At 33.9% G+C, this 72,089-nt stretch overlaps 5 protein-coding genes across 14 annotated transcripts; 4 read left to right on the top strand and 1 right to left on the bottom strand.

Moving 5' to 3' along the window:
- Nucleotides 1–6,973: 6,973 nt before the first annotated feature.
- Nucleotides 6,974–8,638, bottom strand: LOC25491604 (uncharacterized acetyltransferase At3g50280). Its single transcript, XM_013599581.3, has one exon. The coding sequence runs from the start codon at nucleotides 8,526–8,528 to the stop codon at nucleotides 7,206–7,208; it is 1,323 nt and encodes a 440-aa protein (XP_013455035.1). The 5' UTR covers nucleotides 8,529–8,638; the 3' UTR covers nucleotides 6,974–7,205.
- A 1,080-nt stretch (nucleotides 8,639–9,718) lies between these two features.
- Nucleotides 9,719–14,486, top strand: LOC112420753 (uncharacterized). 3 transcript variants are annotated; one of them, XM_039832921.1, is made up of 5 exons: nucleotides 9,719–10,125; nucleotides 10,207–10,279; nucleotides 12,485–13,111; nucleotides 13,316–14,227; nucleotides 14,353–14,486. In XM_039832921.1, the coding sequence occupies exons 3-5, from the start codon at nucleotides 12,487–12,489 to the stop codon at nucleotides 14,478–14,480; spliced, it is 1,665 nt and encodes a 554-aa protein (XP_039688855.1). In that variant the 5' UTR covers nucleotides 9,719–10,125; nucleotides 10,207–10,279; nucleotides 12,485–12,486; the 3' UTR covers nucleotides 14,481–14,486. The 3 variants fall into 3 exon arrangements, with proteins under 3 accessions (XP_039688855.1, XP_039688854.1, XP_039688853.1); XM_039832920.1 differs by having other exon boundaries at nucleotides 10,210–10,279; nucleotides 12,485–14,227; XM_039832919.1 differs by having other exon boundaries at nucleotides 12,485–14,227.
- A 10,798-nt stretch (nucleotides 14,487–25,284) lies between these two features.
- On the top strand, nucleotides 25,285–27,235 carry LOC11428114 (uncharacterized acetyltransferase At3g50280). Its single transcript, XM_003604960.4, has one exon. The coding sequence runs from the start codon at nucleotides 25,385–25,387 to the stop codon at nucleotides 26,714–26,716; it is 1,332 nt and encodes a 443-aa protein (XP_003605008.1). The 5' UTR covers nucleotides 25,285–25,384; the 3' UTR covers nucleotides 26,717–27,235.
- A 6,413-nt stretch (nucleotides 27,236–33,648) lies between these two features.
- LOC11414311 (uncharacterized acetyltransferase At3g50280) lies at nucleotides 33,649–48,660 on the top strand. Of its 4 annotated transcripts, none has more exons than XR_005645758.1 (2): nucleotides 33,649–35,101; nucleotides 35,978–36,246. XR_005645758.1 is itself a non-coding variant. In XM_039833270.1 (2 exons), the coding sequence occupies exons 1-2, from the start codon at nucleotides 33,829–33,831 to the stop codon at nucleotides 48,522–48,524; spliced, it is 1,329 nt and encodes a 442-aa protein (XP_039689204.1). In that variant the 5' UTR covers nucleotides 33,649–33,828; the 3' UTR covers nucleotides 48,525–48,660. The 4 variants fall into 4 exon arrangements, 1 of the variants encoding a protein (XP_039689204.1); XR_005645759.1 differs by having other exon boundaries at nucleotides 35,970–36,246; XR_005645757.1 differs by having other exon boundaries at nucleotides 35,948–36,246.
- Nucleotides 48,661–60,403: 11,743 nt separating this feature from the next.
- Nucleotides 60,404–70,223, top strand: LOC11419278 (uncharacterized). Of its 5 annotated transcripts, none has more exons than XM_003604950.4 (17): nucleotides 60,404–61,539; nucleotides 61,608–61,716; nucleotides 62,904–62,992; nucleotides 63,433–63,577; nucleotides 63,674–63,800; nucleotides 64,629–64,722; nucleotides 64,823–64,963; nucleotides 65,905–66,005; nucleotides 66,249–66,362; nucleotides 67,461–67,693; nucleotides 67,844–67,902; nucleotides 68,001–68,186; nucleotides 68,276–68,399; nucleotides 68,525–68,583; nucleotides 68,817–68,959; nucleotides 69,039–69,203; nucleotides 69,591–70,223. In XM_003604950.4, exons 1-17 carry the CDS (start codon nucleotides 61,473–61,475, stop codon nucleotides 69,891–69,893), a joined length of 2,259 nt encoding a protein of 752 aa, XP_003604998.2. In that variant the 5' UTR covers nucleotides 60,404–61,472; the 3' UTR covers nucleotides 69,894–70,223. The 5 variants fall into 5 exon arrangements, with proteins under 5 accessions (XP_003604998.2, XP_024637391.1, XP_024637395.1 ...); XM_024781623.2 differs by having other exon boundaries at nucleotides 61,519–61,539; nucleotides 62,894–62,992; XM_024781627.2 differs by having other exon boundaries at nucleotides 61,519–61,539; nucleotides 62,894–62,992; nucleotides 63,433–63,587.
- The last annotated feature ends 1,866 nt before the right edge of the window (nucleotides 70,224–72,089 follow it).

Raw genomic sequence — 72,089 nt, 5'->3', positions numbered from 1 at the left:
CACACAACCCATGCACAAAGAAGCCATATAAGTTGCATAAAAGAACGTCTAGAAACAAAACCACCTGTCAAATAAGTAAAATGAATAAAATGATCGGAAATATTATCTGCATCCACCCCCGCACAACCAATCCAATCACGCACCAAATGCCAAAGCGAACCAAAAGTGTTGCACAAAAAAAAAAAATGTTGAGCCGATTCAGGATGACCGCAACCAGCGACACATAAGGACATATCAGTCGGCAACACCCTTCGAGCAATCAAGTTAGTCTTCGTTGGTAAACGATCTCGGATGAGTCTCCACGCAAAAACTGATACCTTCAAGGAAACCTGTTTGTGCCACACCAAATCCGCAGCAGGAGCCATACCAGAATAGTCCTGAGAGGTTAGCACCTGATAAGCACCACGAACAGTGTATCCATCTAAAGGAGCAGGAAGCCAAACCCATGTATCTGAAACATTCGGAAACAAAAGAACATCAAGAAGTAAAGCCATACACTCCACTAACATCTCCTCCTCCCACTGCCACAATCTACGCCTCCACCTCCAAAAAAACCCCTGCTGCTCCAAATCAACAGAGAACAAGTCTGCCATAGACATGAGCTTATTCTCTATTAACTCAAACAATCTACGAAAACGGACACAGAACGGAACATCCCCTAATACGACTCACCCTCACCACCACTATCCCTAATACGACTCACCTCCCCCCACCAACACGAAACACTCCGGCCCCCAACCTCCAATCTGCCACCTAATTCGCCATACCTAGCAACTAAGACACTATACCACAAACCACCTCTGTCCACCAACATCCGCCAACACCATTTACCTAACAAAGCACTATTAAATTCCTTCAACTGTCTCACCCCCAAACCTCCATTCTCCTTTGTGGAACAAACAATTTTCCAGCCTATCCAAGTAATTTTTCTATGATCCTCACATCCCTCCCAAAAAAAATGATTAAATAAAGATTCAAGGGAAGAAATTATACCTGATGGAGCTTTGAAGAAAGAAAGGGCATAGACAGGTAGAGAAGTCAAGACAGATTTTAACAGAACCAAACGTCCTCCAAAGGAAAGAAACCGGCTATTCCAACCCATAAGTCTAGCTTTAATTCGATTCACAATAGGATCCCAAAAACTAAGACGACGCGGATTACCCCCAATAGGCAAGCCCAAGTACATAAAAGGAACCTTACCCACTTTACAGCTCAGCACTGAAGCTGCCTCACAAAGCCAAGAATCAGAAATATTAACTCCCACCAACAAACTCTTATTAAAATTCACTTTCAACCCAGACATAGATTCGAAAATAAGAAGGGTGGCACGAAGAGTTCGAACATTCGCCCAACTTTTGACACCAAGTAACAAAGTATCATCTGCAAATTGGAGGTGAGACAAAACCACAGAACTAGCCGCTGCCACCCTATAACCTTGAAACAAATTAGAATCAACCATTGCCTTCATCAAAATGTTAAGGCCCTCAGCCGCTAACAAGAACAGGAAAGGGGAAAGAGGATCCCCCTGATGCAAACCTCTAAACAACTGAAACTCTTCAGTGGGACTTCCATTCACTAGAGCAGAAGCCGTGGCCGTTCTGACACATTCCCTAATCCACTTTATCCATAACGAAGGAAAAGACATCCTCTCCATAACGGCGTCCAAATAACCCCAATCAACAGAATCATACGCTTTTTCAAAATCGACCTTAAACAACAAAAGATCCTTCTTACAACGTCGAGCCTCATCCACCACCTCATTAGCTATCAAAATACCATCAAGAATCTGTCTATTATGCACAAAAGCAGACTGAGTTTCAGAAACAACACTACCAAACACCACCTTTAAACGATTTGGCAATAATTTTGCCAAAATTTTGTACAGACACCCCACCAGAGAGATAGGCCTAAAATCATTAAGACGCCGCGGACTATCAACTTTTGGAATTAAAGCAATAAACGTAGAATTTATACCTTTAGTTAATTTACCATTAAGGTGAAACTCAGAAACAAACCGTATAATGTCATCTTTTAGAATCTGCCAAAACTCCTTTATAAAACCAAAAGTAACGCCGTCCGGACCCGGACTTTTAAAGCTATCACAATCCCAGACAGCCGCCTTTACTTCCTCAACCGAGAAAGGAGTAATGAGCCCTCCCTCTTCTGCCACAGACAAGGACCGAAACCTGAGATTCTCCACGCTTGGTCGTTCAAAATTGAGCGACTGAAAGTGACTCGCAAAATGAGTGAAGACTGCATGTCTAACAGGTTGCACTCCCTCAACCTCCACCCCATCCACCACCACAGAGCTCAGCGTATTGCGACGCCGACGAGCAGACATAACAGAATGGAAAAACTTTGAATTTGCATCCCCTTCAGCAAGCCACTGGTTGCGAGACTGCTGCCAAGAAATACTAGAATGCATCCGGGATAAAGAATGAATTTCAGCTGTAACACCATGCATCTCATCACATTCAGCATCCGTCAACGCCTCAACTTCCCCTTTACCATCTAACACTGCCTAACGCTGTTTCAGAGAACCAATCCTCCCAGACAAATTTTGCGAATGAGCCGCATGCCACTCCCTCAGAGCCACTTTCATCAATTTTAGTTTTTCTTTTAGCACATAACCTCCCCATCCGTCAATCTGAAATGACTTCCACTTGGAAGTGACAAAATCCTCATAACCGCTAATATCTGACCAACATTTCAAAAATCTAGTAGGTTTTGGTCCCCAATTTTCTTCGTCAACTGATAAAACTAAAGCACAATGATCAGAAAGCCCTCTCAACTGAGCGACCTGAAGGCAGTTCGGCTACTTCAAACACCACTCCTCAGAAAGAAGAAATCTATCAAGATGACTCATCGACCTACCATCTCCTTTGAACCACGTAAAGTTTTTACCACACAACGGCAAATCACACAAAAAATTATTCACAATGAATTGATTAAAAAGTTCTCCATCTGAAAAACCACCATGATCTGACACAGATCTTCTTTCTTCCCTACTACGAACCGCATCAAAGTCACCACAGACACACAGAAGAGCACCGCGTAGAGAACCCAGACGCAAGGATAAAGATTCCCACACCACCCGCCTAGCCCGATTATCACACGGGGCGTACACATTAAACAAATAAAACTCTTCATTAGATTGCAAAAAACGACCATGAATAACCAAAACATGCTCCATATAAACAGTAGACTACACTTCCACCTCCGCTAAATCCCACGCAGTCAACAATCCACCTGACGCCTCTTGTGAAGGGCGATAAGAGTAAGCCATCAATTTCAAATCCCACATCGCCGAACAGACACCATCATCACACACTTGTAACTTAGTTTCTTGCAAGCACACAATAAACGGGTTCTTTTCCTTCAGCAAAGACCGAACCTCCCTTTTCTTCTCCAACCCACCCAAACCTCTAATATTCCAAAACACCAGCTTCATCGACCACACCCTCACCCCACACTCCACCTACACCCACCCTAATCAAACACTCTCCACCAACCCACTACCTCCGTCCTCACCCTCAGAAAACCTCTTTTTCTTCCCTTTCCCCTTCCTTGCAAGCACATCAAACATATTTTTATCAGACAACTGAACACCAATTGCAGCACCTATATTTTTGATATCATCCTCCACCACCTTCTCAGTCCCATGCAAAACCACCCAATGATTCCATTCTTTGTTTACCGAATCAGATGAAGAATCCTTCTCAGATAAATCTTTAGATAACATACGAACCGCCTTTTTCAAATGATCTGACCCTTTAAGTTTGCAAGAATTTTTCTTTAAAATCTGTAAGACAGCCGCCCTATCACTACTAGAAAGCCTTGCCACTTTTTTCAGGCTGTGAACTGAATGATGAAGTACCCCGTTTACTTTCTTGCGCTTTCGATTAGGATTAACTGATTTACCCACATGCTTTCTCGACCGATCCAACGTTCTACCCTCTTTACGAGCCGAGGATACCACTCCTGCCTCGCTAAGATGTTGATCAGACATCCACTCCAAACTCCAAGGGCCAGACTCTACAGACCTAGCTGGCCGTGGTGGACACGAGCTCGCACGACCCCTCTTCGTAGGACCTTTAGGTTGCAAAGGAGACGAACAATTCTCCAGCGGGATCTGCTTAATTCCTCCATCAACACACGCTTGAACCTGAGTGTCCACATTCACACTCGCCGAATGAATATCAAAACGACGCGCCAGGGGATCCACCTGAAAACCAATCCCTGTGTTGTCAGCCTCAAGAAGGTTCTCGACCTGAAAAGAGCGCACCACCTTACCTGAAGCACTCTCTGACTCCCCCACAATAACCTCTTGTTCTTTAGGTTCCTTACTTGCCCCTTCAGACTGCAATTTCTCCACAATTTGATCAACGAAAAAATTAGCATCAATACCAGGATCTACATCCTCTAACAATCCCTCCGAGTTCGACTGATCAGAATGAGACCCTTCCCGTTCTTCATACAAACATGCATCGTCTCCTATATTATAACCCCACTCCTCCAAAATCTTCACCTCCACTAGCACCCCGTCTATCAAAATGGATTCCTTACGTTGAATAATCTCCAAAGAAGAAGTTGCGATCAAAACCCAAGCATAGTCAAAACGGTCTCTATCCACTGAACAGCTATCGGCACGTAAGTATCTTCCACAGTCGAGAATACAAAGTTTGAAGAAAATCTCATTCCAAGCATGCAACGGTATACCATACAACCTTAGCCAAGCACCCCTCTGAAACGACATCACTTTCTTAACCGACGGAGCCAGATCAGTGAAAAAAAGAGCAAAGAAATCGCTGGCCTCATTAAAAATAGAAACAACATCACCACCAGCCAAACTGCGGATAAAAACTCTATCTGCTCCCAACGGAGTAATGTCAATATTTGAGAAGCCTGCATCCTCAATTCTATCTTGGATATCTGGAATTGACTGATCACGAATAACAGACGCTACGAAGCCTTTCCTTGCCTAATGAAGATCTTCCTCATTCGACCGATACTTACGCACCAACTTTTGGATTGAAGGTTGCTGCCCTAGATTAACCAGACTTTTCGCACCACCTTTACCTACGAACTCCTTACCGCCAACGCTCCCTATCCCAATCACCGACTTCACAGGCAATCGGACATTAATTCCCCCCCCTCCCCCCAGGCACTTCCTTCGATCCTATATCCTTCACCACCGGTACCGACTCGTTACCCCCCTTCACGCCACCCAACCGCAAGATTAATTCTTCGTCCCCACCTCCCTTTAACACAACATTCTTCTCCTACCCCCTCTCGTCCTTTCTGCCTCCCACAACCGCCAACTTCGTTTCCCCACCACCAGCCTTAGTAGAGTTGTCTCCCGCATTTACACCCTTCTTCCCCTTCGACACCACCGACCTTCTATTCTCAAAGAACGGACCATCAGACCCCCTCACCCTCTCCACCTCCTTCGCAGCTCCCTTGTCAAACCTCGCAACCCTCGCTCGGACTCTCAAATTACCAAACAAAACAAAATTAATTACTTTCAGAAGCTTATCAACGTCACGCACATTAGAGAATTTAACAAAACCATAAACCTCCCCCAAAACATTGCGCCTACTAGGGACAACCACCTCTTCCAACATCCCACAAACCTCAAAACCTTTTCGCAAGAAGAAATTTGACAATTGAGGCGGAAAATTTGTAAAATAAAAAGTCACAAACCTTCGAAATTGCGGTCGGACTTCTGAAGCTTTGAAAGCAGCCGCTGCCCTGCGACGGGAACTTTCCGCTTCAGCCCCCACGCGCGCGTCTTCATCCTCACGCCTGTGCTTCCTACTCCGCTGCCAGTCCCTTTCAAAACCATTCCCACCATATCTCCAGCCAGCGCTGTCAGATTCCCTCTCATACCAGTCGCTTCCCTGATGACAGACATCCACCTCGCCGTCGAAGAACCCATCCCGTGAATCAAACCTTAACCGAGACCTATTCCGGCACAATAATCCGAGCTTCTCCCTCTCGCTGAACCGATTCGAACTTCGCAAACTGTCAAAACCTCTATCTCCCTGTCTAGACACTTTCCTCCATCGCGATCTCACATCAAGCCAACCACCCCCGATCCGCCCGTTTCTGGCACCCTGCTTGGATCCCTTACCCCCCGAAAGGACTGCAACACCGGTGAAGCAGATCGCCGGTGAGGCTGCTGATGATAGGGCCGTAGGCCATCGCCGACCTTTCCCTTTCTGTCTCTCGCTCTCAGCATCGTTTTGTAACTTAATTTTTGATTATTAAAAAAAAAAAAAAACTACATCGTACATGTACACAATATTCAATTATTAGAGACTTTTTTTTAATTAGGAATCTCTAAGCACAACTTGAACTAAATAAGACTATTCTCGAAAAATTTAGTAATCTTACATTTTCAAGTTGAATTTAATAAAATGACATATTCTCTTTTTTTTTCTTCAAGTGTGGCTAGAGCTCCAGAATTTGAATTGTGGAGAAGTAGGATGTCCGGATTTCGAGCTCTGGTCCCTGCATATAATATACAACATCCTTACCAACTGAGATAAGCTCACGGGGATAATAATCTGACCGATTCTTATCATTACTTCTTGTCAAATCTAATGGATTCTAACTAGAGTTAAGCTAACTAGTTTTTTTTTTTTTTAACAACTTAAGCTAACTAGTTAACCGGAGTTTGTTATTCAGTTAAGGTATATACAATAAATAAATATATTTTTGTTTAAAATTAATATTTTGTTTCGTTAAACAAAAATATAAAAACAAAATTGAAATAAAATGACATTTTGAAAAAAATAAAAAAATAGAAGGAATATTTTATATTAATAATCTTTCCTTTCAATTACACCCTTAAGCAAATTAGACTATAAGAATGCTATTTTGTTGGTGTCATTAAAAAAAGTATATAGCATAGATGTTTCCCATCATAGTTGAGTACTTATATCACACATAAGATTATTATAATACTCCACTTACAACTTTAGTCAAAAAAAAAAAAAACCTCTACTACAACTTATAACATACGTAAACTACATGCACTGTATTAAAGAAACCCAAAATCAAACCTTCTTACCTACCTATGAAAAATAACAATGACTTGAACATTATAAATTATTCATAGATGATTATTACACAAAATACAAATTCAAGAATATCTATGAACTGATATGTATCAAATCAAGTTTTCAAATCTTGACGCTGCATTAGTTGACCATATCCATGAACTCAGGATCATTTCCCATTGCCTCCAAAATCTTGTAAGGAAGACACACTTGAAGGTCAATGCTAGCTTCTTCTATTCCAGCAAAGGCACAAACCATTCCATTTGTTTTATTTCCACTACGAACTGCCACAGGCTTTCCCCATCCAAAATCATTACCATAAACATCAAACTTTGGAGAACTGCTAATGGCCAAAAAATTCTTAGTGCTCAAGCTATCAAGCCTAATAAAGTTTGGATTTCTCAACCATGACTCATAATCATTCTTTAATTTTTCATTCGAGTGCAAAGCAATTAACTTATTCATCAACAAAGCACCTTTACCAATCCCACCTTCCTCCAACAACTCCCCAACTTTCATTTTAAACCCGCAACCTATAATCGCGTTTCCAAAATAATCTTCCGGCAATGGTGGAACAAGTCTTGGTCTAACTCCTATTATGAACGTATTAAGCGCATCTTCTTGTGGATCAAGATGTTTGGAACGAATCACTGAACACCAAAGATGAGTTAAAAGCGCTTGTAGAGAAGATATTTTTTTGGTATCAATCTCTGCATTGACTTTCGATTTCAGTTGCATGATTTTCTTCTTTGTAAAGTGAAATATCCTCTCTGATAGAAAGAGTTTTTCGTCATCAGAAGACGAAAAACTTAACCCATCAGAGTGATTCTTTTGTGGCTCTATAGTTAAAGGAAATCGTATAGGTCGTTGAATTCCATTTGGAAACCAACGCTCCAGCGTTGGGGAGTTAGATATTTGATGATGACAACCACGTGACATTTCAGCCCACGAATTGATGAAATGCCACGTGGACTGTCCGTCAGCTACGACATGGTTGAAATTAAAGCCAATGAAGATGCCGTCAACTAGCTCCGTGACTTGAACAGCCAACAATGGTTTTGATGTGCCTTCGTAGTTTCTAACGTCATTGAAAGGAAAAAATGAACGAACAACCGAAGGAACATATGTGGGTTTTAGGATGTCAGCAACACAAGTATCCTTGGCTGCAGCATGTATAAAGTTTACACCTGCATTATTGCATGTTACAGAACACGAGACAATGCTGTCTTCGTGTTCTGTAATTTTGAGACGACCGGCAAGAGGTTGGAAAAAGGAAAGGGCTGAGGATAAAGAGTGTGTCAGCCGTTGAATTTGGTCTGATGCTAAAGGATGGTGATAAAGAAGGCCTTTTTTATTGGTTGGATAAAGTAGAAATTGGAGATCCCATGGAGTTAAATCGATTTTATGATTACTTGATTTCAATGCCTTGATTGTATTGGTGGAGAGTACTTGGAATGCACCCATGTTGTTTTAAGTTGTATTACATAGGTTGAGGCTTGGATCAACATATATATAGTTGTGATCGTAGACTTTCATTTTTCTAATGATATAAAAGTTTAAAGAATATTTATTTATAAAGGGATTTACCTATGTACTTTCAAGAGTAAAGTAAAAACGGAGTTTGCATCCCAAACTTTTGAATATATGATCAGTTTTCTTAACATTAGACTAAACTTAGAAGTTTTATTTTTTACATAATGGGAACAAATTTTGAACAATGCATTTATTTAGCGACTACTCCCTCCGTTTCAAATTATAAGCAAAAAAACAAAAATCACACTTATTAAGAAAACTAAAACATAAAAATTTGGAGTATAGTTTTTTGTGTTTTCTTTGGAAAAAGTTTTATAGGAAGATATAAAAACAATTTTCATTGGCTATTGATTATGGAAAAAATGAAAGAAAGAGAAAATTGAATGTAATTTTATGAGAATAACAAAAAAAAAATCTTGGAAAAGATAAAAGTTTGTCTTTTTTGCTTATATTTTAGGATAAAGAAAATGTGTTTTTTTTTGCTTATATTATAGGACGGAGGGAGTACATATATCGGTACACATTTGACATTTTTTATGGAGAAATATTTGACATTTGAATTATTAAAATCTTGACATTATTGTCAAATAAAAAACGTTGACATTTGAATAATATCATTGAGCGACTATATACTGTTTTCCTTTTTGTTGACATTAACAATCCAATTCATCACTTTTTTTTACAACAAAATTAATTAAAAATCATATCTATGTTCAAGACGAACAAATTCATGCATGACATAAACAACATAATAAAAAGCGTCTTATATAAGCGAGAAATGATATTTGAACATCTATTTTATAACAACTTGTAAACAACTATCTCTCTCATACTCACAAAATTTCATAAAAAATAGCCAACAAAATAACCAAAAATCACATATTTAAACAAAACTCCTTCGGATTCTGCCACCAGCCGTGTCATCAGGTGTGTGCATAGCACTAGTACAAAAAATACTTATTAAATCTAGGATTTTTCCTTCAAAAAAAAAAATCTAGGATTTTAAATGGGTTGTTATCCAAATGATTTAAAAAGCTGGGTGTAAGGAAAGTTTTTAACTTCTAATGGTATTAAATTGTTTTATCCCATTTAAAAACTATTTATCAAAATTCAAAGTTCCAAACCAAATGTAAAGCGCCAAGTGCCCCTCCTAAAAAATGTTCACATTTCTTTATCCCCCCACTTTTCCATTTTCCCTTTTCACTTTCCCTTTTCCCCTTCACTCATGAAACACCACCATCGAACACCAAATCCCAGACAAACCATTGTTCTCAATCGAACACCAAACCACCTTGAAAACCCAATCGAACTCCACCAAACCCAATCAAAACCCAATCCTTCTCAATCGAACCCAATCAAAACCCAACTGTTCTCCCTTTTCCTCCATTCTCAATCGAAACACAATCCCCAAACCACCACCGTGAAACCCAAACTCAGACCCCAAACCACCGTGAAACACCATCTTTGTCTCTCTTCATCGCTGTCTCTCTGCATCTTCAACGTTTGTCTCAAATTCCAGCTCAAAAAGGTAACATAACTCAAATCCTTCTTCAACTAACTTCAATCTATGTATTTTTGTTTTGATTTTCGTTTTGAAATTGTTTCTCAGTAGCTATCGCACAATCGTCGAGTCGCCGTGAAACAGTGTTCCATCTTCGTCGCCGCGAAATCGTAATTTCTAGGTAAATCTTCTAATCTCTGTGTTTTTCAATTGTTTAATTGTTTTTGATTTTGAATTGTTCTAGGTAAACTTTAATTGTAATTGTCAACTTTGTGTTGAATCGTAATTTTAATTGTTATAGGTAAATTGATTTTCGTTTTTGATTTTGAATCTGTGTTGATTACTGTTAGAAGGAAAATAAATAGTATATTTATTGCTGCAGTTTGGTTTCAATGCTAACTGCAATTTCGTACTGTCAAGTTAGTGTGGTTCATCATAGAATAATAATGTAAGAGTGAAACAAGCATGAATCATAACTTATGGAACACTGATACAGTAGACACAAACACCGGATTCAACACCGATATTGACAGGTAGACATTAATAATAATTCGAGAAAATAGAAGTAATTCAATGTAATTACTTATATTGGTTTTGTCTTCATGTCGGACACCGACATGTCTTCAATCTAAAGGTTAAGTTCTACATAACCCTAAAACAAGAGAAATTGGCATACATGTCTATGTGAAGTAAAGTGTATTCTAACATTTTAGCTTGTGTTATGCACAAATCCAGACTTAAAAACAAAGGCAGTTTTTTAAATCGGCCACCTATAAGTCGGATGGTCACCCGATTTAAAAGGTCAAATTCACCTGATTTAAAAAGTGTTCTATCGCAATATTATTTTAACTTCACTTCTAGTTGCTTAAAATTAATTTTTTTTCAAAAAAAAAAAAAAACACTACAAGCAACTATAATAGAGTCATATTTCTTTAGACTGGATTTTAAATTGGGCTTTCAATCTAACTTAAAGATGTCATTTGTAAGAGTACCGCTCATATCCATTGTAGGGCTTTAATACAAGAGTAACAATATTTTTACAACCATATTTTATAATTTTTTTAAAGAACCTTCTTCTTCTAACTTTTTATTAGAGAAAAACAATAAAAAGAGAGAGGAGAGAGGAGAGGAAAAAATGTAAGAACATGATAAAAGTATGAGAGAGAAAGTTATTACAAAAGTTATCTCAAAATTGTTATACAAATATCATCATTTCTCTTTATACAAATATACTCCATCTGTCCAAAATTCAAATAAAAAAGACCAACTTTTATCATGTTTAAGTAAGTTGTTTCAATTGGTAAAAAAAAAAAAAAAAGTAAGTTGTTTCAAAAAACCATTTTTTTCAAAGTAAAATTAAATGAAAATTTCACTCAATTTGTTCTCCATTCTATTTTCTCCATGATCAATAACTGATGACAGTTAGTCGTACACTATTTTTAGAGTCACTTTTAATTAAGTTTTTAGTCTATTTTTATTAGTTTATTTTTCAATTTAAAGCCATTTTGAATAAATTATCATTTTTTATTTATTGAGTTAAATAGTAAATAATTGCCTATTATGATCATAGTTTTCAGACTCGGCTCGGACCGGCCGGTCGGACCGTGAACCGGTGGGTAGGCCGGTTCGAGCCATCATTTGGATCGGCCATGCAGATAACTCGGTCAAAACCGGTAAAAACCGGTGACTCGGCCGAGTCGTGGGTCAGACCGGTTCAAATTTTTTTTTTTTTTGCTTACCAAAACGACGTCGTTTTAGATTTGTTATGTTGGAAAAAAAAAAACGGAATTAGAAGGGTCAGAAGCTAAAACGTAAAACCTCAGTACTCTGTTTTTAGTTTTCACGTACAGAGAGAAGAGAAGACAAGTTGTAGAGAACCGGTCCACTCCACGCCATTGCCGTCGCCGTCGTAGAATCTCTAGGTCACCGTCGCCCTCGCCATCGCCATCGCCACTTCCGCTTATCTCACGTACGTACACCGTCGTTGCAGAGAACCCTTTTTTTTTTTTTTAGATTGTTCTTCTTTGCTTCTTTTTGATTTGTTGTTTTGATTTATTGTTGATTTCTTGTTTAATGTTTAATTTCATGTAGATTCTGATTGTTTAATGTTTAATTTCATGTTTAATTCTGATTGTTTATATGTTGATTCCTCATTCCATGTTTAATGTTGACTCCTCTGTTTTATACTTACTCCATGTTTTATACTGACTCCTCTCCTCTGTTTTATACTCCTCATTCCACGTACGTACTCCATGTTTTATTGTTGATTCTGATAATCTGATTGTTAAATGGTTCATTTCATGTTAATGTTTAATTCTGATTGTTTCATAATTCCATGTAAATGTAATGTAAATGTCTCTGATATATCATATGTATTTGTGATTAGTTATGGCCTCTTCTGAAGCACCAACACAACCATCAGCAGAAGCTTCGACTCAAGAATCTCAAACTCAAAGGAATGTTAGGGCAAAAACCGATATAGCTTGGGGTCACGCTAAAATTGTCCTACACGGTGACAAAGAAAAACCACAATGTATCTATTGTAACAAAGTTATGAAGGGAGGTGGAATTAATAGATTAAAGTTACACTTGGCTGGAGAAACTGGACAAGTCGAAGCATGCAGCCAAGCTCCTGAAGAAGTCCGCTTTAAGATGAAACAAAATCGTGAAGAGACAAGGCTCAAGAAAAGAAAAACTGAACATGCAATAGGTAATGAAGAGCAAACACAAAGAGAACAACCTAGGTCAGTGGTTGTTGCATCTCAAAAGGGAACGAACAATGGAAGCTTTGATAATTACTTTTTGCCTAGAACAACTCCTGGATCACAGCCTACTATAAAAAGTGTTTTGCAAACCAAGGAAGTTGTAGAAAAGTGTAATCTTGCACTTGCAAAATGGTTCATTGCTGCATCTATTCCCTTCAATGCAGCAAATTCACCATATTTTCAGTCTGCGGTCGATGCTCTTTGTTGCATGGGAGCCGGATATAAAGCTCCTTCTATACATGATTTGCGTGGTCCTTTGCTAAATAAGTGGGTTGATGAAACAAAGAAAAAGATAGAGAAATACTGTGAGATTTGGAAGAATACTAGTTGTACTCTTATGGCAGATGGGTGGACTGACGGGGTTAGAAGAACTCTGATAAACTTTTTACTTTATTGCCCTAAAGGAACAGTTTTTATCAAATCTGTTGATGCTTCAGGTGCTTCAAAAACTGGTGAGATGTTGTTTAAGCTTTTCAAGGAAGTAGTGTTATATATTGGCCCTGAAAATGTTGTTCAGATAGTGACAGATAATGCTGCAAACTATGTTGCTGCTGGTAGGTTATTGGAAAAAGAGTTCCATGGCCTGTATTGGTCTCCTTGTGCAACTCATTACATTAACTTGATGTTTCAAGACATTGGAAAATTACCTGAAGTTAAAGAGGCAGTTTCACATGCCACAAATGTTACCAAGTATATATATAATCATTGCTATCCATTGTATTTGATGAGGAAATTTACTCATGGAAGAGAGATACTTCGTCCTGCTCCAACTCGCTTTGCCACTAATTTCATTGCTTTGCAGAGTATTTTGTCTCAGAAAAATGCACTTAGAGCCATGGTAACATCTCAAGAATGGACAACTTCTGCTTATGCAAAAGAAGCCAAGGCCAAACAATTTGTGGAACAAGTCTTGAACACTAACTTTTGGACTGCTTGTGCTGACATAGTGAAACCCACAGAACCACTTGTAGGTGTGTTGCGTCTCGTGGACAGTGAAGATAAACCTGCTATGGGTTTTCTTTACAGAAATATGTATAAGGCTAGAGAGGAGATGGTGAAGAGGTTTCAAAGAAATAAGACAAAAGTGGAGCCTTACTTGAAGATCATAGATGATCGATGGGATTCACAACTTCGAAAAAATCTTCATGCTGCTGGTTATTGGTTAAATCCATCTTGTAGATTCAGTCCTGAGTTTGAGAAACACAAGTCCACCACATCTGGTCTTATAGATGTCATTGAAAAGTATGCTCGTAATAATCATGAGTTGCGAGCAAAGTTAAATACTGAGACAAGTATATTTAGAAATTCTGAGGGCGACTTTGGAAGGAAATCTGCTGTAGAAGCTCGAAATTCACCATTTCCAGGTATCTTACATTTCATTGTATCATATACACTTACGATGATCCATTTACAAATATCTTACCTTTCATTGTATCATATAAACTTACGGTAATACTGTATTAATTGATGAAATTTTGCAATTTTATAGATGAATGGTGGGAACTTTACGGGTGTCAAGCACCACATTTGCAAAAATTGGCAATTCGGGTTCTAAGTCAAACTTGTAGCTCTTCTGGTTGCGAGAGAAACTGGAGTGTGTTTGAGCATATTCACTAAAAAAAAGGAAATAGGTTGGAGCATCAAAGGCTTAACGATCTAGTCTTTGTTCGTTACAACTTAATGCTAGAAAATAGGTATGTATTTCTACTATATTTTAGTTATATTAATCCATTGATAAAATAGTGTTTGATTCTTTGCATAATGGGATTGTTCACAATAAACCTTATATGTTCATCATTTTTTATTTTTAATCTTTTACATTTAGATAGAAATCTTTATATTTTTATAATGATTTATAGGAACAACAAAATTCGAAACTATGACCCCATCAATGATGAATTACTTGATGATCATCATGATAATTGGGTGTTGGAGGATTCACCGCCATTTTTAACAGTTGAGGAGTTGGAATCATTACGCAATGATCTTGCCAATATGACCATCCAACCTATTTCAAATGATATTGGTATGTATGTGTTTTCTTATAAGGTTAAAATTTCATAATTTCACTATATGGTTATATACCAATTGTTAATATTTATTTAAATTGATGTTTTCATAGATGGATTGAATTTGGATGAGGATGATGATTATGGCAATGATGCACCTGACACTAATGCAGAAAACATGGATCAAAGTAATGTTTTTGATAAAGCTGCCAGAGAAGATGTTGAATTCCTTGATGAGCTTCAAATTCAATCAATATTGACTCCTTGGAATTAAGATGTTATTGATGATAATACTTGTGTTGGAATTATATTTTCTTGGGATCTTTTTGAATTTTTATAACAGGGGCAATCTCTTATTTGAATTTATGTTGGAATCATACTTTTTTGGGATCTATTTGGATTTTTACTACCAAGATGTATTTTGAGTTATGACTATGTTTTGAATTTGAGCAATTAGCTATGAAATTATTATTGTTGGATAGTTTTTATCTTATTTTACAGGGGTCATTATTTTAGTTTCTAAAGTGACCGAGTCACCAATTCAATCCGAGTTAATCCGGTTATATAACTATATAAATTTAATCTAAGGACCGAGTTATCTAACCGAGTCATCCGAGTGGTTCCGGTTCAGTCATGCGGTTCGACCAATGACTCACTGGTTCGACCATTGACCCCGCCGAGTCGATGACCGAGCCGAGTCTGAAAACTATGATTATGATTCTAAACAAGACATGATTTGGTGACATATGTCTACTTACTATATTATAAAGATATATCCCTATGATTTTACCATTTTATCTCTAGGAGGGACATTTTAGTAATTTTCTGTTGATGGGGTATGGTTAGTGACACCTCACATGTTTTAGGGTGCATTTCCCATTTTTCCCTTCACCAATTTTTTTAATTATTTTCTAATTTTTAATAACTTTTAACTATTTTCCAATTTTTATTTTTTTTAGTTATTTTTCAATTTTTTCACTAAAAATTCAGTTTCTTCTACATTGCCGTTGTGGGAGATTAAGATATCGTTTGACCCGGTTTTTTTTTCTTCCAACTTCTCTATATTTTTCATTAGAAGTTAGGTCAAACACACTATCAATTATTTTAATTTCAATATTTTTAATCATCACAACCTCGCAAATATTTAAACACACACATTAACGTTTAGAGTAATATTTTATGTTCGTCTGTCTGTGTTTTTGTTACGCTGATGCATATAATTTTTTTTAGTGTTGTTTGGTTGAGTGCTACCTCACCGACTTTTTTTTTTAACTATTTTTCAATTTTTATATTTTTAAAAACTTTTAACTATTTTCCACTTTTTTATTTTTAACTATTTTCCAATTTTTTCTCTCAAATTCAGTTGCTTCTACACAGCCGTTGTGGGAGATTAAGATACCGTTTGATCCGGTTTTTTTTTTTTTACTTCTATACATTTTTAAGGAGAAGTTAGGTCAAACACAATATCAATTTAATAATTACTAGAAAGGGAACTTTTTTTAATGCATAAAATTGAATGGAATGAGCTTTGGCCAAAAGTAGTTGAATGCTACTTTAAAAAACTACTTCTCGACAATATATTTCACAAGCACCTCTTTTCAACTCATGCCGGTAACCTTTTCTATTATTTTTTAATATTATATTTCAAAATCTTTTCTTTTCATTTAATTTTTTTTTTGAACCGTTCCATTTAATTTTATTATCTTTTTTTCAAAAGAATTTTATTATTTTTTTTATCACTTATATATTTAATTTCAATATTGTTTAATCATCATAACCTCACAAATATTTTTATTCACGCTGTCATTTAATGATACCAAATATTTCTATTTTCTTTCTTCAACCTCACGAATATACACACACACACATTAACGTTTAAAGTAATATTTTATGTTCGTCTGTCTGTTTTTTCTTACGCTAATGCATATAATTATTTTAGTATTGCTTGGTTGAGTTCTACCTCGCCAATTTTTTTGAACTATTTTCCAATTTTCATATTTTTAAAAACTTTTGACTATTTTCAATTTTTTTTATTTTTAACAATTTTCTAATTTTTTTTTCTCCCAAATCCAGTTGCTTCTACACTGCCGTTGTGGGACATTAAGATACCGTTTGACCCGGATTTTTTTCAACTTCTCTACATTTTTAAGGAGAAATTATGCCAAGTACAATATCAATTAAGTACTTACTAAAAAAGATACTTTTTTTAATGCATAAAATTGAATGGAATGAGCTTTGGCCAAAAGTTGTTGAATGCTACTTCAAAAAACAACTTCTCGACAATTTATTTCACAAGTATCTCTCTTCAATTCACGTTGGGAACCTTTTCTTTTATTTTCTAATATTATATTTTAATATGTTTTTTTTCTTCTATTTAATTTTTTTTAGCCGTTCCATTTAATTTTTTTAAGGAGGTTCCATTTAATTTTATTACCTTTTTTCAAAGAAATTTTATTATCTTTTTATCACTTATATATTTAATTTAAATATCGTTTAATCATAACAACCTCACAAATATTTTTATTCACACTATCATTTAATGATATAAAATATTTTTATTTTCTTTCTTCAACCTCACAAATATACAGACACACATATTAGCGTTTACAGTAATACTTTATGTGTGTCTGTTTTTTTGTTACACTAATGCGTATAATTTTTATAAAATTTTGATTTTAATTAAAAGTAAAATTGTATATGTCTTTTCTTCAAAAAAGGTATAGATGCCTAAAAAAATTATGTTTATCTTATATATATATATATATATGGTTTTGCTTGAAGACACCTTTTATGAAGGTATCTTTTAGCAAAGTTATAACTAAAAAGTGAAAATCACACCTTGAGCCGTGGGTTGCTAAAAGACACATTCATTGGTGGCTTCTAGCAAAACACACACGCGCGCACACACACAGATATATATATATATATATATATATATATATATATATATATATATATATATATATATATATTACCATTATATAGTAACAAACTATGCATATATTTTTCTTATTCAAAAAAACTAAACATTGCTAAATAGAAAATGTATTATTTTCTATTTTGTCAGCATAAGATGATAGGATTTTGTATAAGTTTGATAATGACCCGAAAGATGTCTTTCCTTATGTAGTGGGAATATAGTTGATGTAACACTATGTGAAAAATACTCCATAGCTTTATCATTTACCATCTATTTACCTTGAGTTCTTTACTTCCATTTTGTAGTCAATGCCAACCCAAATATATGTAACAATTGGTCAGGTTCAAAGCTGCTCATCAACCTACATCATCCGGTTGTTGAGAACTTTAATACTTAGTAAGTTTGCATTATGATTTCACAATACAGTGTTAGAATAACTTATTATTTCACAATCTAATTTGATTGTTTTTTGACCATGTTTCTTGAATTGTTGTCGTGACCTTAACACTTCTCAAGCTCATAGTCAAAGCTTTAGTTAGAACTTAAGTCAGAGTTCGACTTCTTCTCAACGTACTTCGTACAACGATTTTTCCCAACTGTCTCAGGTTAGGCCAATTGCTGAATTTATAAACTTAGTCAATGTCTACTTTTTTTTTATGCACAAACATGCTTTGAGTTTTTTTACGCACAAATTAAAAATACATATTGCATTATTCTTTATTTCATGTGCATAATTTGTGTTAGGATACATACTGCATCACTATTTGGAAAACAACTAAATTCAATCATCTCCAGTTTGGATTGTATTATGAGAGTTGCACCAAATGTTCGAAGATATCAATGTGAAATGGTGCTAGCTATATATGCATATGCAGAAGTGATGATTAATTCCCATTTGTTTTAACAATGTTAATTGGTCAACGGGCTACATATAATGTACATGCATGCATTTATCTAGACTTTATAGGAAGATAATATGAAGATAAATTAGACGTCATGCTACATTTTCTTTAGCGTAAAATCAGTTATGCTACCTTTATTTTATAAATTATAGGCTTAATTGCACTTTTGAACCCCTATCTTTCTAAAAGTTGCGGTTATGGACCCCTAACTAATTTAAATACAAAACAGCCCCCTATGTTTTGATTCTTTGGCAGTTTTGGACCCCCAAGGCAAAAAAAATAAAAAAAAATTGACACGTGGCACCTCACTTAGGGTGCCACGTCAGCGTTGACCGAGTCAACAATGGACTGGGGGTCCAAAACTGCCAAAGAATCAAAACATAGGGGGCTGTTTTGTATTTAAATTAGTTAGGGGTCCATAACCGCAACTTTTGAAAAGATAGGGGTCCAAAAGTGCAATTAAGCCTAAATTATATGTAACTATATTCGCATACATCTTATCCATGTAAATATGCATTAGACTGATATTGCAATTATTTTCCTGTTTAGCATTTCCCAAACGAGGTGTTAAGAACAATTCTGAAAGGAAAGCGCAAAACAGTCACTCTCATTGATGATCAGACACAGAGACAGTATAACTGTCACTTCATTACCTCTGATAGAGCAAGCTATGAAAAATACTTGGGTGGGCAGTGGTTGCAGATAACGAGTGATGGAAGAAGGTGGTAAACTCATCTTTGATCTCGAAAAGTCACAGAAGAACTTGCAAATTCGAGTTGTTCCAAAGTAGATCTTTGTTGTTGAACTATTTGAACTTCTACTATTTTGACGTATCGCTTTGGACTGTAGTCGTAAACTATCTTGACTTTGCGATGTCATCTGTTCTTTTCATTTTGTCTGATGTAAATATTGGCAAAACTTCCGTTTTGGTTAGTCTATGAAACTTGCAATCTCTTTTATAGACCTAACTATTATGTAACGTTAATCTGCACATTGTTGGTTCCTTCATTGGTTCCAATTAGTATTATGTTAATTATAATGTTGTTTTCCTAATCTCTTGAACAAAATAAAACATGCTCTTTTCCTACAACAAATCTTTATAATGCTTAGGTAAATGTTTTAGAAATGTACATATATGCAACTTCTAATTAATACTGCAATTTGTTTTGTACCTAGAACTTCTCAAATAAGATATCAATGACATTTCTAAAAGGAACACGGAAAACAATCCCACTCATCGACAAACAAGCTCAAAAAAAGTATAAGTGTCGCTTGATAACGGCAAAGAGAGCAAGTTACAAAAATACTTAGGCGCCCAATGGTTCAAATTTTGCTGAGAACATATGTTAGAGGTAGGTGATAAGTTAATTTTTTGATCTAGAGAAGCCGCCTAATAATATGCACGTTCAAGTCGTTCCCAAATAAAGATTTGGTGTTCATGATCCGCACTTTCAACATATCACCTTAACTCTAATCCTAGACTAGATTATCTTCACTCACCGATGCTACTTTTTTGCTTGATTTCATTTTATGTAAATATGTGTATCAATCATTTTTTGGTAACTCTATAACAACAACACTCTTTTTTACAATTTTGGTTAATATGTAAATTTACACATCATTGGTTCCGATTGTTTTCATCCTAAATATTATGTCAATTTCTAATCTCATAAACTGATTATATGCTCTCTAATAAGCTCATACATATTTTATGATGAATTACAATGTTCCGTCGTTTTAACATATCTTCTTTCGAATAATTTTTTTTATCAAATACGTTATTGAAGCACGAGTTTGTAACTAGTTAATAGAAGAAAAATGTGAATTGAATAATTTGCATTGCCTTGTCTATATATATATATATATATATATATATATATATGACGGGTGGGTATAGGAGATAAGAAGGTGACGTGGATCAAGAAGGGGTGCATCGTATGCTTTTGAATCAAATGGGCCAAGGAGAACATGTCAGCTGACCGGTACCGATTAGGTTTGCTACTTGACTTGGCAAATAAGGAGGAAACGAACAAAGCACGAGAAACTACGTGGACATGGAAAACAACAACCACACCGATTGAAAAGAAATTAAGGAGCAACGTCGGCAATTATGGAACTTTATCGATTTATTTTTTTTACTATGTTGTTTATTTATTTGATAATGTCTAGTTAGTTATCTTTGATTAGGTCTGAGATGAATTTGTTTCATCTGTTTTAATTATGTAGGTTGTGAAACACTATCTATGATAATGCAAATCTAATTTTTATTCGGCTAAAATATGATTATGGTCTCTGCAAATATGTTTCGTTTTGGTTTTAGTCCCTGTAATTTTTTGTTTTGTTTTTGGTCCCTGCAAATATGTCTCATTTTGGTTTTGGTCCCTGACCCCACTTTTGTGATGATTTGCACACGTGGCACATGATGACTGAACTCATTTATTAGAAAAATAGTCCCTGTAAAATCTTTTGATTTTTAAAAAGGTTTGTAACACTTTGTTTTCCCAACATAAAAATTTCGCATAAATAATCAGAGTATTCACATAAAACGAAATGTCACATTCTTTTCTTAAAATCATAAACTGAATAAATAACTATTTATCCTTTAAAATTTAATAACAAAATCTTTAATACTTCGTAGCAGAATTTATTCAATAACTAAACAGTCTTTGGCACGAAGGTCTCTTCATAAATGTTTCATAAAAATCTAATCTAAAAACATAATCATAAATCTTCAAAAACAATACGTAAGGAATAGAAAAGCAATAACAAAAGATCTCATCCCGTTACGTATCAGAGCACCTAAGACACACGAGAGAGAAAGCTCACACGACGTCAACTACTCTTGGTTACCTGCAAGTTACTCATACGAAGAGCAACATTTCCAAGCAGAAGGGGTGAGATTTCACAAAACAATAATATCAAGCATATAATTCATTAATTATATTTAACAACATAGATAACTTCATCTATTAGTAATAATAATTCTTCATGTAATAATTCTTAATAGTTCAACCAACTTCTAATCATCATTTCATAATAACATAACAACACAACTTAATCATCAGTTAATAATAATAATCATATACAACATGACATAATCATCACTTAATGATAATAATCATATAAACAAACAACATATTCATCTTAATCATAATCATGTAAACAAACAACATATTCATCATCTTATATTGATATAACAACAACATAAATAAGAATGATTAATAAATATTAATACTTCACTTAGTTCTTTATTAACAACTCATTGACAAATGACAACTCAACGACAACGACAACGCAATTTCTACAACTTATCAACTCGACAACTTGACAACTTGACTATGCAACTTAATCTTCTAACATTGCATGTGGTACCAATCTTTGAGCGTAAATAGGCTCCTAGGGCATCAAGCCCTCAACTTTATTTGAGCGTAAAAAGGCTCCCAGGGCATCAAGCCCTCAACTTAATTGAGCAAAGGCTCCAGGGCATCAAGCCCCCAACAATGAAATGCTAATGCATGGACTCGACCTCTTAATATCTTAAATCGACAACCTCTTATATAATCCAATAATTTGGAACTTCATCATCTTAATCAACTTAGACCGACTCATGCAGCTTAGTTAAATAACAACAGCAACACAAAAACAACATGACATAATAATATCAAATGCAAGTCAACAACGTCTCAATTATTTACATATAATTCAAGTAATGCATATACAATTATATCACAATATAACAACATCAAATAATAATCAACATCTTAAAATATCATATATATATATATATATAACACTTCATCAATCATGAAAAATATCGTATTCACAACATATACATTCATATACTCATTCATCAATCATATTCAATTATTCACTGTGACCTACAGGCAGTAATTTAACTATAACTCAAGTTCTATAAATCCTTTTGAAGTGAAACCAATGGCATTAGAAAGCTAACATTTATACCTACAACTTTCGTGTTTACACCTAAGACCAATTCTGTACCAATCAATACCAGTTTTCATTTCAAATTCGGACAAAGTTGTGCTGAAATTCATAAAAATTCACTGTGACCTACGTGCAGTAATTTAACCATAACTCATAAACCGAAAATCATTTTCAAGTCAAACCGACGCCACTGGAAAGCTAACACAATTATCTACAACTTTCATGTTTACACCAAAGGCTAATTCAAAACTGAAACGTGTGAAAAAGACGCAAGAACATGAAACAGGACATGCTGTCAAAGAGCAACTCGGGAAAAACACACTTTTCACCCTAAAATCCCAATTTTAAATTCCCTATGCCCAAATTTGATCCCAAAGTTTGTCTAAACATTTATATACATCAAAAGAGACTCAAAACCATATAAAACTTGACCCAAAACATTATTTTAGAAAATCATCAAATAATCACTTTTAACCTTAATTCCCAAATTCTCAAAAACTAAAACCTACAACATGTTAAATACAATTTTCAGAATCATAGACTCAAGATTATTGAATGTTAGTCTCACCCTTACCTTATAGATGAAAATCGCAGCACTCCTAGGTCTTCTCCCTCCTCTCGGCTTTTTCTCCCTTTTTTCCAAAATTGATCGTACGTTATGTTTTTTCTAAACTAGGTTTCTCCTATTTATAACCCTTTTTCTATTTTATCTTATTTCTCTTTCTCCCCCAAAACTCTCTAAAATCTCATAACAAACTCTCAACTCAATCTTATTTCTATTTTCAAATCTTAATCTATTAAATAACAACATAAGCCACTTAATAAATCACATAATCAAATAAATATATTTTAAACTCTTCTTAATAAATTTTAGACTCAATTAAATAATTAAATAAATCAAATAATTCAAAGAGGGCGTTACAAGGTTCATGCAAAATATTTTACTTTTGAAAATAGTCCCTCCCCCTGGAGGGACTATTTTCAAAAACAAAGTATTTTGCAGGGACCAAAACCAATTTTTTTTTACAGAGATTAAAACCAAAACAAGACATATTTGTAGGGACCAAAACCATATTTTAGCTTTTTTATTCAATTTAATTTGTATGCAATGTTTTTTATATACTAATCATATATAGAATGATTTCATAGATTGAATGACTACTGACATAGTTCTTAGACTTAGATCTAATTTAACTGTTCAATTAAACGAGTCAGTCTAAAATGAATGATGATTTAATTGTTATAATAAATTAACGTCGGAAAAAAACCTTCAACAATAATGATATATACTAATATTGATATATATTATGATCAAATAATGATATATACTATGATCAAATATATTTTTTAGCATATTTCAAAAACAAAATATTTAGTAAATAAGATTAAAATAAGCTATTTTAATGGTGTCGAATATTGTCTATGCGATGTTGTGCCTATTTTAATAAGATGTAACTATTTTTAAAAATAATTTAAGTTTCCATTGTGGTTTGAAGTTTCTAAATGGATCAAACAATTTTTAATAAATAATTTAAATAAGAGTTTAATGATGGTGGGTTGACAGTCCAAAACAATTTTGCACATACAACCAATTAAATTATTGTTTTGTTTTTAACTGACGTGACAATTCAAAATATTTTGATTGGCCGTATGTGCAAAATTGTTTTGGACCGTCAATCCACTACAATTATCTTTAAATAAAAGAATAAAAGGGAAAAATGATAAACACATTAGTTTAATTTTTCAAAATAACACGTTAGTCCTTCAAAAAAAAAAAAAAAATAACACGTTAGTTTAAATAAAATATCAAATTAACCAATCAAACACGCGCTAAATAATATCTAAAAAAAAAAAAAAAAAAAACGCACTAAATAGTGACTCGCTCGTTCAAGATTTGTTTTCTAAACCGGGCTTGTTTAAGTTATCAGACTCTTTTACCCCTACCTACAAACCAATTTTTTTTTTTTATAATGTCAACAACTTTTTTATTTGAATGAACCAATCCATCAAGTCTCCGTGAACTTAGTTCGTAAGAACAATGCTTAATATATATGCAAGGTTAGAGGCGGAGCCTTTCAAGAGCTAGGTTGAGCCACGGCCCATCCAAAAAAAATCTAAAAATTATCGACTATAAATCTATTTTGCAAGATTTTATACAATTTTGTGTCGATTTTACGTTTCGGCTGACCCAAATTCTCGCAAAGTGGTGTAGTGGCCCACCCGAAAATTTTAATAATTCCATTATTGGTCTATTTTGCGAGACTTTAAACAATTTTTCAACGATTTAGTTTTCAACAGTTTCAAAAGTGGCATACGTGATTTTTGTGATGCTTATACTTGACATGTCAACGGAGGCTTCTAGACCTTCGAATTTGCAAATCTCCCGCATATCATTCTGTCAACTGACAATTCTATCCTTATGTATTATAATTTATTTTAGTGGCCTACCTGAACTTCTTTTTCTAGTTCCGTCACTATGCAAGGTCCATGGTTTAAATTCGGAAAAAAAAACCCACCAACCAAGTGTTGGTATCATAAGATTAAAATAATACCACGTTTCTGCCACGATATTGTCCTTAGCAAGATTCTCAATATCTTTTCTATATTAGTTTGATATCTATCATGTTTTTTAATCAATAAAGTTTTTCTTTTTCCTAAAAAAGAAAAATCAATCAAGTTTTTTATATAACCGCTCTATGAACTGAGCGTTTCAATATGATAGAGAAATTTTGATCAAAATAAAAAATGGGAGCTATTCGAGTTCTCTCCACCGATACAATCAAGGCACCAAAATCAAGTGAGCAAACAATCCATTTGACTCCATGGGATCTCCGGTATCTACTTGTTTTAACCAACAAAAAGGGCCTTCTTTATCGCCATCCGGTTGTAGCTAACCAAATCCAACGGCTGAGACACTCTCTGTCCTCAGCCCTTGCCTTTTTCCAACCTCTTGCCGGCCGTCTCAAAATAACGGAACACAGAGACAACACTGTTTCGTGTTCCGTTATATGCAACAATGCAGGTGTACTCTTTGTCCATGCCGCAGCAGAGAATACTTGTGTTGCAGACATCCTAGAACCCACCTACGTACCTCCAATTGTTGATTTATTATTTGCTTTATCCGAAGTAAGAAGCTATGAAGGCACATCAAAACCATTGTTGGCAGTTCAAGTAACGGAGCTAGTTGACGGTATTTTCATTGGTTGCTCATTTAACCATGTTGTCGTTGACGGAAAGTCCGTGTGGCATTTCATCAATTCCTGGGCTGAAATCTCACGTAGTTGTTGTCATCATCAAATATCTAAACCCCCAACACTAGAGCGTTGGTTTCCAAATGGTGTTCAACGGCCTATACGATTTCCTTTCACTTTGGAGCAACAAAATGATCACTCTGATAGGTTGAGTTTTTCATCGTTTAATGAGGAAAAATATTGTTTATCAAATAGGTTATTTCATTTCACAAAGGAGAAAATCCTACAATTGAAATCGAAAATCAACGAAGAGATCGGCACCACCAAAATATCTTCTCTACAAGCACTTTTAACTCACGTTTGGTGCTATGTGACCCGTTTCAAACAATTTGACCCACAAGAAGAAGTATTTAATAGAGTCGTGATAGGAGTTCGACCAAGGTTAGTTCCACCGTTACCAGAAGATTATTTTGGAAATGCACTTATAAGTTGTATGGTTAAAATGAAAGCTGGGGAATTGTTGGAGGAAGGTGGACTTTGTAAAGGTGCTTTGGAGATGAACAAGTTAATTGCTTCACACACTGATGAGAAGTTGAAGAATCATTACGAGTCTTGGTTAAGAAATCCAAGCTTTTTTAGGCTTGCTAAGAACATGGTAAAAAATAATTTCATATCCATTAGTAGTTCTCCATGGTTTGATGTTTATGGTAATGATTTTGGATGGGGAAAGCCTCTGGCAGTTCGTAGTGGATATAAAATAAATGGACTTATTACGGTATTTGCCGGAATAGAAGAAGGTAGTATAGACCTTCAAGTTTGTCTTCCTCGTGAGATTTTGGAGGGAATGGGAAATGACCCCAATTTCATGGATGTTGTGTCCAACTAATGCAGCGTGAGGTGTGTAAAATCAATATGATACAATATTGTTAAGTTTTTTTTTTTTTTTTTTTTTTTTTTTTCATTACCTATGTTAAGAAGTTTTCATCTTTGCTTTATATTTATTTTTTAAATAAGCAATTTATTTTATTAAGAATAAGCAAAATAGGATACATGTTAAATGTTAAGGAACTTAAAATATAAATTTCGTCTTAAAAATTGTGTAAATTTATTTTTCAATAATATTTTTCTGTAAATATTTATCATTTATCAAATATTTAGCTTATATGGATAAATGTTAGCATGACCCTAAAAATCAAGGACTCGGTTGATACGGTGCATGTGGTTACTTTTGTTGGACTAAGTTGTATTATAGTACTACTCTTTTTTTTTGTTTTTTTTTGTTTTATCGTCATCAAATGTTACAGTTTGTGCTACTCTTTTTCAAGGGGATAATTTGTACTACTCTTATCAACCCACTCAATTATATTTGAGTAGAATAATAAGAAAAATCAAACTTTTTCTTATATTTGAGTTGAATATTTGTGCATTTGTATATTTTCCAACACTCGTTCAAATCTCATTTTATATTTATTTATCTTTAAATCATATTATCAACCTAGCATATTACTTTCTCTATCTCGTTCTCTTTAAAGTGTATACACTCATGTGAAGGGTCTATCAAACATTATCCAAATAAAAATGTAACTTAACTTCTTTTTCAGACTAAAAAATGTTAGGTGACCTTAAAAATTAATTTTTCACTTTAATTGGTGCATTAAACCAAAGAGAACTAGAATTCATGGAAAGGTTTCGTCAAATCAATAAACTAATATTTGAAAAAACTAATTAAGTAATTACTTAATTAAAATATTATTCAATTAATCGTGCCACTAATTACTTAATTAGTTTAAAATATTTATATTTAATATTTTTTTTAAGAAATCAAAATGGGATATATTAAACGACTGATTGTCCTTCTAGCATAAGGTGTGCCAAGAAAGACAGCAAATATTTACAGCAAAGTATCAACAAGAATGAACAATGATTAGCCTATACCCAAACACAAGAACGAGTTCTGACACCAATCATGAAACTTATAATTAAAACTAGCACATTTTGCTTTATGCCAATAAAAAGAGAGTAGCCTAATGTTCTCCAAAAGCTGAGGAAATGAGCTCTGTTTTGTTCTGAAGAGTCTGTCATTCCTTTCCTTCCAAATAACCCATGAAGTTGCAAACCAAATTAAGTGAATAAAAGAACACCGCACCTTTGAATAACCTGCTGAAGAACCAAATTGTATGAAGTGATCCACTAATGTAAAGGGATCCGCAGTATAGATACCTAACCATTGACGAACCAGGTACCAGGCCATACCAAAATGATTACAAAGTAAAAAAAGATGATCGGAGATTTCACAGGAGCCACAACCTTTGACACATGATTGTGCCTCAAATTGAATTATTCCCCGCCGAAATAAATTCACCTTTAATCATATTCGTCAGATCAATTAATCAGTAATCTAGGATTTATATTTTAAACTTTATTCATTAATTGTGCTACTAATTAATTAAATAAAGAATTGATCAATTATGTGAATTTATTTAATATTTATTTATTCTATTGATGTTTAATATTGTAAGAAAACTCTCTAAAATATTATTGAATGAATAAAAAATTTCTCTTGGGTTGCAACTGTTACGCTTAAATACTAGGGAAATAACAAAACCCAAATGAGTTGAAAATCCAAAACATAAAACAAAATAGACAAATAAATAAATTGGCCCGAAATAATAAAATATTAAGGAAACTCTCCCACATCAGTCTCCTCCATCTCTGAAGAACTCGACCCCAAATTCTCATTCTAATAAAAAGCTCCCCATGCATGTTGACTCCTCCGATGAACAAGAGACTAACCTTCTAAATCCCATTGGGGTGAAATGCAAAAAAGAAGTTAAGGATACCAATTGTGGCTTTACATATATTGGGGTACTCTTCAATTTTCTAACTTTGTAATTCATTAGCTTAAATTGTCCATCAGGAGGCACAAATGAAAGAATTTAATTGGAGACCTAAGGCCGAAATCTAACACAAGGATGGAACCTCACATCATCAAGGAATGAATGATTCACAAATAAAAGAGTTAAATTAGGCAGACCGGTGATGTGGGAATTTACTTGAACCTCACCGTTAATCTCACACTTCACCAAAGTACCACCCCTGTTTATTGTTGCATCCATTTGTTCTACAAAGATCTACATAAACTTCATTATTGGCATACTTAGGGTCGACTGTTCTCCAGAGAACCCAAGATGTTGTACTGCCTACAAGCGTGTCGTTCACATTGGAGTTGTTGCCGGTCACAACACCAAGACTTTGCTAACAATATTTGGTGGAGCTATCCTCTCTTGCATCATATTAGGTTTTGTAGTTAGTTTGTCTATCATCCCCATCCAGCAAATCAATCTCCTCCACCTCTGAAGAACTTGAATCCTCAATAATTTAATTGTTTCTACCATGTGAAACCATACTTGGTCCAACTCCCCTGTTCTGGTTGGTTCTGTTGTTGTTGTTGTTAGCCATATCTAAGTTGTTGACATCGCCAATTTTGTCGCAAAGCGTTCATGATTGTGGTAAGAGTCACGACTATGTCGTCAAACTCTGCCCTCGTTATCAGTTAGTTGATCTTTCATTACTTATCATGTTAGGAAAAGAACAAGAGAAACCTACTCTGTTACCAACTGACGCAGTCAGAAGCGTATGCTAGTAAGCGTTAAACCTAGATTGAAAAGGAACAAGTTTGCAAACGATAAACTTGTGGAAATAGAGTTCTGGAATCCACCAGAAATTGAGAAAACTCTCTAAAATATTATTGAATGAATAAAAGTTTCCTCTTATGTTACAACTGTTAAGCTTAAATACTAGGGAAATAACAAAACCCTAATGGGTCGAAAATCCAAAACAGAAAACAAAATAGTCAAATAAATACATTGGGCCGAAATAATAAAATATTAAGGAAACCCTCCTACATCAGAATCACTCTGATGGGTTGAGTTGTTCATCATCCAAAGACGAAAAATATGGTTTGTTGGAGAGATTGTTCCACTTTAAAAAGGAGAAAATCTTACAACTGAAATCAAAAGTCAACACAGAGATTGGTACCGTCAAAATATATTTCCTATATGCGCTTTTAGCTCACCTTTGGTGCCATGTGACCCGTTCCAAACAACTTGACGCACAAGAAGAAAGTTTGATTGTCCGAAGATTGTTTTGGAAATGCAGTTATATGTTGTAAGGTTAAAATTAAAGTTGGGGAGTTATTGGAGGAGGGTGGGCATTGCAAAAGGTGCATCGGAGATGAACAAGTTAATTGCTTCACACACTAATGAGAAGCTGAAAAATCACTATGAGTCTTGGTTAAGAAGAAATCCAGGCTTTGTTAGGGTTGCTAGCATGACCAATAATAATGTATTGGCCATTGGCACCTCTAATCCAAGCTTTGTATTGTGTGTTAGTTTGAGCACCCTTTTTTTTTTTTTTTTTTTTTTCTAGCAATGAACGTGCTCAAACAAGTGTGGAAATTGGAACTTGGAAGATTAAATACATAGTCTCACTTTGGGTAGAATGAAGGTTAGAGAAATGTTAACCGGTGCTCCGGGGGACTGGTTAAGGAATTATAAAAGGAAATGATTTTTTGAAAATTGTGTATTCTATATTTTAAAAGTTAAAAAATTGCATTTTTCAATGCAAAATATATATTGTCTTGGTCAAATGCCTCTCTGGATCTTTTAAGTTTTACGATTGTTTCAATAGGTCCTTTAAGTTTCTAAGGTTTTAGATAGGTCCTTTAAGTTTCAAGTTTGTTTCGGATAGGTCCTTTAAGTTTCGAGTTTGTTTCAGATAGGTCATTTCTATCAAATCAACTTTGGCTTAACGGAGGTTGATAGAAAGGACATATCTGAAACAAACTCGAAACTTAAAGGACCTATCCGAAACAAACTTCAAACTTAAAGGACTTATCTGAAACCTTAGAAACTTAAAGGATCTATCTGAAATAAACATGAAACTTAAAGAACCCAGGAAAGTATTTGACCTATTTTCTTTCTACTTTTAGTTTCTCAACCAGTGTTCAGGGTACCCGTTAACAAGATCTTAAGGTTATGAGTTAAAAAAGAAAAAAGAAAGTGGAAGTCACGTTGGATAGATCACACAGCGTAGTGTTTATACTTTTAACTCATTGAATTTTTCTACACACCTAATAAACAAAATCTGATTTTTATTATCTATTTTTATGCAATGATTGAATGTCAAAAACGTATGCAAAGTGGCAAACCAACACCCCACGAGGACCTTGTGCACATGTATTCTAATCTAAAAGAGAAATGATATTTGAACAATCAATTTTTGACAACTTTTGTGATAATTTTCTCTTTCATACTCACATTATATTTTTACTTTCTCTCTCTATTGCTTTGATTTTTGTGCCAATCACTCATTTTATTTGTAAAATTTTGGTTGTTGCAAAGGTTGTCATATAAAATGATGTTCAAATAACACAACTCAATCTAAAATGTTGCCTCTATCTTCAAAGTAGATTCTCCACTTTAAAAATAAAATATTTGAAGAGACAGAAACCGGACCCTTCCATTTGTTTAAGTTATCGTGGAATCTCTTACCACAAACCTACCAACCGTTTTCTTTTTGTTGGTTTAGACAAACCTACGAACCACATATTGGTATCATAAGAATAATATATATTAATTTTCTTAATATCATTTCCTTCAAAATCACATTTCTATTTTTTTATATTCCGAAACAAATTCTAGGTATTTTTGGGTTGTATAATTCGAAACATAACAAAATAGAAAAGATTTATGCTGACCGTCGTACAATCTTCGCATAAACTGCAAACGAATTTCAGGGATTATATAAGCGGTCAGCAGTGACCATGATATCATAAACACTCCTAACTAAAAAAAAAAGAAACGAAAAGTTAGAAATAATGAGAAATGAAGAACGGATGAATATGTTGAAGCATGCAAGACTATTTATAGTCATAAATCTATCCTAGATTGTAACTATATTCAAAGGAAACGTTTACAACGCATAAACCGACCAAAAAAATATTAAACAACCACAAACCGTTTAAACCTTTGGTATAACGCCATTGTCCATACAATCCGGAAGGGTTCAGATGATATTATATGAAACTCTAAGAATATTTTTCGGATTATATAATCTGAACCGTCCTAGAGTATGTTTAAGTTTGATTTTTGAAGGATTTTTATGGTGAATAAAATAGGGAAAAAGAGGTGCAAAACATAATTCAACGGCGTAAAACAACATAATAACAGAAGTGATGATTAAAGGAAAGGTGTTTAAAGAGGTGTTTTTGAACTTGATTTAGTTGGCTTGGCCATTGACATATTTCTATCGCTGAGTGAACTAGATCAAGTTCATAACCTCTTCGTTTTTCATATCTGCATAATAATGATGAAATGCAAGGTGTTTCAAGAGGTTTATGGAAATGTGGATCACACAAAAAACTTGTGTTGACATGGTTTGGGTTATATAATCCGAACCTGACTTGCACCCTACAAAACATGAGTTTTAACAAAGGAAATTTAATTTCAGCGATGTACATTAAATATAACAATTTCAAATACATTAGAGACATAATTCAACAATGTAAAACACATAATAAAATAAAACATAACATATCATGGATCAGCTAAATTAACTTCTTCGTATGGTTCCTTTAGTAGAGCTCTAATCTCTTCATAGTTTTTGAGTCGGAACAAACTTTTCTGAATTTCTTCAACATATCTGACAAAAGAAGCGCCCTACCCGGTTAGTCTTTTAATATCATACAAAAAAGTTACTCTAATATTTTAGGGACCGGATACAGTCAACAGTGATGGTGTCAAAATGTGAATTGGCACCATCTGTCAGGAGTTAAGGGTTGTTTGTCTGGGTGTCAGGTTGACCATCAAAGTATTATTTTCCATATAGAGGAAGCAAACCTTACCTAGGAAACAAGCCTTACCTTGCCCCTCCATCTTCTTGTACCCCATGTTTAGCTTTAGGTTTTTAATAAATAAGCATTAGGTGTTTGAAAATTTTGTGTAATAAGTTTCAAGCTTCAATTTTATTGTAAATATACTATTAAAGTATTTAATATTAATAAAATGAGAATTCATATCATCTGTCTCTTTAGTGTTCAAGTCATTTTTAATTATGTCATCCAAATATTATACGAAATATGGGTAATACATACATTCATATTATACAATCCGAAAATAGATATAATATGTTTCGGATTATATAATTTAAATAGAGGTATTTTGAAAGGAAAAAAATAGAGCGCATGAGAAATTCATAAGATAAAAAATGTATTAGTCCAAGAATAATATAGTTCTATCCATGTTTATACCGCGATATTATTCTTAGCAATGTTTTTTATTTTATTTTTAAGAACCTTGGCAATGTTCTCTATGTCATTTTTATATATTCGTATATCAAGTTTCTTATATTACCTAAAAAAAATTAAAAAAATCTTGTATAGTTGCTATATATATATATGGGATTTGCTAGAACACACCCATTAGTTTTTATGTGGGAGTGTTTTAGCAAGTTATAATTAAAAAGTTAATAAATACACCTTAAGGTGTATATTGCTATAACACACCTTCTAACAAAAACAAGTGGGTGTGTTCTAGCAAATCCTATAGGCATTTGCTAGGATACACCCACTTAGATTTTAGAAGGAGTATTTTAGCAAGTGAATAACTAAAAAGTGGTTAAATACACCTTAAGGTGTAGCTTTGCTAAAACACTCTCACATAAAAACTAGTGGGTGTGTTCTAGCAAACCTATATATATATATATATATATATATATATATATATATATATATATATGTCATCACGGAATCTCTTACAGCAACCAACCAACCATTTATCTTGTTTGAATAAGCCTAGCAACCACATGTTTATGCCATGATGTTATCCTTAACAATATACTCATGTCTTATATTACCTCAAAAATATTCATATATAATCGATCTACATAAATGTCCTTCCAAGCCTCAACGTATAAAATAAAATAACCTGAAATAATTTAATGGGTGACGTCCGAGTTCTCTCCTCCGATACAATCAAGGCACCAAAATCAAGTGACCAAACAATCCATTTGACTCCATGGGATCTCCGCTTTCTACTTGTTTCAACCAACAAAAAGGGCCTTCTTTATCGCCATCCGGTTGTAGCAACCCAAATCCAACGGCTGAGACACTCTCTATCCTCTGCCCTTTCCTTTTTTCAACCTCTTGCTGGCCGTCTTGAAATAACGGAACACAAGGACAATACTGTCTCGTGTTCTGTTATATGCAACAATGCAGGTGTACTCTTTATCCACGCTGCAGCCGAGAATACTTGTGTTGCTGACATCCTAGAACCGGTCTACGTACCTCAAATTGTCGATTCACTATTTGCCTTTATAGGAGATAAAAGCTACGAAGGCACGTCAAAACCATTGTTGGCTGTTCAAGTAACGGAGCTAGTTGACGGTGTCTTTATTGGTTGCACATTCAACCATGTTGTTGTTGACGGAAAGTCCGTGTGGCATTTCATCAATTCATGGGCTGAAATCTCACGTAGTTGTTGTCATCATCAAATATCTAAACCTCCAACATCTGAACGTTGGTTTCCAAATGGTATTCAACTTCCCATACGATTTCCTTTCTTTTTGGAGTTAGAAAAGAATCACTCTGATAGGTTGACTACTTCGTCATCTAATGATGAAAAACTTTGTTTATCAAATAGATTATTCCACTTTACAAAGGAGAAAATCGTGCAACTGAAATCAAAAATCAACAAAGAGATTGGTAACATCAAAATATCTTCTCTACAAGCGCTTCTAACTCATGTTTGGTGCTATGTGACCCGTTTCAAACAATTTGACCCACAAGAAGAAGTATTTAATAGAGTCGCGATAGGAGTTAGACCAAGGCTTATTCCACCATTACCAGAAGATTATTTTGGAAATGCACTTATAAGTTGTATGGTTAAAATGAAAGCTGAGGAATTGTTGGAGGAAGGTGGACTTTGTAAAGGTGCTTGTGAGATGAACAAGTTAATTGCTTCACACACTGATGAGATGTTGAAGAATCACTACGAGTCTTGGTTAAAAAATCCAAGCTTCCTTAGGATAACCAACATAGCCAAAAACAATTTCTTAGTCGTAGTGGATATAAAATGAAAGGACTTGTTAATGTATTTGCTGGAATAGAAGAAGGTAGTATTGACCTTCAAATCTGTCTTCCTTACGAGATTTTGGAGGCAATGGGAAATGACCCTCAATTTGTGGATGTTGTGTCCAACTAATGCAACGTGAGGTGTGTAAAATCAATTTGGTGCAGTATTGTTCAGATGCTTCAATTTGGTTTTTGTGTGACAACCCATGAATAATTTTTTTATGTCCAAGTCTAAGGTTTTTTTTTTTCATTATTAATGGTATGAAGTTTTGATCTCCAGTTTTTGTTTCTTTTTTTATAAGCAAATTTTTTATTATTAAGAACTAGGAAACTAGTACAAGACGTGCAAAGTCGCTCCCAAAATCGTAGTACAGTAGAAACTATGCAATCAATTGATGCAGGACATGTGGTTACCTGTGTTGTGCACTATGATGTATTCTACTACAATGTTTTTTGAGGAGTATTAGTTGAACAACCATTTTTGTGACAACCATAATTTATAAAATAAAAATAGGTATTTGTACGAAACCAAAACAATAGAGAGATAAAGTAAAGGGAAATGTTAACGAGTGCCCCCGGGGCACTCTTTAAGACCTTTAAAAGGTAACTTTTTTTGAAAAGTTATGTAACCAATGTATTGGAAATTGAAACATTTGACTTTTCTATGGAATAATTTCTCCTTTTGGAATGCTTAAAGAGTGCCCGGGGACATTCGTTAACAAGGCCCTAAAGTAAAAATAATGTGAGTATGAGAGAGAAAATTATCACAAAAATTATCATTAAATGAATATTCAAATATCATTTCTCATGTTTTTTTTGTCCTCATCAAATGTTATAATTTGTACTACTCTTATTAAGCACTCAACTATATTCAAGTAGAATAATAATAAAAACTAAACTTTTGCTTATATTATACTCCCTCCGTTTCTTTATAACTATAACTTTTACATAAATTTTTTTGTTTCTAATTAACTGTCACTTTCAAAGTGACTGATGAGTATTTTGCAAGAACCCTAGCAATTGCAAACAAGATGTCTGCACATGGAGAAAGAAAGGAAAAACAACTATGGTGGAGAAGATTCTTAGGTCCATGACTTCAAGATTCAACTATGTGGTTTGCTCCATAGAAGAATCCAATGACCTTACCACTTTTTCCATTAATGAACTGCAAAGCAATTTTCTTGTTCAAGAAGCAAGAATGACACTTCACAAGAAAAAGGAAGAAGAACAACTCTTGAAGGTGTCAAATTCAAGAAGAGGAAGAACTGGAGATGGTGGTTTTACTCATGGTACACTACAAGAAATGTTGCATTTTGCCAGGGGCAGAAGCCCTGGCAAAATGTAGAAAGCCGTGGCAAATGGACGTTTGCCAGGGGTTTTGCCAGGAGCAGAATCCCAGGCTAATCTGCTCATCGCAAATGACTCTGCCAGGGGTTTAGCTCCTGGCAAATGCGCTCCTGGCACAGGCCCTGGCACAACCCCTGGCAAATTGTGTCTGCAAGATTACAGGCTTTTCTGACGTATTCTGGTCAATCTGGTCAATACAGACTTTTGCAGACTGTGTCAGGATCATATGCCAGGGACTGTGCGAGGGGTTAACCCCTGGCAAATTGTGTACGATTTTTCTTTTAAAAACGTTTTTTATTTGTTACAAAAAATCAAAATATTAAAATTTAATAATTAAAATAATTGTAAAAAAGAATTTAAATTTTATTTTTCGAAAATTAATTAATTAATTAAATGTTTTTAAATTGTTTTTTTATTTCTTTTTATAAAAATTGTTTTAACAATAACAATTAATGGAAATTAAAATAATTTTAACAAACAATTTAAATGTAGTTAACATTGAAAAATAAAGCAACATCACACATAAAATATTGTCTAGCTTCATTGAAATTAAAATTGTACCAACATCACACACCATAGGTATCAAATAGGTAGAAATTGTATCGGGAAGTATAAGAAACTTCCCCAAACATTACAGACCCAAAAATTTTATCATAAAGGACACACCACCTTCAATCATCATCATCATTATCCACACCATCCTCCTCCTCATCTCTATCGACCGGATAAGGCTCAACATTGGGACTTAAAATCGGCGAGGGATCTTGAGCCTGTGCTTGCCTAAATTGAGCGAGCTGCTCCTCATAAGATCTTTGGCGGTTGAGCAAATCTTGCACAACAGCCGCTTGAGTCGCCATCTGCTGCGCGAATTGCTCTTGTGCCAATCTATTTATAAGCTCCCGCATCTCTGGCGTCAGCTCAGGCTGTCGGGAGGATCCTTCACCATGATTGAGCGTAAATGTGAGCGTTGATTCAACACTACCCGGCCGACAGTTAGCGGCCAAGTTACCAAGACCATAGAGTTTACCCTTCTTCTTGTCGCCTACTACTTTTTTCCAAGTACGGAAGGTCAAAGAGTGATCAACAGTTGACCCTTCAGAAATAGCCTCTGCAAGCAGCCGGTCATACTCCTCCTGTTCAAATAATAACAAAATAATTAAGGACACAACTGGAGAGTATTCAATGTGTATGCATCATTCACACCTAGTTTATGCTTTATAGTCCAGTAAATCAACATTAAACAATAACTAGAAGTATCATCATCAACAATAGAGCAAGACAAAGAGGTCTGTAATGGAAAAAACCTATGATGCATTAGAGAGACAAAACCTATGAAAAAAAAAGGTGGAAAATGAAACACAAAACCGGAGTTAGCATGAAATAACCACCATATATTTGATGCTTAGTTTCATTCTTTCTTTCGTGTAACCTTGTTCAATGTCCCTGAATGATGATATTGGAAGAGCTATTTATGTATTTCCAATAATAGCTAGCAAAGTATAAGACCCCATCCGAAAGGTAAGAGTTAGTGAAAGCCACAAGTTTCAGTTACAAAACTTAAAATTGAACAGGAGTCACACATATCATAAGCACATTCTTCCGGGTCTACCAAGAAAATAAAACACACAATGTGACAAAATAATAACACATAAACATTACATGTACAGAATAATCATAATTGTTCTTTCATTATTGCAAATAAAACACACATAAACGTTACATTCTTCCGGGTCTACCAAGAAAATAAAACACAGATTGCTCTTTCATTATTGCAAATTTGCTCTTCCACACATAAACATTACATGTACAGAATAATAACATTAAGGCCTAAAATGTGACATAATTATCAAAGATTACCTGCACTCTCCTAGCACGGTCGTCACAGTATTGGCCGGACTTAGTTTTGTGTGTTTTGTCGTGAATCTCGTTAATGAACGGATCCCGGCGTAACGTCCGAGTCTATTTGTCACAAGAAATAATAAAATTATGAATTAATTAAACATTAAAATTTATGGTCAAATGCATCAATTTAGTAGTATTGATTTAAAACAATCAAATTTAAATATGATATGGAAAAATAAATAAAAGTTTATTATTTATACCAATCGATCAGCATGCTCGCCGTTGCTTAAGCAACCGCCAGTGTGAATGCATCCTCCCTTTTCTGAGGCCCGGTTCGTCTTTGCTTTCTGTGATATTTTCTTGAACTCATCAGACGCCCAATACTTAACCAAGTCAGCAAAGATAGGTGAGCCTATCCAATGTGGCCGTTTTCCTGTCTCCTCAAACCGAATACGGGCTCTTCTAAGCAAATCTGAAAAACGGGCAGAAGCTCTGATGTGAAAATTACGCCGCATTATATCTTGATAAACGGCGTCCCAAGAACACTTGCACTGCATTATAACATATTAAAGAAAATTAGTATACTATAACAATTGTGCATATGAAATAAAATAAAAATTATAATATAGATTTGAAGTAACCTCAAAGAGCCTAAACCAGCGGTCTTTCTCATTATCATCCACGTCACCATATTTCTTCCAAAAGTGATGATAACAATTATGAATTATGTCTCTGATAGCTTCAGCAGCCGGTTTGCACGGTAAAAAGCTGAAACAATAAAACTCATATGGTGACATTACTACAACTTAAAATATACATAAAAGAATTGAAATTGAACTATGTAGCTAATACTATAATACTTACGAGCTTCCACTAGGCCTTAAAATGTATCGACCAAGAGAATCTTTCGGATAATCCGGGAAAACATCATGATACGGCACTAGCTCTCTACCACCATTCATCTGGGTTGCACCATCCTCTTCGACCACATTTTCTTGTTGGGGTTGTGGTGGGTTTTGTTGTTGTTGGGGAAAGGGTGGGTTTTGTTGTGGAGGGATTTGTTGTTGGGGAAAGAGTGGATTTTGTTGTGGAGGGATTTGTTGTTGTTGGGGAAAGAGAAGGTTATTTTGTTGTGGAGAGATTTGTTGTTGTTGGGGAAAGGGAAGATTTTGTGGTGGGACTGAATATGGTGGGAAATGATAGCTAGGAGGTATGGTACCATAATATCCTGGATATACTGGAGGCAACATGTAAGTGGGAGGAAGAGCAGAACTCGTAGGAGGAGCAGCTACACTAGCCTGGGAGGACCCAGCTGATCCCTGGCTAGAAGATGCAGCAGAAGTGACGGGCATGGGGTTTAATCTAGCTTCTGTTGCTGCGTCCACAACGTGAGTATTATACCGTTTCCTGTTGTTGCCCTTGCCATTTCCTTTATTTTTCAGAGGCATTTCTAGATATTTATCAATAACAAAAACATCATATCAATACAATAAATCATCATAACATCATTATTTATTCAACGTTATTTATTCAACGTCATTATTGTAAGACAATTCCACACCTAAAGCATCAGCGACCATATCATTCATCATGTTGAATTGTTGGTTGTCATCCACATTTATTCCACTACTCGAAGCTTGTGCATTGACTCCCACCCCAAAATTTTGAAATTGTTCACCGTTATAAATCCAAACCCAATAATCAGGCATAAATCCAACTTTCTCCAAGTGTTTCTTCACTTCATCAGGGTTAGTCTTTATATATCTACACGCACATTTCAGACACGGACATCTTATCCCTCCCTCATCTTTACAAGCTTGTTGTCCCCATGCCCATGAAATAAATCCGTGAACTCCTTCCACAAAATGAGGTTTTAATCCTCTTCTTCCGCAAACGTTCTGTCATACATCCAACTACGATAATGCTGATAATATTCCATCTTTGGCACCTTCAGCTATAACGTTCACATATATACCAATTAGTTTATTTTCCCCAAGTATCGCTAGTAACACAAATTTTTTCAATAGACAAGACTAAATAACCGATTACGTAAGTAAACAAAATTGCGCAAAAATTCTTTACGTGAATATTTTTTTTTTACACCACTAATAATCAAATTTTGCGTGAATAACCTTCAGCTATTTCTTTGTGTAAGACAATACTATTTTTTTTTTTACGTGAATAACATTCAACTATTTTTTTTTTAAATTTTTCCTAAATAAACACTTTTTATACTTTTTCATTTAAGTTTTTTTTATAATTCTAATTACTTATAATAAAATCAATTTTATACTTATTCATTGAAATTATTTTTTTTAATTCTATTTACTTATAATAACATCAATTTAATACTTATTACACCAATAAATTTAAAATTTTAATAAATAACATATTTTTTTAATTAAACTTTAAAAAAAATACGGTTTTAAATAATAAAAACATTTTTTGTAAAAAAAATTCGATTCTGGTTTTTTTTTAACATATATATCAAATAAAAAGAAACTAATTATAGATCTAATAAAAAAACTAATAGAACTAATAAAAAAAACAGATATTCAACATACATTTTAAGAGAAAAAAAAACATATATTCAAGAGATGATCTAGATAAAAACAAACATATATTCAACATGTATTAATACTTCATCAAAAAATAATATGCATATTTATTATTAAATACAACAACATATATAAAATTATATGCCAATATAAGTAAATAAAATAGAAGCATAAAAATGTAGGTGTAGTAATTTACCAAATAAAAGAAATTAGTGTTGTTGAAGAAGAGAGTAATTTGTGGAGAGTAGTTTTTTTTTTTTTTGAGGGAAATTATGGAGAGTAGTTTTTTGAGGTTGTTAAGAAGAGAAATTTTTTCTGTAACTAAATGAAAGGGAACGATGCAATTGTATAGATGCAATTTGCCAGGGGTTATCCGAGGGTCTAGCCCCTGGCAAACCGCACAGAGCCCAACGGCTCTTCAATCAATTCAATTAAATAGCTACTCACGTAGCCTTTTCAGGATGTGCTGACCAATTTGCAGCCTTTGCAATTTGCCAGGGGTTTTTGGTGGCACAACCCTTGGCAAAGTGTTGTACCGTCCTGTTTTTTCCTGACCACATAAGAATCTTTTCTGTCCATACATTTTGCCACGGCTTTTGTGAGGGGTTGGCCCTGGCAAATTTGCCTGGAGTTTTCCCTGGCATAGCTCCTGGCAAATTTGCCAGGAGTTTTTGCTCCTGGCATTTTTCCCTGGCAATACACAAGATTTCTTGTAGTGGTAGAGGAAGAAATGGAGCAAGTGGAAGGGGAAGGGGAAGGGGAAGAGGAAGACAAAGAAAAGAGATGGTGGAGTACTATAAGTGTCACAAGTTGGGACACTATCAAAATGGGTGTCCTACTTGGGAAGAAAATGCTAACACCGGTGCAAAAGATAAGGTGTGGTTCTTAGATTCAGGATGCAACAATCATATGATAGCCAATAAGGAATGGTTGTTTAATTTTGATGAGCAATTTTCGTGAATCAATTAAGCTTAGTGATGATTCAAAGTTGTCAGTCATGAGAAGAGGAAATTTGAAGTTGTGCATAGGTGGAATGATACAGGTGATCACCGATGTGTATTATATTTCAGGTTTGAGGAACAATTTGTTGAGTATAGGTCAATTGCAGCAGAAGAATCTTACTACATTATTTTCTAAAGATAGTTGCAAATTCTATCATGAAAATAAGGGTCTGATTATGTCTAGTCAGATGTCTTCTAACAGGATGTATGTGATATATGCAGCTGCTGTGGTTCCTATGTGTTTGAAAGGTGCATGCACAAGTGATACAAAGCTATGGCATTATAGATATGCACATCTAAGCTTAAAGGGTTTGGATACACTAGCTAAGAAAGATATGTTTAAAGGGTTACCTATCTTGCAAGAAACTGAAGAAATTTGTGTTGACTGTGTGATAGGAAAGCAACATAGAGATTCAATTCCAAAAATGCAAATTGAAGAGCCACTAAAAATTTGCACCTTATTCATTAAGATATATGTGGACCTATTACTCCTACTTCAAATGGTGGAAGCATGTATTTCATAACCTTTACTGATGATTTCAGTAGAAAAACATGGACATATCCATTGATAGAGAAATCCAATGCATTTGAAATGTTTAGAAAATTCAAAGCATTAGTTGATAAAGAATCAAAGTGTCAGATTCAATGCTTGACAACTGACACAGGAGGAGAGTTTACATCAAATGCTTTCAATGAATTTTGCAGTGAAAAGGGAATTAAGAGGCAACTGACGGCAACATACACTCCTCAACATAAATGATGTTGGAAGGAAGAATATAACACTGTTGAATATTGTTAGAAGTATGCTAGCTTGTAGAAAAGTTCTTAAGGAATTTTGGCTTGAATCTATTTTTTGGGGTACATATGTTCTAAATAGAAGCCCCACTTTGTCGGTTAAAGATGTTACTCCAGAAGTTTCTAGGTAATGAGCATCTTACGGTCGGAGGATTCAGGGATGGTAAAGTTGCTGTATTTTTTTCAGGGGCTATTGGTTCGTGAATCCTTCTGTGTTGACAGTTGATTCATACACCATTTCTCAAAAATTTGGGATTGATTATAATTAGGCCTGTCTTGGTTACTTTGGTTCCTTGAAAGGGGAGATTCTAGATCGTTGTTGTTTTGCAGGGAATTGATGGATCTTGAATTGTTTTTGTGTTGGTAGACGATTCATACGCCATCTTAAGATTTGCCATTCACTTTGTTTGGTTTGGACTTTGGGGCTCGAAAGGGCTGTTTAGGTTGTTGCCATTGTTGTAGGGAGTTGATGGTACATGAACTGCCTCCGTGTTGACAGAGGGTTCAATCATCGCATAGAAGACCTTCAATTAGTTTTAGGATTAATTAGAAGTTGATACACCTGCGTGTTGTTTTAATTTTTTTTATTACCCGTTTGGGGTCGACTGACACTCTTGTTAGGTTTATGTCGTCCGTCCCCCCCCCCCCCAATTTTTATTTTTATTTTGTAATTTCCCCCTCTTTTTTTAAGAAATATATATGAGCAATTGACACAAAATTAAAGCGGGGTTCCAACTTAGTCTTTTTTATGTCAATTTGCTCTTGACTTATCAAAAAAAATTAAACACAAGGATATGACATGAAACTAAACGTTTTTAGGGTTTTGAATGTATAAAACAAGAATAAAAAGAAACAACAGAAATAAATAAGTAAAGTAAATTACCTTGTAGAAAAATATCAAAAATTCTTGGAAATGGGGTCAAAACCTTGCTGACAAATTTGGTAAGTTGTTCCAAGTAATAAAGTAGTAAACTATCGTCTTCATATGAATTGTTTTTTTTACTCGACAATTAGCTAAACTTATAACAAATAACAAAGTAATATAGGGGGGTTTGCAAGATTGATTGTTGCGATTAAAAAGTAAAGGTTGAAACAATTAGGATTCTTAGAATCCCCTCTATATCTTTGTTGGATATAACATGTTCCTAGTTCAAGTACTATTTGAGGTTAATGCTCAAGACGTCTAACAAAATACTCCCTACTTTAGTTATAGTTCCATAGGCCCCTTCTTTCAATATTGGTCCGTTATGGGTAGTAGGAACTTGTATTCCCACGAGCGTTTAAGAACGTTAGACCTAGTCATACAAGAGAAATTCCCGATCTTTCGGTGAACGGCTCGAGCGAATATAATTATCAGTTTCGGTTAGAAAAGTGAAAACTTAATCAAAGATTTTTAACCTAAGTTCAATTCAAGATCAACATATTTGAAAATCATTAAGAACGATAAATATAAAAACATAATTCAAATAGCATTCAAAAATTAATTTGTCACAAACTTGTGGATTCACCCAACAAATAATAGAAGTTCATCTATGAATCCTAATTTAAAGCGTTTATCTACTCATGATAATTGAATACATCACCAAAGCAAAAAGAAAAGTAAACACACAAAAGAACAAATGGAAAGGGGGTTGATGCTCTAGTCACACTCTTTTGCCTCAGAACCATATATTTATAGATCAAAAGAGGCTTTAATATGCAAAAAACCGCACACAACATGTGTGGGGGTACATGGCATTGGAACAATAAAAGCTATTCTTTGTATGATCAGTATGCGCGAGGCACATGGACCAATTGCCAATCCTTGCTATGCAAGCTTGACGATGCATGCGGCACATGAACCAGATGCAAAATCTATTGTTTTCTTCATTCTTCGTGTGATTTCCATCCTTGATATGAGTTTGGAACTTGTGACAAAATTTTCCAAAGTTGTTTTGTCTTTAAATCTTCATTATGTTTGATCCTCTTGCTTCCATAACTTTCATAAGATGTCTTGCTTTGTTGAATTACATGATTTATGCCAAAAAAAAAACTCAAAACACCTATAGAGTTGCTCGTTGGAGAAGAAATGAATTACAATGACTCAAATAAAAACATTATAAAATCTTGCCTAAATCATGAGCATTTCACTCTAAATCCTCTAGAAAATTCTCAAATTACATGATAAAATTCGAAAACATATAAGTGCAACTATCATATTATGAGGTGTCATCACTGTTCACTTGGGCCTTTGCAAAAGTGGGCTCTTATTGATGACGAACTGAGCTTTTGGCCGATCTAGAAAGAAAGTGGGCCTTGTATATGTTTTATGAGTGGTTTTCGAGTCCTCTTCTTAGTCTTAATTTTTAGGGTTTTGTGATTTCTTTTTTGTGTGTCGAGTACCCCGTATACTTCTCTTCAATTTAAGGGTCAAATATTATTTGTTCTCCTTGTTAATATGATAGTTATTTTTCTCCCTTAAAAGAAAACTCTACAAACATCTGTAATATAGCCATATTTCATTTACTAATATCAATTGTAGTGCGTTAATAAAAGAATAATGTTATGTCAATAATTTTGTGACAATTTTTGAGACAATTTTATTCTCTCTTTTTATTGAACAAAAACAATAAAGAGATAAAGAGATATAAACACAATTAAAATTTGAGAGAAAAAGTTAATTTAAAAGTTATTCAAAAATTATTGTACAAATATCATTTCTCTTCATACAATCTTCAAGCTTCACTCGAAAAGGTTGCTCTTAGGTGTTGTTAATGTTTGTAGTTTTTATCGTTCTCTATCTTTTTCTTTTATAAATTTTTATTGTTCTCTTATTACAATATTCAACACACAATTTATTTATTTTTGTAGAGGAAATATAATTGACACACGGATTCTATATTCAATATACAATATACGATCATAAAAATAGTATCATTAAATCCTTCAAAAAAAAGGATCATTACTAAAAAAACAATAGGATCATTCTTAAAAAAAAAAAAAATCAATAATAAAAATAGGATCGTTCTTAAAAAAATAAAAATAAAAGATAATTTCTATTTTAAATTTAAGTGAATAATTTGGTTCATGTGGCATATTATAATTAGTGAACAAAAACATAACAAACAACGTCTCTAATTTGACTTCTTTTCCAAAAAATAAATAGATAAATATGTAATTTGACTATTTTGTTTTTCTTTTTAAACGATCAATGTGTTTTTTTTAGGGAAAACGATCGATGTTAATAATTACTTGTTCCATTAATTTTTTTCAACCTTCATCCGGAGTTCGTGACTCTCGTTTTATTAATTTGTTCATGATCTCATCGAATTAAACAGCATTTTGTTTTCAGAATACTCACATAAAACTAACAAAATTAAATAAGCATCAATTGATATAGGGTTAAATATATTTTTGATCCCTATAAAATATGGGCCTTTTAAGTTTAGTCCTTACTTAATTTTAATGGTTCTTTTAATCCCTAAAATAAATTTATTCACTCAGTATTAGTCACTCTTCAATTCAAATTTGTTTAATTTATGTTTAAACTCTTGAGTTTTTGAACAATTTTTTACAGACATGTTAAGAACATTAATTCGTTTCATGTTAAAAAATTCTAAATTTTAGTAAATGAACCTTTCATAATGTTTTAAACTTGTCTTAAAAAAATCGTTCAAAAATTTAAGAGTTTAAGGATAATTAAACAAACTTTGTTGTAATAAGGACTAAAATTAGAAGTAATTCTTTTTTGTAGGGACTAAAAAATCTATTAAAATTAAGTAAGGATTAAACTTGAAATATCTCTATTTTATATGGATCAAAAACATATTTAACCCATTAATATATTATAATTTTATTTTTTCTTTAATTTTTTCTTGATTTTGTGTGTTGTTAAAATTGAAGTGTTGGATATGTGCTCTACCAAAACTTTCTCTTTTGTTTTTATGTGATAATGAGCATGTGAATGTAGGTGGAGATAAGGAAATTAGGTGGAGACAACGATAGGTGGAAATAATATGTAGGGTTAAAGTCCGACATCCAACTTCTCTATTTATTAATTATAAATAGATTATTAGTCATTTTAGTTTTTGAATGTGTAAGAATAATTAGAATAGTCTTTTAATGTATTAAAATTTTAAAATAGTTTTTGATTTTGCACTTTGTTAGTCAAAATAGTCCATTAAATGACAATAAATAAGTATATTGAATGACTAATATGATAATATTAAAAGTATTCTTTTTTTTTTGGTTACAAAAAGTATTCTAATGTTAAGGATTATTTTGACTAACGAAATGTACAATTAGAGACAAATTTAAAATTTTAATACACTGAAAAACTATTTTAGCTCCACATATATCAAATGTCTAAATCTGCCATCGTTTGTACGACTATTTTGTACAACTTTTCCAATAATTTTTTCTCTCATATTTATATTTTATTTTATTTTATTTTCTATTGTTTTGATCTTTATATCAATACTAATTTTTTGTAAATTTATAGTTGTTCTAAAAATTGTTATACATATAAACAAATGATTGTTCAAATATCACACCTCAACTCTCTTTCAATGGTTGGGTGAATTTGTTGTATAAGAGCACAACCAAATATCATGTTTTCGTGATCAATCGAGTTTTTTTTATATAAGAGCACAACCAACTACATATATATGTCCATCCAAGTCAGCAAATCAACCTCAAAGTATAGAATAAAAACATTGCTCAATAAAAAAAATGGGAACCGTGCGAGTTCTCTCTACTGATACAATTAAGGCACCAAAATCAAGTAATCAAACTATTGATTTGACTCCATGGGATCTCCGGTTTCTACTTGGTACAACCAACCCAAAGGGTCTTCTTTATCACCATCCAGTTGAAGCTAACCAAATCCAACGGCTGAGACACTCTTTGTCCTCTGCCCTTGCCTTTTTCCAACCTCTTTCCGGCCGTCTCAAAATAACGGAGCACAATGACAACACCGTCTCGTGTTCTGTTATATGCAACAATGCAGGTGTACTCTTTATCCATGCTGCAGCTGAGAATACTTGTGTTGCTGACATCCTAGAACCTACCTATGTACCTCCAATTGTTGATTCATTTTTCGCTTTAACCGGGGTTGAAAGCTACGAAGGCACCTCAAAACCGTTGTTGGCAGTTCAAGTAACGGAGCTAGTTGACGGTATTTTTATTGGTTGCTCGTTCAACCATGTTGTCGTTGACGGAGAGTCTGTGTGGCATTTCATCAATTCATGGGCTGAAATATCACGTAGTTGTTGTCATCATCAAATATCTAAACCCCCAACACTAGAGCGTTGGTTTCCAAATGGTGTTCAACAGCCCATACGATTTCCTTTCGTTTACGGTGATGAATTGAGTTTTTCGTCGTCTAATGAGGAAAAACTTTGTTTATCAAATAGGATATTTCATTTCACAAAAGAGAAAATTGTACAACTAAAATCGAAAATCAATGATGAGATTGGTACCATCAAAATATCTTCTCTACAAGTGCTTTTAACTCACCTTTGGTGCTCTGTGATGCGTTCCATAAAATTTGACCCACAAGAAGAAGTATTTAATATAGTTGTGATAGGAGTTCGACCAAGGTTAGTTCCACCATTACCAGAATATTATTTTGGAAATGCACTTATAAGTTGTATGGTTAAAATGAAAGTTGGGGAGTTGGTGGAAGAAGGTGGACTTTGTAAAGGTGCTTGTGAGATGAACAAGTTAATTGTTTCACACACTGATGAGAAGTTGAAGAATCACTACGAGTCTTGGTTAAGAAATCCAAGCTTTGCTAGGTATCCTAACATGGCAAAAAATAATTTCATAGCCATTAGCAGTTCTCCGTGGTTTGATGTTTATGGTAATGATTTTGGTTGGGGAAAGCCTGTGGCAGTTCGTAGTGGATATAAAGGAAATGGACTTATTACGGTTTTTGCTGGAATAGAAGAAGGTAGTATAGATCTTCAAGTTTGTCTTTCACATGAGATTTTGGAGGCAATGGGAAATGACCCTCAATTCATGGATGTTGCGTCCAACTAATGCAACATGATGTGTGTAAAATCAATGGGAATAATTTTTTATGTTAGTTTGTGTTCCATTATCAATGGTAAGAAGTTTTCATCTCCAGCTTTTGTTTAATACGCAATTTATTTTACCAAGCACTCAATTATGTTTATATTTGTGCATTTGTATTATTTTCCAACACTAATTCAACATTTCATTCTATATTTATTTTTAGCTTCCTATACGACTCTCTTCGTTTAAAAATACATGTCGCAGTCAACCACTACACACATGTTAATATTCAATTTTGACTATTAATATCTTTAATTATATATAATAAGAAATTATAAAAATTTGATATTTTGAAAATATTCATCGAAACGAATCAAACAACATCTTACATGCTAACATTTGTATTTATATATTAGTTAAAAAATATGGTCAAAATAAGTCATGTGATTAATATATATTGTAAAATTACGACATGTATTTTGAAACGGATGGAGTATAATCAACCTAACACATTATTCTCTGTATCATTCAAAGTGTATACACTCGTGAAAGGTCCATCAAAAATTATCCAAATAAAAATGTACCTTCTTTTTCTGACTAAAAACGTTAACTAACCTTAAAATCAATTTTTACTTTAATAACTCATTAAGTTTATTTAAATTATGACAAAAATTCATCATTCTAATCTATGAAATCTATTTTATTTTATTTTTAATAAGATGGGTGCATTAGACCAAACTACATACGACCACACCACAACAACTAAAATAAATGTCGGCAACAACATCGTACGATAAAGTTTATTATGGAATCTTATGGTGGGAAGAAAATAAATGGGTGTCAGTTAAATTACGTAAATTGCAAACTCGTTTTTTTAGGAAAACTTTGAAACTAACTTGTCACATGGTTTGTTTGTCTATAAATATATGAGAAAAAAACACTTGCCACTCTCACATCTTATGCAATTTATTTTCCAATGAGTGATATTAATCAATTTACTCTCTAAAATAAAATTGCTCCTTTTGAAGTTGACGCTATTTCATTTTATAAAAAAATTGGTATCCAACTTAAGGATCGACTAGTCTAAGGGTTTAATCTCATTGTCTATTTGTGGGAGATCCATTTAGAAGCGGATCAAAGTTTTGTATGAACAAACTAATCGGGAAGAATCGAACATAAGACCTTGAGAGAAACATACTACAAGTCTCAAACTAACATTACTAGGTCAACTCAAGAGACCAGAAGATTGGAAAGGAGCAGAAGCTGAGAAGCATTTTCAAGCACTGACGACATGTCATCTTACTTTATTTGTACCATCTTTTTCAGTCATTTTTATTAATCTAAAATAGAGGAGTATTAGAACAATTGCATATGGTCTTCGAGATATTTTGTAATGTTTTCTATTTGAGTTATGTAATTCTAGTTTTTCTCGAAACATGGCAATTATGGGGTGTTTTGACGTGATTCAAGAAGAAATCATGCAAATCGGCAAAGCAAAACATCTTGAAGACTTGTGTTGATATTGGGAAAACCATGAATAAAGATTCAAGACGCCTCAGAAGACATTACAAATGGAAGAATTTTATTCTCAAGTCCCAAAACATCTTATATGGAAGGAAATACTCAAAGGACAAAGAAACTGGCGATTACGCGGAAAATCATAACCTATGCCAATAGGGCATAATCCATGTGCCTAGGGAATGAACCATGTGCATAGGGCAAGGCTTTTTACACTCATGCGCCCAGCCATGCGCCTGGGGCATGCTGGGAGCGGGTCAGAACTGCTTTTCCACTTTTTAAGTGGAAAAAATCCAAATTTTCAGCCCAAACCCAGGTGGTAACCAAGCCTATAAATACAACTTCTCTCATTGATAATTTTTCATTCTGAACGACGTGATTCAAAAGGAATGCAAGAACTAGGAGCTTCAAGGAAGGGGTCTCTCCTCACTCTAAGTCTCTAGGGTATGTTTTATTTCATTTGTAATTTATATTTAGTTACCATGAGTAACTAAACCTTATTAGGGTATGGTTCTAAGATGAACCTCTATTTTATTTTTTGGATTATCTAATTTAAGTCATTACTCAGTTATTTTATTAATCCTATTTAATATTATTATGTGAAGTATTTACTTGTCTCGAATCGAACCACCCTAAGAAAACGGTACTTCGGGAAGTGACATAACCTAATTGGTGAAAACCCAACCGAATCAGGAAGTAACTAAGATAATGGACCATGATAATTAGGGAAACATTAGTAACTTCATGGAATTAAATCAACATTGTAACTTTACTCTTCTTTTCATCCTTGATAAGGTAGACGAGACAGAGCTGCCCGTTTGTAGAACTATCGAGATGGAGAATATGTTGATGTACTTCTAAGATTCATAGATAAGGGAACCTTTAGGACCATTGGAAATTTAGGAACTCTAATTTAAGTTTATGCTTTAATTACCTCTGAGAGAGTAAAACATGACAAGGTGCAACTCGACAGTTGGAGAGGAATAAAACCATGACCTCTGAGAGAGTAAGACTCCACAGGTAGGGGTGTTCATGGTGCGGTTTGGATCAATTTTGAGGTAAAATGTCATCCGATTCAAAGTAAAAATCACATGCGGTTCGGTTCTGTTGGGATGACTATTCTAAAAAAATCTGAACTGATCAGATCCAAATATATGCAGTTTAATTTGGATCAGTTTTTGGATATCCAAAATGCAAAAATATTTTTTTTTATTTACTTTTTTCAAAAAAATATATAATTTTTTTATTAATATTCATATTACACAAACACTGTAAAATAATAGGTTTGATGTAAAATATATTAAAAAGTTAATATTACATTATGAAAATTATCGATTATTTTTTAAACATATGAAGTAATAATAATATAGATTAAATTAGTGCCTTATATAAGTTTAAAAACCAACAAGCAACATAAAAATTCAATATATAATATCATTAAAAGAGTAAATAAGTATTAATATTACTTTTACAACCAACAACCAAATATATGCAGTTTAATTTGGATCAGTTTTTGGATATCGAAAATGCAAAAATATTTTTTTTATTTACTTTTTTCAAAAAAATATATAATTTTTTTATTAATATTCATATTACACAAACACTGTAAAATAATAGGTTTGATGTAAAATATATTAAAAAGTTAATATTACATTATGAAAATTATCGATTATTTTTTAAACATATGAAGTAATAATAATATAGATTAAATTAGTGCCTTATATAAGTTTAAAAACCAACAAGCAACATAAAAATTCAATATATAATATCATTAAAAGAGTAAATAAGTATTAATATTACTTTTACAGTTCGGTTTAGTTTGGTTCGGTTTTGAGAAAATGATCTGAAATCTGATCTGATCCTAGCGGTTTTTACAAAATAAATCCAAACGCAACCAAAAATATTCGGTTTTTGCGGTTTTCGATTTTTTGGATGGGTTTACAGTTTTATTTTGGATCGGTTTGGATTTGAACCCCCTACCCATAGGTACAAACTCGTGTGATCAGTAGGTGCAACTCGACAGCTGGTAGGATAATAAAACCCCACGAACTCATCACTTTTATGGGAGACATTTAACCAATCCCTGAATAATACTTGACCATTAATTAATTCCAACAAATGAATAGGGATTCGAAGAATCCTAAATGCCATTAAATTTTTGCAATCAAAACAAGTTACTCCTAAGCTCTTGCTCTACTGCAAACAGACTAAATTGCAACCCCCTCATCTTTTGTTTTATTTTATTGTTCCTAGATAAGTAATGTGAATTGCCAAATTGGAACGACAATCCATGTGGATTTGATACTATACTTACTACTTTATTACATGTCTAAATCTGACCATCAAGCATTGTATTGGGCAATCTCACATGCTTTGTGGATTAGACTAGCTCATATTGTATTGTGTCGATTTGAGATTTTCTACGCCAAAAATATTCTCTTAAATGAATGTATTCGTGCGTGGATGGCGGCTCAAGATAAAGCTCATCAAAACCTTGTATTCCTTGAGGAAGTTCTACCATGTAAAAACTTTCTTTCAAAAAATTTAGCTTTAACTGGTCGTGACCAAGAAACTACCGGTTTTGCTTGGTGAGCCGGGAATGCCCGACTTATCAATTTATATAGTAAACTATTGGGGGCCCATGCCGTATTAATAGTATTTTTTCCCAGAGCAATGAACCTATTTTAAGTCGCTCATTTCGTACCCGAGAATCTCATGTATGAACAAGGATTAATTTTACTTCACCGCTACTCTAGGTTTGGGGTAGCTCCTGGAGGGGAAGTTATAGACACATTTCCATACTTTGTGTCTGGATTACTTCACTTTATTTCCTCTGCCATATTAGGCTTTGGCAATATTTATCATGCGCTTCTGAGACTTGAGACTCTTGAAGAATCTTTTCCATTCTTTGGTTATGTATGGAAATATATAAATAAAATGACTACTATTTTAGGTATTAGGTATTTATATCCCTTATTTCTTTAATTTTTATAGATTAGAAGCAAATCATACACATACATACTTTTCTCTTAAATTCATTTTGACACATACTTCATAATCACTTCTCTACTTCACTTTTGAGGTTGCTAACTGACCAAAATTTTTAAAAGCCGTAATTTAAATCCTCTTTCTTGTGATTGATATTGTTATTTCAGATTGTTGAGTATTTGAGATCCAACATATAGATGAAATGTCAGATATTCATATCGATTTATTTGCACTCTCTCAATTTATCTAAACAATAGTAATAAACAAGAATTAAAATTTACATATGCTTTGTTTGGTTTCAAAACAGAAACTAAAATGCATTTCAAAACATTTTTGACAAAAGAGGTAAAAGAATAACCAATGAAAATTTATTTTAGGTTTTGACTTTTTCTAACCGAGTTTGCAACTTTTGTGCTGTATTAGTTTGCTGAAAAATGCACTTCCCAAAATTCTTTCAATAATCTTATTTTGGGTTTTATTTAGGAGAAAAATAATTTTGAAAGGTATTTTGGAAGAATGAAAGTTAGGTGCTATTTTTTTAAATCAACCCAAATTACAAGATGTGTTCATTACTTTGAGTAGCATTCGAGATAGAAGCTCTTGATCGAAAAGTTGCAACGTTAATTATTACATAAAAGCACACAAAGAATAAGTGACACCAAACCAAAGAATAAAAATAAAAATTTAGTTACAGAAGAAAGGAAAAAAAAACACTCATAAACATAAGAGTGATGAGTGCTCCATTGATAGAGGTCAAATAAAAAAGTTATTTTTTTTAGATTTCATCCATGATCATATCAATAATTTAACGAAATTTAAAGAGGAACAAGTTAAACAATCACGTTGATCAAACACCACGTCATGAAAAGATTCATTCACTTTCGTTCCATGAGAAACCAATCTTGTGAACTAAACTGCATGATTCAAACAATTATTTGTCATTGCACAACTAATTCTCAACCAAGATAAAACATCCACCTATTTTTTTTCGAAGAATAAACAATCAAAGAATAAATGTTTAGATGTTTCATTCAAGTTATACATCCATTAATATTTTAAGGCGGTGATAAATTTTGTGTTCCTTTTCGAATTAAATTATCTTTAGTTGGAAGACGATTATACAGTAATTTTCAAGCAAACATTGATGTCTTCATTGGAATCAACAAATTCCAAGTGACCTTATACCGAGAGGAATCAACAATTTCTTTAAAATTTGATATCAAGTCATACACTTCTTTAAGTGACAAATGTGTCATGCATATTATCCAGCATAAGAATGTTAGGTAATAAAACCTTACACTCTTCCACCAACTTCTCCTCTCATACAAACAAAATTCTTCTACAACTCCAACACTACTACAACACCATATCCTTCAAGGTCACATTTTTCTACAGTTTTAAATTAAAGAACCTACTTAAGCGCTTCTTTAAAACCTCTCCTCCCAGCTAGACATGGCAACAAAACCCATACTCGTGGTTACCCACCCGAACTAAACCCAATTTGACGGGTTTTCCCCGTTTTGACTGGATTTGGGTATGGGTATGGGTTTTCCCCGATCTCGAAACACGGGTATGGGACGGGTAACGGGTATATAGGTACCCACCCCGAACCCATACCCAAACCCGTCCCAAATGTAAAAAACTACTCTATGTTGATATGTTATGTTATTTTGTTTGATAATTGTCATGTTAATAAAAACTGTCATTGATATTTAAAGGATCAACTAAATAATTTTGTCTAACAAATGTGAAAGTGAGCTTATTGTTGGATAATGTATTACAACGTTGCTCTTGGGGATGCAAAAAAACTTATATTTTTTATTAAAAAAATTATTCAATGCGGGGACGGGGATGGTGCGGGGATACCCGAACCCCTCGGGGACGGGGATGGGATTCAATTTCTCATCCCCGTTGGATATGGGTAGGGTAACAGGTAAGTATATGAGAATCGGGTATGGGGACGGGGAAGGTAAAACCCGTCCCCACCCCGCCCCATTGCCATGCCTACTCCCAGCCATGGTTCGTGCCAAAATAACATGTTATTCCTTCAAAAAAAAAAAAAACATGTTATTGTCATTACCTATTTTCTTAGTATGCATGAACCATCTACCTCCACTCTACTTATCACCTCTAACAATGTAAAAACATCACTCTCAAATCGAATCTTTACTTCCCCTTCCAACCACTTTACCATTTAGATAACCATATTTATGAGATAAAATTTGACGTCAAAGTCCATCATTCTCCCTCCTTAACCTCCAACATCACATTCCCAAAGGATCTAAATTAAATGTGTTTGAATTTCGCACACCTAAACATCCTTTTACTTTTGGTAAACACATTTTGTCCCAATAGACCCAATAAATTTTACGAGCCTCTTCACCCCCACGCCACAAAAAAAGATTTAAAAAGAGACTCGATTTTAAGAATGGTTCCTGGACGAGCTTTGAAAAATTAAAGAAAAAGTATATCAGCGGAGAGGTTGAAACAACTTTCAAAAGAATTAGACGACCACCCAAAACGAATTACTACATTTTCAAGAAGACAATCTTTCTCTGATTCAGTCAGCCACAAATTTCTAAAAAAATAATTTTAGAGGATTATCACCAATTGGCAAACCTTAATATTTAAAAGATAATTTATCTACTTAGCAGTTCAATTGAGACAACTCATTTAACCAAGATGCTTCAACGAGAACCTTGTGCATATGCATTCTAAAATGTTGCCTCTGCTTGGCCCTTTTTTAGTATTTTGTATTGACACAAGCCACTGTATTTCTATTTTTCACTAACACTCACTTTTTTTTGTTGCCTCTGCCTTCAAAGTACATATTCTCCACTTCAGACCTACTTTTTGTTTAAAAATAAATAAAAATATATATGAGGAGACAGAAACCGAACCCTTCCACTTGTTTTAGTCATCATGGAATCTCTTACTCTTACCACAACCTACCAACCATATATCTTGTTTGAATAAGCCTAGCAACCACATATTGGTATCATAAGAATAATATAGTTACATGTTTATGCCATGATGTTATCCTTAACAATATTCTCATGTCTTTTTTATATTCGTTTAATATATATCAAGTTTTTTAATTGATCAAGTTTCTTATATTACCTCAAAAATATTCTTATATAATCGATCTACATATATGTCCTTCCAAGCCTCAATGTATAAAATAACCTGAAATAATTTAATGGGTGCCGTCCGAGTTCTCTCCTCCGATACAATCAAGGCACCAAAATCAAGTGATCAAACAATCCATTTGACTCCATGGGATCTCCGTTTTCTACTTGTTTCAACCAACAAAAAGGGCCTTCTTTATCATCATCCGGTGGTTGCAACCCAAATCCAACGGTTGAGACACTCTCTATCCTCTGCCCTTTCCTTTTTCCAACCTCTTGCCGGCCGCCTTGAAATAACGGAACATAGAGACAACATTGTCTCATGTTCCGTTATATGCAATAATGCAGGTGTACTCTTTATCCACGCTGTAGCAGAGAATATTCGTGTTGCTGACATCCTGGAACCGGTCTACGTACCTCTAATTGTCGATTCATTTTTTGCCTTCATCGGAGATAAAAACTATGAAGGCACGTCAAAACCATTGTTGGCTGTTCAAATAACGGAGCTAGTTGACGGTATTTTCATTGGTTGCTCCTTCAACCATGTTGTCGTTGACGGAAAGTCCGTGTGGCATTTCATCAATTCATGGGCTGAAATATCACGCGGTTGTTGTGGTGATCAAATATCCAAACCCCCAACACTAGAGCGTTGGTTTCCAAATGGTATTCAACTTCCCATACGATTTCCTTTCACTACGGAGCAACAAAATAATCACTGTGATGAGTTGAGTTTTTCATCGTCTAATGAGGAAAAACTTTGTTTATCAAATAGGTTATTTCATTTCACAAAGGAGAAAATCATACAACTGAAATCGAAAATCAATGAAGAGGTTGGTACCATCAAAATAACTTCTCTACAAGCGCTTTTAACTCACCTTTGGTGCTCTGTCGTCCGTTCCAAACAATTTGACCTACAAGAAGAAGTATATAATCTAGTCGTGATAGGAGTTGGACCAAGGTTTGTTCCACCATTACCAGAAGATTATTTTGGAAACTCGATTATAAGTTGTATAGTCAAAATGAAAGTTGGTGAGTTGTTGGACGAAGGTGGACTATATAAAGGTGCTTGTGAGATGAACAAATTAATTGCTTCACACACGGATGAGAAGTTGAAGAATCACTATGAGTCTTGGTTAAGAAATCCAAGCTTTGTTAGGGTTGCTAGCATGTCCAATAATAATTTCATATCCATTAGTAGTTCTCCATGGTTTGATGTTTATGGTAATGATTTCGGATGGGGAAAACCTATAGCAGTTCGTAGTGGATATAAAATAAATGGAATTGTAAATGTATTTGCTGGAATAGAAGAAGGTAGTATTGACCTTCAAGTATGTCTTCCTTACAAGGTTTTGGAGGCAATGGGAAGTGACCCACATTTCATGGATGTCGTGACCAACTAATGCGGCTTCAAGGTTTGTAAAATCGATTTGTTAGCATATTTGTCCAAATGCTTAAATTTGTATTTTGGATATAACTATGAATAAGTGTATGACGTTCAAGTCTCTTTTTAGTATATTTTGATAAAGAAGAATGTTAGGGTCACACCCTCTAACACACTCCAGTGGAAACTTGCCATCTCATTCACTTTTTTTTAAGTTACTTACCTGCTGACCAGTTACACAAGTTGAGAAAATATATTTTGTAAAAAAGAACAGAAAAACAGAGAGTGAGGAGAGAGAAAGAAAAACAGAGAGAGTGAGGAGAGAAAGAGTTCAACGTTGCTGCCTCCTCCTTCAAATCTTGCTTCCGATCTGTTGTATCTATCACACTCTCTTGTGGGGTTCCATCTCTAGTTTTACTTGAGTTTCATTTTTGTTGCTTTTTTTCCAAATATAAATTGTTTCTCAATATTGATTCTAAGCCTTTGGTTTCTATTGCACCTACATGTTGTCATCTACAATTGAATTCTCTTTTGCTATGTATTCAAAAATTTGTATAAACATTCATTTGGTAATTCGTTTTTATTTAAATTGAAATTTGGCAATGTTATCAATGACATTATTTGGGAGAATACGATTTAGATATAGATGTCTTTTTCCCTCAGAAGTTTGTAAATTGTGTTTGTCAATTGGGGTTAAATCTTCCATCTTAAGAGTGGAGGAGTTTTCCAAAACGTCAAATTTGGGTTAAATCTTGGGTGAAGATGAAAATTGAAATGAAATCCAAATAATAAAATATAATATAGAATGAAAGGTTCTTTAGGTAAATGGTAAATAACTTAAAAAAAGTGAATGATATGATAAGTTTCCATTGGAGTGTGTTAAAGGGTGTGGCAGAGGGTGTGACCTTAACATTCCTCTCTTTGATAAGATGCAAGTGGTGGTTTCTTTTGTTGTGAACGAAGTTGTATTAGTACTATGTTTTTGTGCCGGTTGTTTTGGTTTTATTGGACGCAGATTAGTACTATTCTTGTTGAGTAGAATAAAAATGTTACTTTCTGTTTTTGATTGAACTGAATTTTTGTTTAAATTATGACAAAAAGTCATTGTTCTAATATATGATTTTTTTTTTTTTTTTTTGTAAGATAGAGGCCTTTAGGCCAAACTAAAAACAAACATGACGATCAAAATAAATTAGCAAAATTAAATCATAAAGTTTAACACAATCTGGTGGTTGGCAAGAGAATAAATGATAGAAAAATTTGACAATGTGCAAACTAGTCTGGAGCTAATCCGTTGTTTCTTTTTTTGATGTACAGAGATTAAAACCCTGAATATTGCATATTTTATGCATTGTTTTTACGAAAATTAATTCATCTGCTTATAAATATGAGAAATAAACACTTTTTTTTGTTGAAAGAATGAGAAATAACCACTTATCATTTCCGCGTCTTACGCCATTTTTGTGATAAATTATAGGCGTGCATCAAGGAGTGTAGATGGTCATACACCTTCAAGATTAGAGCAACATCAACAGTTAATAGTTGAATGTGAGTTAATGGTTACAAATCAATAGCCTTTCCCTAAGCAATATGAAGAGCGTAGTTCATTAAGTTTTTAGCATTTTAGTTTTAACTTTTTTGAGTGGGTTGCTAATTTTTTTAAGCAAAATAGAAAATTAAATAAAATTAAAATAAAGAGGAAGTACATGATTAGGGGCAAGGACCAGCCGTGTAAACTACAGACTCAAATCGTAAAGATGATATAACAAGTTAGTGCAAAAATGGAAAGAAAAAAAAAAGAAAGAAAAAAGAAGAAGAGAGAAACAAGCCTAAAACTCTAAATAGGTATAAAGCAAAATCTGAAACAATCACTACCACAAACAATCCATGTGTGAGCGCGAAATCGAATTGTAAAATACTCAGAGTGAGTGTTCAAAACATGTAAATGTCCGTGTGAATTGTTTGTCAACATAAAAACTAGGGTTAATTAAGTTTTTGGTCCCTATAAATATTCAGAATTTTGTTTTTAGTCCCCACAAAATAAAATCACACTCTTTAGTCCTTATAAAATTTTCCTTCAACATTTTTAGTCCTTATAAATTTTTTCATAAGTATTTTTAGTCCCTATAAAATTTTTCCATCAGCATTTTTAGTCCCTAAAATGCTTAAGGAAAATGTCACAGGGACTAAAAAGTGTGATTTTATTTTATAGGGACTAAAAACAAAACTGTGAATATTTATAGGGACTAAAAACTTAATTAACCCTAAAAACTATCAAAGTTCCAACAACTCCCTTCAAAAGATCAACAAGTGATATACGTCTTTTCGCATGATATTTCGATGTTTAGACATCAATATATATATATTGTTAGAAGGCACCGATGAAGGTGTTTTTTAGCAATTTACACATCAAGGTGTGATTATAAACTTTTTAGTTATAAATTGCTAAAAGACATCTTCATACAAATTACTTCCACCTAAGAACGTGAATGAGTAATTTAGCAACTCTACTCACTTGTTTTTTTTAAAATAAAAAAAAAAAAAAAACAACTTCTATCTATTTAAAACTAATTTTAAGTGAAGGATGAACTTGTAAATTGAGTTTTATTAAAAAACAATGGCTTAATTGCACTTTTTCCCCTATCTTTTTACAATTGTGCGATTTTGCACTCCTTTTTTTTTTTTTTTTTTTTTGCGATTTTGCACCCCATCCTTTTGCCCCCTGGTTAGATGGACTTTTTTGTGTTTAATTGCACTTTTGCTCCCTATCTTTTTACCAAATGTGCGATTTTGCACTCCTCTTCTTTTTTTTTTGGGCGATTTTGCACCCCATCTTTTGTCCCATTTCCCCTATTTTAATGATGATTTTGAACAAAACACAATTGACAAAAGAGGGGGTGCAAAATTGCACAATTAAAAAAAGATAGGGGAAAAGTGCAATTAAGCAAAAAAACAAAACTCAAGAGCTGCAACCAGTGTTTTAAAACCTGGACCGACCCGGCCGGTCGAACCGGTCAGCCCGCGAACCAGAGGGTGCAGCGGGCAGCCTACTGGACCGAATGTGCAATTAACCCGCTGAAACCCGTGTGACCTGTTCGGGTCAGTGGACGGACCGTTGAACCAGTTTAGCCAACCGACCCATTTTTGTAGTATATATTTTTTTATTTATATTAATTCAGTAAAATAATTTTGAAGTATTGGATGCTGATGTGTTTAAAAGAAACAATTTGATTGGATGACAGTGTAAAATTCAGTTTACACCGTCATTGCACTTATTTAAAATTTGGTTCTTACACTCTCAAGTCTCGGGAACAGGATCACCTCCTGCGTTTTTGCTCCTGCTCTCTCTCTCCTGTGCAATTCTCATTCGTTGGATTTAATCCAACGGTGATGACAAAAAGAGGGAAAAAGTGATGAGGAGGGAGAAATGTTGGCTGTTTATTTTCATTTCCAGAACATTTCTTGTTATCTCTATTTTAATTTCAATCTAACTTTAATTGATTTTTCCTTTTAACCTTGTTGATTTCTGTCGTAATTGGTTTTTTGAAAAACACAACATGGTTAACTTTAAGAAATAAAGATAAGTATCATTATCAAATGGGATTTTCGTAATCATCGTCATTGTTGTCGGCAATGGGTTAGGATTAGACGGAGACAGAAGAGAAGAGAAGTGGCGGTGACTGTGCAGTGGGAACTTTTGGGGAAGACGGTGAAACAGTTTCATTTTCTTTTTTTGCCTTTTTTCTGTAGATTTAATCTAAAGGCTAGGATTAACGCAGGACGGAAACTGGAGAGAACCTCGCAGGAGAGGATCCGGATCCCAAGTCTCGACCTCGACTAATATTTGTAGTCGGGTCGGGTCGGGTCTGGAACCCACCCTCACCTCTCAGAACAAATCATTCATTACGCCAGCCACCATAAAACCTCAGAAAACCCCACACAGCCATCGTAGGAGAGATGTCTCTGTCTCTGTCTTTGCGGTTCCGCCGTGTAAAACAAATCTCAAGACTTCTCTACTACTCAGGTACCATGAATGTTTCTTTTAATTTAGTCTTATCAACTAAATTTTAATAATCTATTTATTTTTTGTAGGTGATTGTTTTAAGCACCAATGTGACAAAGGCTTAAACTCACTTCCATTTTCACCTAAACCAATTTTTAATGATGGTTTAGTGAGAGGGTTTCACTTTCATCAACATAGGTAATTAGCTTTTTTCAACTTTCAACTTTTTCATGTAAGAGTCTGTATGAGAGAACTTATAAAAACAACTTATGACAATTTTCAAAAGTTTTTTCTTAAGTTCTCTAATATAGTTTATAAAAACTACTCATAACATATACAAAAACAATTTAACTTTATTTTATCCTTTGCTATAGGAATAGCTTATACATAAGCGCTTATCTTGTTCTATAAGCTGCAAATAAGCTGGTTTTTTCTTTGGTTTGTGTAAAAATTGTTTTTTTTTTTTAGGAAAAGGGGGGCTAGACCCCAAGAAAACAGAACAAAAAGCTAAATGCTGGTAGGAAAGTAAGGAATCAATGCTCATATCAGACAAATTTTTTGTTGTTGTCATGTTGGTTTGTTTTTGTAAATTCATTCATATACATTATCAGTGTAAAGATTTTTTACACTGTCAATCAATCATAATCGTTATTTTATTAAAAAGGGTTGACTTTAATTATAATAATAACTACCTCTAAGGTCATACTCCCTGGCATGTCTTTGGACTAAATACTTGTGCCTTTTAGCTTATATTTAAGGCCGGAGGGTGTACATATGATAGGGTCTGATTTGTTGACAACGTAAAATCTTTTACACTGATTGGCACTTATCAAAATTAAACTCTTATTATGGTTGTTGTTGTTTTGGTTTTAGTTTTTGTAGTATTTATCGATTTTGGAATTAGTGCACGTAATATGTTGTCAAATTTGATTTTAGTCATTGGAATTTTTTTAGATAAGCTTAGTCTTTGGAAATTGGAAGTTGAAACTATCTAGGATTAATTCCAACTTAGAAAATATTGTAGAAATTAAAATTTGGAGATCATCTTGGCCGTTAATCACTCTCTGATCTCACGGTCATGATTCATCCACCAACTTGTGTTCATGTTTCCCTAGAAATCAAGGACACAATTGTACAAGCCTATAGAACAAATCCTGTCCAAGTAACAGGGTTAAAACCAAAACAACAAGAACTAAAAGTAAATTTCCTATGCTTGAGGGATCATAATTGACAATAATTTATATAGGGACTAAGCTGAAAAAAGTGTATATTATAGGCATTGAAATTTGAAAAGTTACTTAAGGCTGCTGAATTTAGAATCCTTGCTTTCCATGATTTTCTTGCTTTGTTAGGTTTCCTGACTTCTGATTGACAGCCATATTCAGGTTCTCAACATCAGTTGATGTATTACATAAACATGCTCCTGAAGTTGATCTTTTGTCTTTTATAAAATCATCGCTCGATACACTTGAAGGTATTTGTTTTGCTAATCCATTTAAGTGTTGGTTATAATTTTGGATAAACTCGAAGGTATTTGTTTTTTGTTTTTCATAGTGTTGTCAAATAGCAGCTATAGCATTGCAAAATTTGAACCAATGTCTATTGTTCTGTGATATGCGATTTAGCACTAAGTGTTGTAAAATATCGGTGCTATAGTGATGTAGTGTAGACGAATTTGAACAAACCACTATTTTCTCATTCTGTGGTTGGCAACACTTTTTCATTTGAATGAGATAATTATTTGCTATGTTACACTTATCTGGTTTGAATTGTATGCAACATTTTTTGTGTTACAATTCACATGGGTCCATTTCTGAGACACATTGGTTAAAACAATTGGGATTTAATTAATTGAACAATCCATATCTTTATTGTTCTTCCAATCAATAATTCCTTTTTCCTTTGAAATTTCAGGCACCGATCATTACTGGTTAAACAGATCTGTTAAAAATGAAGAATTTTTTGGAATTCATGGAATTCATGGAACTTTTTTGGTTCTTGCTGCAAACAATTTTGATTGCGGCATTATGTTTCAAAAGTTGAAGGCAATTCAGGAGAGGTATAGGAAGGTTATTATTTCCATTCCTCCTAAACTTGATGGAATTAGGGATGGACATTTCATAATAGTAATGATAATAATAAAAAATTGTTGCAGGTTCCCTCATATTACTATTATGGGCATTAAACTAATTAATTCTTCGGATCGCGAGAACCAAATCCAGTTTCTGATGACAGAAAATATCACATTCCCTATTTTGTTGTCTCAGCAGACATTTCCTCAGGTGTGGTAAAATCCATTGTTTAGCTTTTGAATAATCATTGTTTGATTTGATCCATGTATCCAATCTCACCTAGTAGGTGTTGTTGTTGTTTCTTTTAAAATACATTAACATCTGTGCATGTAGAGACTAATATATCTACCCTGACAAATGTTCTTTGTTTAATATTTTGCTAAAATTTCCCCAGCCCTACTGTAATATACAGAAGCTGAAGCACAAAATAAAGGAGGAAATAATAACATGTGATTATTGATGATCAGTAAAACACTTCCGCTATAGCAGGGTAGTGTGGATACAACTCCATGACCCACAAAGAGAGCGATCGGTTAAGAGAAGTTATTACAAAAAAGTTCTTAGACCTAGTTTATCGGAAGCATCTTGAGATTTTGAGAAGTATAAGATGAAATGTTTCTGAATAGGCTTCGGTGATTAGATCACTTAGCATAATCTCAGTTTATATACATCAAGGTTACAAGGCTAATAATTCTAGATACAATTTATAAGAGGAATAATCAGTGCTAAATCAATTTCAGAAGGTGCATTGAATCTAGTCTACCATACAATGAATCTTGGCTAAGTGGGTCATTGATGAATATTTTTTGTTTAACATTGACCAAACTAATCTAACATTGACCATTTAAAAAAAAAATAAAAAAAATTGTGAACCTTTGTTTAAAATTGACATAACTTAACTTTCTTCTTGGAGAGTTGGTTTGGTCCTTAACAGTTTTCTTGCACTTACTGTCTTATTTTTTTGGTTATCTGTTTACAAACATATATTTGGTTTTATTGCCTACATTTTACTTACAATAATTCTTTTGATATGTTTAGATAAAGGAAGGTGCATGCTACATATTATTTAGAAATTTTAAGAGCCCAAAGATTTACAATGAGAAGGACGTCAGTCCCGAAATTTTATGCCAAGGTAATGGCACATTCCAACACTGTATAGAATGTGTCACTTGTTTGTTTTTCATGTTTTATGTGTGGGTTTACACTGTTTTTGACTTTGGCATCAAATGTAGATATTCTGGAATTACAGATGCAACCAAGTGATGATTCTGATTGGCTCAATGTTGTGAGGTCTACAACTTGGAGGCAGGATCATATCGCTAAAGATGAATATATATGTTCTCCTCTACAGAATTTAGTTCTATATTACCCAGGTAACCAAGAGGTCAATTAATTTTTTTCTGTATTTCTTCCACCTTCCAATTAGAAATGCGTACATGTGAATATAAAGTGTCCATCTCTTATCGACCAGTTGATGTGGGTTTAATCGAATTGAATGTAAACAAGGAACACCGGTTGAAATTCAATAGGATTTACATTATGCTTAGATTCTATAGGATATACATTATGCACACATGCTTTCTGGATTTCGGTTGGTAAAGCATGCATGAAACTCAGTAGGATATACATTATGCTTAAATTCTATTTAACAAATGGGTCTCCCAGCCCGTTGGGGGATTGGTATAATCAAAGTTATATATGTTTCTCTAATCAAAGTAAACTTGGGCTAATTTGAGTTGGTCTGATTCAATAGTATTGAAAATGACAGCAACCATGAGATACTACACTAGGTTGCTACTCTCTCTGTATTTGTTTTATCTTAAGTGAAAATACTTACTTTCATGCTTATTAAGATAAGGACGGTAGTTAATTGTTTTTAATTTTCTGTAAGAAACTCCAAATTATAATGTAAGGGTATTTGGATTGTTTGGTCATTTTTTATCTTCACTGAATGTGCATAGAATAGTTAACTTTTAATTATACATGAGTCCAACAAATTTAGACACTTTTGCTTATAACTGAGTCTGGAGTAGTACTGCATTCAATATAAATTGATGTAGTCAATAATATGTGTGTCTAGACCGTTCTTCCTTTCCTAATGGGGATGTTCAAGTTAGTCTCGTAGACTTTAAGTATCATTTGGATTATCACATCAAGAAATTAAATTGAAGATTTCTAATAGATAATCTTCAGAATATTTAAGAAATAATAACTTCAGAATTGTTAAGAAATAGTAACTTATATTTCATGTTTCTGGTTCCGGTTCTTCTTTTAACTAATTTGATATTTCTACATCATTTGTCCTATTTTACAGGTTGTGTCTCTGCAGATGAAAGTGAAAGCCGCCTCTTCATTTCTGATTGCAATCATCATAGAATTATTGTATGCGATGACGATGGGAAGATTATGGACTGTGTACGTACTAATTAACTATTCCAAATCCTTTATAAATTATTAGATTATTTTTCCATTTTGTCTATTGATAGCAAGACAGAGATGGCTTTCAACATCAAAGTGCATGCTCCATTTATCTCCCTGTAATATGCTCCATTTGTTTATCATGATAAAAGGCATTAAACATTTTCTTTTAATTATTGGTATCTAGAGAATATAGTAAAACTAAGACTTTACATTTATACTTTCATGTATCTTCTTCAGATAGGCTCTTCCCCAGGATTCGAAGATGGTGACTTTGAATCTGCTAAATTAAGGCGTCCGGCTGGTTCTTATTACAATGCTACTGAGGATTGCTTATATTTTTTGGATTCAGAGGTATGCATTTGGATTTATACAACAATTATCATCAAATTTCTAGCCAAGTTTGTCACATTTGATGGGAATTTTATGTGCATTATCAATTATTGATATACCTTACGATTACCCTCTTATGGCCTTCCCCATTTCCTTTACATTCTGCTTCTAGCCTCTGCCTCCCCCGTTTTTGATAGAGGTTAAACTCCCCATTCATGTCACCTAGCCTTTTAGCCCATCCTTTTGTTTAATGTCGTGATTTATACTCCTCACCTTGTGCCTCCACTAAACATCCCTCACGTCTTCAACACCTCTTTTAGACCAGTAAAGAATATTCCTTTGAGACATTCTTGATCTGTTATATGCGAGTCTACTGCCTATATCTCAAACGGTTCCCTGTATTCACACAGTGTCTTGCCACGATTCCAGCAACATTTATGTGTTCTGAATCAGCAATGGTTGGCATCTCGGTCTCTCTCCATTGGTCCTTGCTTGTTTCCGATGACGAGCATCGTCGCCTTACATTTTGCCTTCCTAATCGATCGTGACACTGCACCTTACTCCTGATGTGCCCTCTGCAGCTTATGAATCTTGGTCAAGATTTCTTGCACCGTAACGTCTTTAGTCCTGACACTTGCATGTGTCCATTAACCATTGCTCTGCTGCCTTTTCCCTCTATGGTGTAAGTCTTTGCAATCTTTTCTCACACTGTCCACCAAGTGAACCATTCTCAATCAAACCATGAAATTCTCTCCATATGAGGGAGCTTTGATAACAGTTGATAGAAACTGGTTCTAATTACGGAAGAAAAATAGTGTTTATTGATAGAAAGTTCTAGTACTTTCTGGTAACCAAGAGACCTAAAACTCTACATCTTAAATTCTTAAAGGGAAGGACTTTGAACTAGTAGTTTTTCCTAGATTTTACAATGGAGAGTGTGGGCCATAATGACTGCTACTTTTCTCTTCACTTGTTTGTCTATAGTAAAAATTGATTGCTTATTTATTTGATTTGAGATTCCTCTTCCTTTTTGTGGATTTATTTAGCAAATTTATATACATTTGTCTCTTGATAGAGTTATCCCTTATCATTTATTTTATTCTGTTTGTTTTTCGAAAGAATCATGCTATAAGGAGAGCGGACATGGAAGCACGTCTAGTGGAAACTCTTTACCCGATAAGCACCGATAACAAGGGAGGTGGAATATTCAACTGGATCTTAAATAAGCTTGGTCTAGAAACCAGTGTGAGGAATATGGAAAAATCTGAAGTATTAGATCCGAAGCGGTTATATTTCCCTTGGCATCTGTTGAAATCTGATGATGATGACACTATATATATTATAGATCGCAGGTGAGTGATTCAGTACCTTTGACATTTTTTGGTATATATACATTTACACCTCAACCCCCTTGCCCTACTTGGTATTGATCATGATGCTCAATCTACATGGTTCAAGTTTTGATCCTCTCTCCCATTGATACATATCATCTGTACTTCCAGGTTTCAAACTTTATGGACCATGGATTCCGGTTCAGGAAAAGTAGACAAAATTTTTGAAGGTTTGATTTGTATTAGTTGAATGGTCACATTAAAAAATCTTCTTGTATCTTGCTATAGCTAATAGATTGTTTAACTTTTATTTATTTTTTAAAAGCAGGTTCTCCTAAAATTCTTGAGATCTGCGGACAGCTAATCAGACAGAATTTATCCACCTTCGATAAGATTCCCTGTGACCAGTTTCAACAGAAAACTAATAATGTGTTTGCGCTGGATGGCCTCCCACATTCTGATCGTTTATCTTCATTGACAACGTTGCAGAATCACATGTTCATTTGTGATAAGGGTAATCATTTTCTCCTTGCTCCCTAACTGCTTATTTATGTAGATGCAATTTCATAAATTGTTCACTCCTATTTGTTTGTGTTTCACTAGTTCGACAGAGGATTCTGAAGGTTAATATTGAATCTGGGGTTTGTTTGGATTTCCAGCTATCTAATTTTGGGTTACTTGGATTTCCTTATTGGTTGAATTCCCCTCTGGAGACATGTTATGCTGGGTAAGTTATTTCTCTGGAAACTTTCTGGGTTCTTTTATTCCCTAACTCTTCATTTTTGTTTGTATAAATTATTTGTTGAATATGTTTAACATACTAACTTTTCAATCATATTACTGCTCGTACAGTGGAAATGGACTTTCTGATACAGCAATTGATCATCTTCAACAATTTGATTTGCTACCAGGTCAGTTTGGCATTCTAAAATTGGGTATTTCTGAATTTAAATATTCTGGTATGCTTTGTGTGGGTGCGTCTCACTGGACTTGTTCATATTTCAAGGATTATCGGCTGCATGTGCTGTTCTGAAATCTTTTAGATTTTCTGTTTGGTACTTAATCATCAACACAGTACACTTCACTGCAAACGGTTACTTCTCAAGTATCATTTTTGATCTAGAACTTGTGTCATTTGTTGCAGGCAATATTGACATAAAGTTGAGTGTGGATGTTCATGCTGATATTGAGGTTGTAGAGCCACTACATGAATCCTGTATATGGCGCCAAGCAAGAGGTGCAGCTGCTGAAATCACTGGAATGGATGATCCACGATCCATGGATAAGGTCCTTTTTGCAAATGGAAACTTTCTTCAGTAAAGCAGTCTGGTTATGCATTTGCACTCACTCCCCCTTCTTGGTTCAGGTTGGAGTTGCACAACAGTGGTACGATGAATTGGATGATCTTGCCTCTCCAAAAGCTGATCCTGAATCTGAAGTGACTGAAGATGACCTGGATCAAAATACAGCTATGGAAGATGATAAAATTCGCATCAACAGTTGTGTCGGAACTAGCCCAGGAACAAGTGAGGTATGCTTCTGATGGTCTGTTTCGTTCTCTATCAACTTTCTTAAAATTCTCATTGAACCATTTCTTTGAAGCCCAAAAAAATTCTATTCGTCAATTGTATGATTCTTCAATTCTAAGTTGTTCATCTAAAATTATAAATTCACATCTTAAAATGTATAATTTTGATTATCTTCTTCGGTGGTTGTTAGACATGTGATTGAAAAACACCATTCATGCACCTTAACCTTTCGTGGGTGCTGTTTCATTGAATTATATCTCAGCCTCCATGACGAAGTGGTCTAAGCCCCAGTTCATTAATGCAAGTTAATAAACTTTGGTGTTGTTCATCCTCAATGAGCCAAGCGAAAGAGTCTCAATACTAAATACTATATGTTTCATTTGATGCAGGTTATTATTTTCGCTGTACTGTATTGTAAACTTAGAAAAATTCCAAACTCAAACGACGGTAACCAGGAGAAATATGCAGCAAGGATTCTTGATTTTCTGAGCTCAAAGAGATCTGGTAAAAGAGAGAGAGATTCATGGAATGCATATCTATTGCAATCTAAAGGTGATCTAAGAGATCTTATTTTCACTAAACTAGTACACATCAGAGTAAGAATAAATACTTCTGATCATCCTAAGGCTGAAAATGATAGGGATTTTATCTTAACAGACTCCACAATTAAGGTGAATGTGTTACTCAATTGACTGTAGATTTTAGGAGCACGGCTTGAAATTATTTTTCCCATGTCCCGTGTTTTATTATTTTGATTGTAAAATCAAATTGGTATCAACCAACTTTTTACTACGTTGTTTCAAGAGTACTGGCTGAAAGATGTGTATCGGTTACGAACGATATTTCATTTGTTTTAAAATTGATATTTTGTTTCTGGAATTTGTGTCAATTGTATAAGAACTAGAATGTCTTGTGAAATGAGATGTAAAATGGTCTCTGTTGTATATTGGAGACATTGTTTTTGACAAGTTGTAATATTTGGACATATACAATATTATTCATCCTATATTTACAAATAATAATCCGATATTCAATTATTGATTTTTTATATCTTGTTTATTTAGTTGACTTTGACTTTTTCCTCTAAGAGAAGTTAAAGTAAATTTTTCTTAACACCATGTAAATCATTAGTTTATTTTATGCTACTCGTTTTTCTCAAGGTATTATATTTGGGTGAAGATCCTCTCCATTTCCTAAATTTCCTAAATAAAATGGAAATGTTAATTACTATAGTTTTGAAGTAAATATATGATATAAATGCACACATTTCAAGAATTGAAGACATTAATTGCATATTTATACACCAAAACTTTGGTAATGGAACAAATTGAGAGAACTTAAAATGGAGAGGATCTTCACCCATTATATTTACACACTGTTAGCTGCGTTGGATTTGAGAAAAATGGAGGACAAAATTTAGATAAAGTAAAATGAGTTAATTTACTTGAATGGAAAAGACAATGGTTCATTAATTTGATGTAATTGTTTTATACAAGATGGTTTTCATAGTATGAAGCAGATTAATAAGAGATTCTATATGGCGATTCTGTTGTGTCTGTTATTGTCTTTGTCGATATTTCTGGTAAGTTCATATTGCGGCCATGAAATGGTTGCTGGCTTCTCTGGTTCTGGCATTAATATCAATCTCACAACTGGAAGGAACTGAGTTTTGAAAATAAAAGAAACATATGTACGATGGACAACATTTAGATAAAGTAAAATGAGTTAATTTACTTGAATGGAAAAGACAATGGTTCATTAATTTGATGTAATTGTTTTATACAAGATGGTTTTCATAGTATGAAGCAGATTAATAAGAGATTCTATATGGCGATTCTGTTGTGTCTGTTATTGTCTTTGTCGATATTTCTGGTAAGTCCATATTGCGGCCATGAAATGGTTGCTGGCTTCTTTGGTTCTGGCATTAATATCAATCTCACAAATGGAAGGAACTGAGTTTTGAAAATAAAAGAAGCATATGTACGATGGACAACATGGTCTTTGTCAATGGTGAATCATCTAGCACTTGAACAGATACAATCAACAATTTGTTTCTTGGAGGGATTTGCTTCCTTCCAAGAAGCAAATCCAACCGCCTATTTACTTGTGTATGTTTAGGTTAATTAGAGTGCTTGTCTAAATGGAGCTAAGCTGCACTCTTTTAATTTTGCATATGTATTCACCTTCCTAAAAGAATTTCACTATTTATCTAATCCATGTTTTTTAACACTGCTAAATAAAACTGATTTTAGCATCAGCTAAAACACTACACCAATAGCTAATAGGCCAAAAAAGCCTACGCTAAACATGTAGTCCCCCTTCTTTTTAAGATGAAGAAAGATGAAGATATTGAAATCATGTATTCAAGGTTTCAGACTCCTGTGTCTGGACTTCAAGTTCTAAAGAAAAGTTATGCTGCACCGGAGCATGTAAAGAGGATTCTCAGAAGTCTTCAAATGACTTGAACAAGCTAAGTTTGAAAGCTTTTTCTTTATGAAAGATGTTCAACATGAAGCAAGTAACGTAAGAGCACCAATATTGGTCGTGGCTTTTGTAATTGTGGCAACAATTGTCGGTTAAACTACTAATTTTTTAAACAAAGTTGATGGTAAAAGGTGGCAACGTATCCAAGAATGGGTGCCGTACGTTTCCATTATCTCCTCTTTCTTTTATTGACAATATTTTATAAATTAAAATGATGAAAAAAATAATTTGAAAAGCTGGAACATTGGGTGTGTTTTGTTTTCAAGAGAAGTTGTGAAGAGAAAAATATGTGAGAGAGAAAGTTATGAGAAATATGATAGATTTTAAGTATCGTTTGATTTAAGAGAAAGAGAAGAGAAAAGAGCTAATTTTATGAATTGACTAATAAGCCCCTACCTAAAATT

This window comes from Medicago truncatula, chromosome 4 (assembly GCF_003473485.1).
Source record: "Medicago truncatula cultivar Jemalong A17 chromosome 4, MtrunA17r5.0-ANR, whole genome shotgun sequence".
NCBI classification, from domain to species: domain Eukaryota; kingdom Viridiplantae; phylum Streptophyta; class Magnoliopsida; order Fabales; family Fabaceae; genus Medicago; species Medicago truncatula.
Note: the sequence above shows the minus strand (reverse complement) of the source record. Positions and strands in the feature narration are given on the sequence as shown.

What these genes read in the sequence shown, in the direction of transcription:
- LOC25491604 (XM_013599581.3), bottom strand. Translation starts at nt 8,528, where the DNA reads ATGGGTGCATTCCAAGTACTCTCCACCAATACAATCAAGGCATTGAAA.
- LOC112420753 (XM_039832920.1), top strand. Translation starts at nt 12,487, where the DNA reads ATGGCCTCTTCTGAAGCACCAACACAACCATCAGCAGAAGCTTCGACT. An exon ending in TCGAAATTCACCATTTCCAG is followed by an intron (nt 14,228 to 14,352) that starts GTATCTTACATT and finishes GCAATTTTATAG; the next exon opens with ATGAATGGTGGGAACTTTAC.
- LOC11428114 (XM_003604960.4), top strand. Translation starts at nt 25,385, where the DNA reads ATGGGAGCTATTCGAGTTCTCTCCACCGATACAATCAAGGCACCAAAA.
- LOC11414311 (XM_039833270.1), top strand. Translation starts at nt 33,829, where the DNA reads ATGGGTGACGTCCGAGTTCTCTCCTCCGATACAATCAAGGCACCAAAA. An exon ending in GCCAAAAACAATTTCTTAGT is followed by an intron (nt 34,947 to 48,313) that starts CGTAGTGGATAT and finishes TAATTTCATAGC; the next exon opens with CATTAGCAGTTCTCCGTGGT.
- LOC11419278 (XM_003604950.4), top strand. Translation starts at nt 61,473, where the DNA reads ATGTCTCTGTCTCTGTCTTTGCGGTTCCGCCGTGTAAAACAAATCTCA. An exon ending in CTGGAGACATGTTATGCTGG is followed by an intron (nt 68,400 to 68,524) that starts GTAAGTTATTTC and finishes CTGCTCGTACAG; the next exon opens with TGGAAATGGACTTTCTGATA. An exon ending in ATCCACGATCCATGGATAAG is followed by an intron (nt 68,960 to 69,038) that starts GTCCTTTTTGCA and finishes TTCTTGGTTCAG; the next exon opens with GTTGGAGTTGCACAACAGTG.